Source organism: Martes martes (genome assembly GCF_963455335.1).
Source record: "Martes martes genome assembly, chromosome: 4".
Taxonomy (NCBI): domain Eukaryota; kingdom Metazoa; phylum Chordata; class Mammalia; order Carnivora; family Mustelidae; genus Martes; species Martes martes.
Genome location: NC_137891.1, coordinates 103,398,932 through 103,471,020, shown reverse-complemented (window position 1 = coordinate 103,471,020; position 72,089 = coordinate 103,398,932).

Sequence of the window (72,089 nt, the reverse complement as noted above, 5' to 3'; positions counted from 1 at the left end):
ATTCTGACAAGAATGGACAGGAATGGGGTATAATGGGTGATGTCACTAATTGATTTGCCTATAGCAGAAGGTCTGTGTAAGAAAGCAGTGGGAGAAAAGGTCTGAAAAATGATGTGATTGCACTTTATGTAAGGCATTGAAGTTATACTTTATTCTCTGGTCAACAGGGATTCCTGGTGCCTTCTGACGTGAATAATATTATTCTGTGAAAAATACAGAGTGGCCAATTAGATTTCATTGCCCCCTTCTTATAGGATGTGAAATCCTTTAGACCCCATCAAGGTCATATGATTTTAGGGGACCATATTTTAAAATGCAAGGAATTAGTCCTATCACCATGTTCCATATTATAGATTTGTGGTCTTCTGATATATCACTCCTAGAAAAAAATAGCCTTGAACCAAGTTTGATCCTTCCCGCATAGTAAACTGTTGTTTACTTCTCCTTGTCTTTTTTATCTTATCTGAAAATATAAAGCTGGAGCTTCAAAGTCATTAGGAATAGAGAGTCTGTCCTACACTTGAATATCCTTCATATGAAGTACACTCCAGAGGAAGAATTTAATGATTATAGTAACAGACTGATGCTCTCAACACCCCTGAAATTCTGCCATGAAGGTCATTCTACAAGAAGTTCCTAGAAGCAGCGGCACACAGCTCTGCTCAGAACTCAGAGTAAGCTCCTCAATAGGTCACTTCCAGAGGTGAATCTGATCCTCAGTCTTGTTTGCTTGTCAGGCAAACATCTCCTTAGTTTTATTTTGAATTTAGGACGGTTGCAAACAACAAAAGAGAGAAGATGAGACTTAAAGAGTCTCTTCTTCCTAGAGGAAATACACCAAGGTTGTGTTACTGAGCTAGAGACCGGATTTCTGATTTCAACCCAGCAACTAATTTGGGAAGTCAAATGCTCTCACCTCAGTTAAGTCACATCCTTTTCTCTCCATAGTAAGTACAAAAAAGCATACTAACTGCTTATACAGAGGCATATGATTAGTGCCTGTGTTGTAAACAAATGTGTTCTTCCAAGCTCTGCTGAAGATGTAGTTATTATACTCTTATATTTTATATTTTCTTCTCAGAGTACAAAGGAGTGATTAGTTGCCCTGTGGTATATTTTTAAATCTTTCTAATAATAATGTTTTTAACCATCATCTAACTCAGTTAAGTAGGAGAAGTATTTCCTTAGCGAAAAGAGATTAAAAAGAAATATGAGCATATTGGGGAAAAAAAGAATAGCAGACAAAATTAATCAGGAGAGACTAAATTTTACTGGAAAGATTAGAACACTATCCCAGGGTAGGCTGTGAATGACTTGAGGACATAGAGAAAATACATCAAAAAAATAAATTTTCCTAAACCCTGCCAATGCCAGTTAACACTAAATTAATATCTACAAGTAAATCTCCAGTTTTATGGTTTAATTCTGACTCGAAATGTTTGGATTTGTGAAGAACATACCCAGGCCCACTGTAAAGCAATTGTTAAATACCAGATATATAAGCTTCCAAAAAGTGGAATCTTTCCCAATTTCTTCTGCAGTGAACATTACCCTGTATTTCTACTCCTCAACTTACATTTCAGCCTAAGTCTTTATAGTTAGGCTCACAGAACTGGCTGGTCATGAAAGTGGTAGGCTTAGGAGAAAATTTAACAAGGAAATTAATTCTATTTTCTTTCCAAAATATTATTTAGGTGATTTAGAAGAATATAGGAATCCATGTGTTAAAGCAGGAAACCAAAATCTAATTTCTCCCCCATAATTGTATACTAAAAATAGCAAGCAAATATTTTCATAAATTAAAAAAAAAACTTGACTGAGTTAATACAAAAATATGAATCCTGACTTTCAAAACTGTGTAATATTTTAAAGATGTAAAATGGTATTTGAGGACATATATATTTGAAGATCTGACAAAAACTATGTAATACCAAAAGCTTCCCTGCAAAGGGTGAATACAGCTGATTCAAATCTCTAAGTGAGATCTCTGGATTTTGATCCCAAGAACAATGTATACATTCACAGTTCTTTTATATTTACTTCCATAATCACTAAATAGCACCAAACCAGCTATTACTGAACATTACTAATACGAATATTTTTAGTAAACAATTTAGCATTTTGCACACCCATGTATTTATTGTAATCTTATTCTTCCTAGTCACTCTGTCATTAAAATAAATGAATGTAATCTCAGAATTTCCTGTACAGATTTTAACAACAAGGATACATTATTAATAAAGTAAAAATGAGCTTACACATTTGTTTTTAGAGCCATTACCTGCTGGCCTTTAAGTTTAATTATTTCTTTTAGCATTTTAAGCAGTGCTTGTTAACATTCAGGATGTCTGTTAACACGTGTAAACATCTGCTTTTTCTAAGTCCAGAGTCTGTATATTAATGAATTAACCAACTAGACTTCAATTCAAATGAGATCATCTCTTTGTGGTCTTTACCAAATTATTTTAACCTCCAAGAAATTCAGTTTCCTTATCTATAATATGGAGAAACTGGTACTGATCTCTTAGGGAAGAACTGAGTATTTAATTGGGATAGTAAGTATGGAAAAACTATTATATTGCCTGCCAAATAATAAGGTGTTTAAAAAATACACGTGTGGAGTCACCTGGGTGGCTCAGTGGGTTAAGCCTATGCCTTCGGCTCAGGTCATGATCTCAGGGTCCTGGGATCCAGCCCTCCATCAGGCTCTCTGCTCAGGAGGGAACGTGCTTCCCCCTCTGTCTCTGCCTGCCTCTCTTCCTGCTTGTGATCTCTCTCTCTCTCTCTGTCAAATAAATAAATAAAATAGTTAAAAAAAAAACAATACATCTGTGTTTTCAGGGAATTACTTTTGTATCTCTGTATCATTGTAGTTATGATCAACTTCCTTTATTTGTAGTATATAGGAAGACATTTCTAGTTCTGGTAGACTGTGTTCATCAAAGTTTACCCATTGATTCAGTTTTATCTTTTGTCATATTTTATAAAGCATTCTAACTCTAGAGGCGTATGTAAAATCAGACTACATTTTAGTTAAGTAATATAAAATCATATATTACTCAATAGAGGAGAAAAATATTTTCTATAGCCAATAATAAAGTTTTTAATTAAATAAAATTTCTTTTTAGTCAACTTAGAGTACAATTCTAGGCTCCCAATTTTAAAACATCTACCTATTTGTATTGCTGTTAAATGAGCTCTGCTGGTATCTCTAGATGGTATTGTGTTCAGGGATTACATTGTAAGTTATGATTAAGCAAAAAATCACTAAGAATATCCCTTATTTATTTTGTTTAATAACTTACCTTGGGAGTCAGTTGGCATAGAGACTAAGAATGTAACTTCTGGGTCAAGAATTCCTGGTTTGAATACTGGCATGACCAATGACCAGTTCGATGTTCTTGAGTAATTACTTAAGGTCCACCTTCCTTAATTTTGTCTGTTTAAAATAAGGATATTAATAGCACATACTTCATGAAATTATTTGAAGATTAAATGAGTTAAAATATGTCATCATAGTAAGCAAAACATAAGTGTTAGCTACTGTCCTTGTAGTGTTTCAGTGTCTAAAATTATAAAAAGAACCTTCTGAGAATTTTCCAGCCTCCATCATATAAATTTATCCTGACCACTTTCACCCCCTAATTAGAAAAATTGTATACTTAAACTGTCACTTAAGTAAATAATATATATGTGTATATATATACACGTGTGTGTGTGTGTGTGTGTGTGTGTGTGTGTGTGTGTATAACCAAATAGCAATAGCTCTTTATCAGAGGCTATCCAAGGGCATATCTTGAGGGTTTTTTTAAATACTAATGAAAATATTTTGTTTCAATGAATACAAGTTAATAGATTTGGAATTTTGTTCATTAAAACTCATCTCTGGCAACCAATTGTACCTTCTAAAGGATTAAGATTACGTGACACAAGATTTCTGGCTTCTATCTTGGATAGAAAAGCTAGAAAAACTGTCACATCTAATTTACTAACAAGAATAAGTTAAGATGATATACTAAATCAGGAATCCAGAAAGCAGGAGTCACAGAATAACCAACAAGACAAGAAATGAAAGAAAGAATAAAGTTTCAAAGGAGATATGGCATGTTTAGCATTAACTACTCTGTGGCAATAGGAGAAAGACAAAGATCTCCATACAAGTAGACAGGAAGAATTCAGCAATTCTTTCACTGAATTACAAAAGTCAAGTGTGAAATAGTATGAGGGTATAAAATCTCAAAATGCTGTAGACACATGGAGTTCGCACTCACTCACAGGCTCTTTTCCGTAGAACACCCTGGGTCTTCACAAAGACTGACAAGGCAGTGTACAAGGTAATGCTTTTCTTGGTGATGCAGAGCTGCACGAGTGGAGGGGGGACTGCTATCCTACCCAGTATCTACTCCACTAAAGAACAAAATACTAAGTTACCAGCAGAAGGAAAAGTAGCAAATGCTTTTGCCTGAAACAAATGTACTTTTGCCTAAAACCCATTGCTTCCAAAAGAAAGATAAAAGAAAAAGACCCTTTACTCCCGGAGAACAAGCAGGAAACTCTCCTGGTCCCAGACCACTGGGGATCTCTTGCTGTTGTTGCCTTATGTGTTGACCTGAGACCAACCCAAAAAAGTACTCATTACATTGTATCCATTGTCTGTACATCAAAAGGATCCAGAAATATTCAGTCTCTGATGAATTTTTTTCAACTTCAGGCCATTGAGGAATTATAGAAGGAGACTGTGCCTTTTTTTTCTTCTGTTGATCTCTTTATTCTACCAGTTATCCACTAGTTGAAAAGTCTAAATGTCCATAATATGTACTCTGCTTATTCCCACTGACATTGAAAGGAATACTAGAAATAGGATCAATTGTAAGCCTACAAATTTAAAAAAAGATACCTGAGAGCTCTAAGTAAGTATTCAGACACATCCATGCTTCTCCTTCGCATTGGCCATGCACATCTTTTCTTAAAATGTATCATTGTTTTGGAATAAGTTAATTCCAAGGAGTGAGATTTTAAGAACATTATTACGTTTACAGCCATTATCAATATATAAATGTACTGACTTCGTAGCAAATTCACTGGGATTTAGTGCTCAAAAAGTCAAATATTTATGAAATCTATAAATATAACTGTGAAGAGTTTTTTTGTGGAAAATAATCTAGAGTACTTATTGAAAATTAAGTTTTGTGAAGTTTTAAGGGGGAAATGCCAAAATGAATTCACAGTAAACCAGGAACATTAGACTACACTCCCACTTTCACTGCTCATTACTCTTCATATTTTCCCTTCCTTGCCTACATATATTAGATTCCATAATGTAACACTCCCTTACAAACATAATCAATACTTTCAACACTTGCTAATCAATCTTTAGTTAAGCCCAGCAATTGACTCTCGAGAAGTTATCTACTACCTGAAAACATCTCTAAGCAGCATTAACAGCTGTCTTTAAACTCATGACCATTAGTCTCATGCTGGTGTTCAACAGTAATAAATTATAGCATCAAATTTCCCTAATAGATTTGGTTTAACATTTTCCATTCTCCAAACCACTTCTCAGTTGAATCTCAGTTCTGTTTTCTGATGATAGTATCATTTGAGGATAGACAAATCTAGATGATATTGAAGGATCATTCTCCTTTGGGAAGCTCAACAGGGAGATTTCTTAGCAAAACAGTGAAGACGACCTTTGGCTGATGTCAGCATTCTTGGCAGGCCAAACTTTTGCGATAGCCTGGAATGCAAAACATGGACCTACTCCCCAGTATTCTTCAAGTTCTTTGAAATATTTCTCATTACTTACAGGAAATACAGGTTCTGTAGTCCAGCTTACGCTAACCCTTTGGTATGTAAGACAGTGTGGGATGGGCTTGTTCAAGCTGTCATAGTCCATCTGCAGCCCACACAGCCTCCTCCCTGCAGTAACCTTGGTCTCGCTGGGTATGTGTCTACTTCGTCCAGGCTGTGCTGTGGAATAATGAGATTTCTGGAGGTTGAGTGCACTCTAACATGTTTTTGTTTATAGGATTTCCCCCTATAAATGTTCAATCATATCTGCTCTTTTAAAGCAATGTGTTCATGGTGCTTTTGAGTGACACGGAGACATTACTGAGAAAATAGAAACAATCTTTTGGAAACTCACTTGTCTTTTCTCCACTAAATCTGCCAAAAAAGGCAGTTTAGCCTCGTGCAGAAATGCTTTTCTGGAGCCCACCTGATGGAGTTTGCATCCCAGGTCCCAGTTACCAGCTGTATGACCTTGAGCAAATTGTTTTTCTTTCCCAGTTTTTTTTTTTTTTTTGTCTGTAAAATAAGAATAATACAACTCGGTAGGGTTGTAGGGAGGACTCAATTAATATATGTATACTACTTAAAACAGGCTCTGACATATAATGCACCGGTATTAGTGTTTGTTCAGTGAATGATGCCTATCAATAACTAAAATAAATCCTCTGTGTTTCCTGCTAATACAATGGAGGATGCAACAGTGGTCTTCTCAAAAGCCAACTCTATCTCTTGATTCGGGATCAGATCCTATTTAAATGATAAACATTTCATTTTTGCATGCTTTCTCTCTTTATGTTATCATCAATTTTTCAAACTCTTCTGGATCATTCTGACTGTCAGGAAAATAATCTTTATTATCTTTCAAATTAATAAAAACGTTTCCCTACCCTTTATCTTCTCCATGCACCAACTCAATTATATTCCCTCCTTGATGACAAATTCGTAGAAAGAGGTTAGTTGTGGCAGATTATATATTCCAAAAATGTCTCTAACAATATTTCTAGTTCCACTCTGAAGTCCCATCAAGAGATGGGTTTGTCTCCCCTCTCCTTGAACTCACTGTGATTTTGTTACTACCTCTATAAATAGAATGTAAGAAGTGATGTCACCCTGGGCATAGGTAATAAAAGATAATATGTTTTCACATACATCTCTTGGGATATTTACCCCTGTGTTCCAGCCATCCTACAATGAAGAACCCCCAGCCACATGGAGATGTCAAGTTTAGGGGCTCTGTTCAACAGCTCCAACTAAAGTCAGTCTCCAACCAGCTTCATCCTCCAAACATGTGAGTGAGCAAACTTTCAGATAATTTTAGCCCCAAACCTTTGAATATTCCAGTTCAAGGTCCCACATATTATGGAGCAGAGGTAATCTATTCCTGTGATGATCTGTTCAAATTCTTGATCCACAAAATCCATGAGTTCAATAACTAATTTTTTTTTTTTGCCACTGAGTTGTGGGGTAATTTGTTATGTGGCTATAATAACTGAAGCAGTTGTTTGTAATAATTGGAGTGACTACCTCAGGGCTCAGCAATTTTCATAAGGCAATGCCAAATTGCTGGAGATATGGAAATTATAAGAGAAAAGTTAAAATAAATGAAGACATCATTCTGAAATCCAGCTAACTGAATTTCTAGGAAAAGGTTATGAAAAATATAATTAAGAAATAAATAAATCAAAGGAGAAATCCTCTAAAGTGAAGAAAGACTCTTCATTTTACTTGCACATATGGGTTTGTCCATTGTTATCACCCTAAATTATCCAACTTATATAATCAGAAAATATATTAGTGGTAATATTCTTCTTTCTACTCTCCTGTTTAAAAGGTTATTTTACTTTCTTAATAATCAGGGTATATTAAGCATATAATGTTAAAGCATATAATATTTTTAATTAAAAATTCAAAATAAGTAATAATGTTTCAAAGGGTTTATGGTAGAATTCTATATAAAATTTCTTTTCCTTCCAACATTGCCTTTTTAGATTGTTATCTTATCACTACAAATCTTGAAGAAATGTAATAAAACCAAGCATCATTCCCTGTAGGATTCATGACATTTGACATATGTATTACTGACACTGAAAAGAAAATTAATTTTAACTTTCAAAAAGTAGGACATCATCTATTCATGATTTGAAAATACAGTGTAATTCAAGTTTTTGAAGATTGCCTGGTTTAAGCAAATGATGAATTTATATGATTTTCTTTACATAATACCTTTATACCAAAATTTCACTTCACATTTTGGGTGGAGTGCTAGGAAAAACATAGCTTTTGCTAGTTACAAATATGTGCATAGTCATTACTTTTACCTACATAATTTGACATATCCCCCAAATTCTAAATCTAATAATTTTACAGATAAGTGAAAATAAATACACCTTCCTACCTTGAAACATGAACGATTTCAAGATCTAGTATCATCCTAATTCTGTCATTATCAGTAACAGCACCACCTACAAATTACTGATTTTTAATATTCCTGTTTGTACACAGCTACATTTTTTTCCCTCAGTTTCCTTTTGTTGGTAACTACACTTCCTCTGGAAATTTAATCTATTGATCTTAAACATGTGTTTTGTTTTATTTTTCCTCCCATCCTTTCACACCCTTTGTTCTCCCTCATATATTCATGTTCCATGAATATTGGCACTTTCTTGCCTACATTTATCTCTCTGTCCTCTTTATTCTTCCATTAAAAATATCTCATGCTTGTTAATTTAAACTCTGTGCCAACTTCATGTCTATACACAAAGAGCAACCTCAGTAAGGCTGGGAAAAATATTGAACACCCACACATGATGGGTGATCTCATTTTAAAATTTAAACATACCTCTCAGTTGCTCTCAGAAATTTCCACCAACCCTACACCATTTCCCAAGATACTTCATCATTAAATATTATCAGACAACATTTTTACACATTTTCGTCTTTACTCAAACTTCAACGTCACCCCTTTCTCCTTTTTATTTTCAGCTATGATCTAACTTCTTTTTTCACTGAAAACTTAAGCAGAGAAGATTCTCATCTTCACACCAATCAGTAATAACAATTGTTTGTGTCTCTGTTCACAGCCTCTGTCTTCACTCATATCACAATAAATGGTGCCATGTCCTTTCAGAAGTCAAGCTTTCCACTTGTGTACTATATTTCTCCTTTTCTCCCTCCTTACTCATGCATGGAATTTTTATTCTGCAATTATTTCTTTTCTTTCCTGTTGGCTTCCTGTTCTTGATCATGATCACATAAACAAATATGTAGATCTTTTTTTTCTTTTAAAAAAATCCCTTCTTTTGCCATATGGCAAATCCCACCTAATGGAATGTTCTTCAACATTTTATAGATCATAACCTTCAAAATCGTTGGCTACATTTACAGTTTTCACTTCCTCACCTCTGTCTATTTTGAACAATACAACCACTTGAACATAATGACCCCTTTCAAGATTACCAATAATGATTACACTCCCTGTATGGAGAATTCTCATTACTCAAATGAGATGAGCAGCAGCTTTTGAAGAATTGATTATGTCCTCCTTCTAGACACATTTTTTTCACTTGATTGACAGGACACCACACTTTCTAAATGCTCTGCTCATTTGCATATATTTCACAGCCAAGTGTATGAAATATAGATAAATTCAAGCAAAAATATTTCCCATTAAATTAAAACATTTAAAATCACTGCTTTCCTTTGCATTTTATTTCAGTCCTCTCAAATTTTAAAATTATTTACTAGATTATGAATTAATCTAATCTTGTGCACCACACTATTCAGGAATATAAAATTTAATTATGCTCATATATGAATATTTACAGCTTTGTAGTTGTTAAATTTGTCCAAGCTCTATTCACAGTTTTTTGATAAATAATAACAATAATGTGCCAAATAGTTTGCTTTGTTATTGACATTGTTGTTGGGTTTTTTTTGTTTATTTTTGAAAGAAATTTAGATGTTTAACAAAGAAAGTATCATAACCAGAAAATTTTTAAATTTCCAGATAAGATCTCTACTCAAACCCACTGTATCCAAATGATTTAGAATCCACTTGACTCTCATCTTTAACATGAAAGGGACTTTTTTCCTGTAATTCAAACAAATTGTGGAGAGCAAACATGAGAGACACATTCTTAGATTGCTTTCCATCTCTTTTATTCTTCTGCAAGGATTCAGATGCCAAGAAAGTAATTCAATAGTGTCAAGAATCAATTTTTTTAAAAGTCTTCTATTCAATATATTCTGCCATAGTCTCTGACAGATTCACTCTGTTTACTTCCTTTGTGCATAACCCTTATTCCTCATCAATGAAAATGTGTTACTCAGCAGGCAGACACAATTCTCCTACCTCTATGTATATTATAATAATAACTATTATTATTTTAGAATTGACTCATGAAGACACTTTGTAGTTTTATGTCCTTCTCTCAAGTTAGATTAGGTGCCTTAACAGGAATAAGAAGAACTAAGAATGAGTGCTAAAAATGTGAATAAGAGATTAAATTACTAAAGAACCATCCCACCTTAAGCACTTAGATTTTAAAATGAGGAAACTCTGCAAGTAAGTGGGTTCATGATTGAACTTAGGAAAAATACCAAATAAAAAATAGAATTTAGGAATTGATAATAAGTGATCTGAAAATAATGAATGAAAACAATAAAAGTCTTAGGGTAAAAACAGGAAATACATTTTTAAAAATTGTTTAATAACACTAAAACATACAAAAACCTGGAAAGTATAAATAGTAAAGGTATGATATTTTATATTAAAAATAGAAAAACTCAGCTACTGAAGATATTTAAGATACTTAGGAGATCATTAATATTCCAATACAAACTTTGAAAATCTAGACAAATTAGATAATTTTCCGGCAAAGTATAAAATGTCAAAATTGACCCAGTTAAAAGTATTAAGTCTGAATAACAAAACACTCTAAAGAGATGGTAAAATGCAGAAAACAGTAGATTCCATTTCTAAACTTTAAGTTAATGACATATCCGCAGCCCTTAAACCAAATGTTGATTAAAACAATATGCAAAGCTTATCCTAATGTTTTTATTAAGCTCACTTAACCTTAGTAATGAAACCTTATCAAGATGGTAAAAAAAATACAAATTTAAATTGTGAGATAATTTTATTTATGACTATAGAAGCTATAATTCTAAATAAGGTAATAGCTAATTGAATTCAGCAAAAGGATATCAAAAGGATAATATATAAGTGGTCAGAGAGATTATATTCCAGTATTGTAAAGATTTTCCACACTTAGAATTCTGTATGTATAATTTACTTAGAAACTATAATTTAGTTCAGAATTTACTTAGAACCAAAAAATCCTATAGGAAGCGGGAATTTAAACTGTAAATCTAATTAAATAGCTTGAGAAACTATAAAATTTTAATAAGGGACATAAAACAAAACCTGGATATTGATTAAGAAATCAATCAACTCATTAAAACAGCAATCACAAAGAAACATGATTTCAATGCAATTTTTTTTTATAAAATTATCTCAAATTTGTCATAGAAAAAACGATTGCCTTAGTAGCTAAGAATTCATGGTTGAATTCTGGGAATTATATAGAGTGAACTGCACCAAATCAATTCCTATACGCAGTGACAGCCATTAACAACTAGACAGTCTTGGTTTTCTTGACAAATCACATACCCATATCCTACTGCAACACAATAAAAGGGTTGTTGGTTTCCAAAGAAAATTGAGGATTCTATGTGGAAAAAGAAAAAAGGAAAATTGATGATTGATAAACAACTACCAATGTCCAATTTGCCATGTGAGATATTACATTTCTATGGGTTAAAAATCCACATACAAAATGTAAGATAAGAGAGTTACAGGTACTAGGTATAAATCTGAGAGTTGTTAAATAAACTCGTAGTGCTAGAGATCTTCCTGTATTTCTTTGCAATCACTTTTTTTCTAGTTATACACTGAAAATAAATAAACCATTCTTTTTCTACCTGCTGATTATGAATTTCACATTTAAATGTTTCAGGTAGACCATTATCTCTTTCAAGATAATAATGTGAATGACAGCTGATTTTTTATTATCTGATACAGATTAATTCTGGTTGCATTATGTGTATTTGGATATCTGGCTAGACATTTAGGTTATTGACATTGAACTTAAAACAATTTAAAAATAAAAAAAATAGCCTCTAAAATAAGTGCATAAATATGCTGTATTTATCAATTTTATCAGTTTGTTTCTACATTTTTAACATTTTAAAAATCAAAATGGGTTTTTAATCAGTGACGTATCATATTTGAACTGGGAAAAGAGTGCTATTTCATTAGAGTAGTTTAAATGGTCTATCCTATAATCGATAACATTTTGACTGATATCTAAAATTTGAGTATTTTATAAATCACCAAGAAGAACATAAGAAGTTCTACAGAATGGAGGTGCCTGGGTTAGTCAGTTAAGCATCTTCCTTCAGCTTAAATAAGGTATCTTGGCTCAGTCAGTTAAGCATCTTCCTTCAGCTCAGGTCATGATCTCAGGGTCCTGGGATGGAGCCCCATATTGGGCTTCCTGTTCAGCAAGCAGTCGGTTTCTCTCTTTCTCTCTCTCCTTCTGCCCCTTCCCACTGCTCATTCTCTTTCTCTCAAATAAATAAATAAAATCTTTTTTTTTAAAGTTCTACAGAATGGGGGCGCCTGGGTGGCTCAGTGGGTTAAAGCCGCTGCCTTGGGCTCAGGTCATGATCCCAGCGTCCTGGGATCTAGCCCCGCATCGGGCTCTCTGCTCAGCAGGGAGCCTGCATCCTCTCTCTCTCTGCCTGCCTATCTGTGATCTGTCTGTCAAATAAATAAATAAAAACTTTTAAAAAAAAAAAAAGTTCTACAGAATGACACCCTGATTTGTAAAGATTAACATTCATTGATAAATAAGTTAATTAAGGTAGCTAGAATAAACTATGAAAGCTGAAATTACTTACTAAGCACTGTTTTCACAATATCCTACCAGTTTTATATGTGACTTTCTCAATGCCATGCAATTGTGTTTTTCTTTATTTCCATTTACTCTTCTTTTACCATGACTAATTTTTAATATACACTAAAATGCTCAAATACATGGAATTTTTATTATAGCTTTTTGTTATTAGTTTCTAATGTGTTTTTGTTTCAGAAGAGAATGGGCTATATGTGATACCAGTTCTCAAAGATTAATGAAATTTATTCTATGGTAAATCGCATAATCATTTTTATGCATATCATTCCATGTACTCTTTAGAAGAGGGAATATTTTCCCATTTTTAGATACAGAATTCCATAAACATGCATTAGTTAAAGCTCATGATTTTATCAATTTTCTACATATTTTCTGAGTGTTTTCTGCTCAAGCTATCAACAGTTGAAAAAGTATATTGAAGTCTTATGCAATGATGTTGGATTTTTTTAGTTTTTCCTACAATGCCCTCCATCTTTATTTTAATTATTTTAATATTTTTTGATGTATCTACTTTAAAGTCATTAGAGCTCTTTAACAAATTCAACTTTTTCTCAAAAGATTTTTACTGTCTTCAATGATGCTTTTTATCTAAAGCTATTAGTCTAAAAGTAATACAGCTTTATCTTTATTTATTCCTCAGTATATACTATAATACTGAGCTAATTGTAAAAACTTGAGACATTTTTGTTAAAATATTTGACTTATTATTGTTTATCTTTAAATGACTGATTTTTAAGTGATTCTGAAGTCAGTATAAGATAACCATCTTTCAAGATGGCATACGAAGGTGTCATAGCACTGAAACAGCCATTAACAATTAGTCCGGATACCGTATTTAAACCTGATTTTCTGCAATGTCGGGCACTATTATTGTAGGATTTGGATTTTGGTTTCTTGCTTTAGCATCAGCTGCTTCTCCCCTAGCCTCTGTAACTAATCTTTTGGTTGGTAACTTGATATATTTTAGGAAGTTCTGTTTAAAGACCAGGCTGATATTTTCTAGATTGTCTACCATGGTCTAATTTTGTACTCTTGATTCAACCCTACCACCATGTACTGGTTCTTGTCTATTCCACATATGCCTGTTTTTCTGGCAAATCCCCATAGAGAGGAAATTTCCTGTTAGTTCTTTGTTGCCATCTCTTGGATCCTGAACATTACAATTAGAGTAAGTTAAAGTGATATTTTTTTTTCTAGTTACAGATAGGTTACTCCTTTGGAACCAAGAGTGTAAAGCAGGCCACTACAAAAGAAAGAACACTTTTCACTAGCAGCTAAAACTTCCAGAAGTGTTACTAAATTATCTTGTGTGGCTAGAAATTCTGTGTGGAAGTTTAAAGATTTTCTACTATATTGAAAATATAAAAAGATTAGATAATTATATCTCAGCCACAATTGAAATACAAGCATAACAACAGAAACCTAACAGACTTTCTTTCTTAGATAAAGGACTATTTCATGTTTTACAGATTCTGTTGATATATATCATATTTAACAAAAGTCAATATATTTAGATTTTATATATTTTATCAAACCATAAATAAACTTTGAATTGATGTTTAATTCATGCAAAATATGCTTTTAACCTGCGAAAAGACAGGAAATTGAGAATGTGGAGGTTCACAAAATAATTATATTTTTAAATTAATTTTATTTATGTATAATTTATGTATCATAAATAACATGCATTTATGTACACTGCCTGAAGACTTTTTTTTTTAAGATTTTATTTATTTATTTAACAGAGAGAGAAGAGAGAGATCACAAGGAGGCAGAGAGGCAGGCAGAGAGAGAGGGGGAAGCAGGCTCCCCACTAAGCAGAGAGCCTGATGCAGGGCTCGATCCCAGGACCCTGAGATCATGACCTTAGCCGAAGGCAGAGGCTTAACCCACTGAGCCACCCAGGCGCCCCTGCCTGAAGACTTTTATAAAATCTTTTATAAAATATTTTGTCTATGTCTATGAGGTCTTTTTAGGGTAACCTGGGTTTTTATCAAAGATATAAGTAACAAATTTCTTAAAAACAAAAATCAGAAGAGAATTTAATTGAGCTTAGGATATACTTACCACGTAATCATTTTCAAAAATCACACAGCTGTTTGAAAGAGTCTGTGTGGATCAGTGGGTTAGGCCTCTGCCTTCAGCTCCGGTCATGGTCTCAGGGTCCTGGGATCGAACCCCGGATCGGGCTTTCTGCTCGGTGGGGAGCCAGCTTCCCCCTCTCTCTCTGCCTGCCTCTCTGCCTACTTGTGATCTCTCTCTCTATCAAATAAATAAATAAAATCTTAAAAAAAAAATTAAGAACAATGTGGGCTGCACCAGCTTGCATTCCCACCAACAGTGTGGGGAAGTTTATAAAATAGATACCAAAGTTTCATATTCAGTAGACCCAGGACATTCCACAATAAGAAAAGGTAACTGAAGGAATTGTTTTACTTTTTAAATTAGAACCTACTTCATTTACCTCTAAGATCATAAAATGAATAACAAATAAAGTAACATTTGTACTACCTCACTAATTAAAGTTTGAAAGCAGTATGCTCTCAATGCAGATTTGTTTAGGAAATAGGTTCTGAAATTCTCTTTTACTTAAACATAAAACAGTGGTAAAAACACAGAATCCAAGAGCTTTGTCACCGGCTTCTGATTCAGTGGAGATGAAGCACAGGACTCTAGGTTAAACCTTCCCCAGGTAATAAAGATGCAGAGGGTTCCAAGACTATTCTTGAGAAAGAATAGGTAGAGAATGTTTTCCTAAGGGTATACTATGAGTGGTCACACTTCTCAGGTATATAAATTAGGTAAAACCTTATAATTTAAATAATAAAAATAATTAAAAGATATACACTGAGAAACTTGAAATGAATGACAATTTAACCAAGTAAGCTTGGTTTCTTTTGTGTGTGTGGATATGTGTGTGTGTGTTAAGTAATTCACCATACAATAGAACTTTAGTTTTTGATGTAGTGTTCCAAGATTCATTATTTACATATAATACCCAGTGTCCATGCAATACGTGCCCTCCTTAATACCCACCACCAGGCTCACCCTCCCCCACCTCCTCAGTTTGTTTCTCAGAGTCCACAGTCTCTAAGCTTGGTCCCTTAATGTTTTCAGAACATCACTGTGATCTTTCTAGGTTTATTTTAAGTTGCTTTGTAGGGCAATGAGCTTTGGACAAAACCTTGCTTATTCTTAACTGATACAACTATTTACTTGAAAAATCATTCAAAATAACTTTCCCATAGCAGTGATAGCTAGTCAGTATTTGTATGAGTCCATGACTGATTTGCAGTACTCTCCCAAATGTAAGTATCACTTATGTCTACCATCAATCCTCTTACCTCTACAGGACTTTGAGAAAATATTTTGCTTTTTCCAGTGCATAGTTAATAAGAAAAGGACAGCTATTGAATGTGTGTTTAACAGGAAGAAGAGGAGATCTGGTATTAGAGAAAGTGTAATTGAAATGTAAGTAACTGAAGCATAAAAAAAATTCACCAGTAAAGGCTTTTTATCACTTCAGTGAAGAGTTCAGTCTAGCCTTCAATTGCTTCCTATAATTTCTGTATATAAGACTTCTCTCACTCTCTTGCTCTCTCCCAGGAAACATTTGTGATGTCAGAATTACAACCTGAGGTTACAGCACTGTGACACTTTCAGACTCCTCAAGGTTTGTCAAGCACAGTTAATTATATTTACTAGAAGTCTCTCACCTCTCATACTCATGCACTTAATCATACACACAGTGGAAATCTATAAAGGTCTAGAATAAAAGGATTGTGTTTAAATGCTGCTTTTAGGACACAAAGATATAGCTGAGATTTTGAAAATAAGGTAACCTGAACAGATAATTTTAAGTTTTCATTTTTTTTTGAAAAGCTAATATGAAAACTGACAATGGGCTTTTCAACATAGATTGCTATAGTTTGAAAAATCTGTTTGAACAAGGTGATGGTACTAAGGAGAGCACATGTGGTAATGAGTGTTGGGTCCCCCCAAAACAGGGTACCCCAATAATGGGTCCGTGATTAAAGGAACGAGACTGATACAAAGCGAAGGTCAAGCAAAGTTTTATTTCGCGCCAAGCATCAGGAATCAAACCGACTGGTAGGGCCGTCTCCTACGAAGAGACGATGACGACGACCTCGACAAGGCCGCTCCTAAGAAGGCCGCTCCGGGCAAGCCCACTCTGGACGAGGCCGCTCCCCGACGAGGCCATTCCCCACACAAGGCCACTCCGGACAAGGCCACTCCCGACAACTCTTATAGCTCTTACTGACAGCTCTTAGTGACAGCTCTTACAGCTCTTAACAGCTCTTACTGCTCTGGCGAGACTGCCCCTACTAGCCTCGCAAACCAACTTTTATAGAGGCATTTTAGCCGGGCAATACACAGGTAGCCAATGAGATTGCAATACACAGAGAAAACTGCACAGTCATGCTAGATCTGCCACACACACAAAAAACCTGCTAGGTTACACATGGGCGGCCAATTGAATTTCAATTTACCCTAGTAGATATATGCGTGCCCCTCTGATTGGATGTCTTCACCTGGCCTGACCCGCCCTTGTATCTAGGCTTTGCAAGGAAGTTCTTCTGGGAGGGGCAGGGTCAATCTAAGTTCACTGCAACAATATGGCTCCCTCTGATTAAGTAGGCCCTTACAATGAGCACTGGGTGTTATACGCAATGAATGAATTATTGAATACTACCTCAAAAACTAATGATGTACTATAGCTGGCTCACTGAACATAATGAAAAAATCTATTTGAAAACTCTAATTACTCAATATATTTCTATTGAATGATGAAAACTTTCCATATCTCATTTTGAGGCATTATATATTTTCTGTAACTGAAACTATCAAAATTATTTTATAGTGGTTAGAAAGAGAATTTTAAGTGCTACTAATCAAAATTTATGAAGTTTTCAATGCCAAAAGTCTATTTAGAAATACTCTAAGACTAGTATTTTTGAAATTTTGTTATACCAACTAGAAAAACAATACTTAATAAAATTTTATTCAGTTTTTATTAAAAACTATAATATCTGTTTTGAATGATGTGTACATTAGGAATATAAAAATTTGAAGGTAATGTTGGATATGAAGCTTCTGTTCTTGACAAGAAAGATAAGAGAATTCATAAGCAAGCATCAACTAAGTGACTCTTTAGTCATTTTGTAAACATTAGTTACAAAAATACAATAAAATCGTATACAAAGATAAACACAAACATAATTTAGAACTAAAATATTTGGGAAAGCAATTCTAAACATTTATTTTATGCTTCATTTTAAATTAACAAAGATAACACACATAATGAAGATAAGAATCCAACAATGCAGAATTTTAATTTAAAAATGTTAATAATCTAAAAGTAAACATTTTTGCTCTGTGAAAGTCTGTTAAGAAAATGAAAAGACAAGGTACAGACTGAGAGAAAATATTTGCAAAGCATATAAGTGATAAAGGATTGTATCCAAAATATACAAAGAAGGCTTAAAACTCAACTATGAAAAAATACAACTTAATAATGGGTGAAACATCTGAACAGATACTTTACCAAAGAAGATATACAGATGGAAGATAGACATATGAAAACACACTCAATGTCATTTGTCATTACCAAAATGTCCTCCACAAAAAATGGTAAACAAACTGGAAACCGTGCTACATCCATACAATGGAATATAAAAAGAAATGAATAAAAAGAAATGAACTTTCAAGGCACAAAAAGATATGCATGGATAAATTTTAAATGCATATTTCTAAGTGAAAGGAACTAGTATGAAAGAGCTATATATTATATGATTCAATCTATACGACATCCTAGAAAAGATAAAATGATCAAGACAATAGATAGATCATAGTTGGAAGGATGAATGTTGGATTTGTCTGACACCTCCAGATGCCTTACTCACACCTAGCCTGTTCTCTGTCCAGGGGACATGCACTCTTAAAGACAAATTTATTTATTTATTTATTTATTTATTTGGGAGAGATAGATTAAGAGGAAGGGGAAGCGCAGAAGGAGAGAGAGAATCCACAAGCAGACTCCCAGCTGAGTATGGAGCCCAACTTGATGCTCCATCTCAGGGCCCTGAGATCAGGACTCTGAAATCATGACCTGACCCTAAACCAAGAGTTGGTCTCTTAACTGACTGAGCTTCCCAAATGCCCTGGACATGTGCTCTTAAACTTTTGGGGTTTCCTGTTCTCCTGTAAATTTTGGACCAAAGTTTTGTTTTTTATCTGCCTTTAATGCTGGGGCTCCCGAATGTGGGTGACCCTTAGTCTTAACTGTCTCCTCCACAATGTCCTACACTCACAGGTCAAAGGGGCTCCCCTGAGAGCATACCCCATGCTGGCCAGCCCTCCTTGGGGCATGGACCCTTGAGTTTCAGTGTTGAAATGGAACAATTGTATAAATATTTATAATTTTTTATACTGTTGTAAAAGGAGAGGCAGCAAACTTGGTTTTTTATAAAGGTGACACAGATGTATATTTTGATAACCAAAATTATAGGCTCAGTATTGTGATGGGGAGCATGGCACATTCCACTGCCCATCTCAAGGGCTTGTAATGCAGAGAGAACAGAATTAAAATGATTTTACAACAACAACAAAAAAATAGGTCATAGTTGCTTAAGTTGCAGGTGAGGTTTGAATAGATGAAACACACAGGATTCTTAGGGTGACGAGAACTATATTGTATAGCTCTAGAATGGTGGATTCATGATACTTTGCATTTCAAACCCATTGAACTTTACATCACAAAGAGTAAACTTTAATGTATGCAAATTTTAGAAATCATTTAGAAGGCCTGGGAACAGGATGGAATGCTGACAAAACAATCTAAATATGTTATGAATTTATGAAATAATCAAACATAATGGGAGTAGTAACTGAAAATGAATAGAGACTGTAAGACTTAAAATACATGAAACTATCCACAGTCATCGTATCATATTTGGTAAAGTTGTTTTACTATGGGGATTTAGGTTAACAGTTCTGAAACCGTTATACACATATAGTAGAATTCAACAATGAAATAAATGGGTGGCAGATGTTAGAAGCCAGGCTTTTCACTGTTGGAGTGGGAAGTTTCAGACAGGCAAAGTGAAAAAGCTAGAATGATCCATATGTTAATGGATTGGAGTTCCAGATAATGTGAACTCATAGTTAGCTTAGTGCAGACACAGATGGATCCGTATAGAAATATTTATTTCTACCTTGGAAGCAATCCTGGCAGAGAAAAATGACATTAGGTAAAACTAAGGGCATCTGAATGAAGTACAAAGCTTAGTTAATAATAATGTATCAAAATTAATTCATTAGTTTTGCCAAATTACCATACTAATGTAATATGTTAATGTAGGGAAAGCTAGATGTGAGATTTGTGAGAAATATTTGTACTATTATTTGTATTATTATTATTCCAAAAAAAGAAAACTTCTAAATCAAAAGTTTATTCTTAAAAATTTTAATCTTTCACCCCACAAATATCATTTCCTGTTAATAGCAAATGTTCAAATTTTGATGTATTCCTCCACATACTTTTTTTCCATTTCATATAAATTTAAGAAAATATCAACACCTCATTCTTTTGATGGAAAAAATGCATTTTGTGACTACAAATATATGCTCAAGAACAGTAGAGTTCTGCCTAACAGTAAATTCTTTACCTGAGATTCAATTAGTGAAGGCACAAACCTAATATAACTGAAGGGTTCTCTACCTCCTTACAATAGCTGATGCCACCATTATATTTGAAATCAGTTTATATTTGGTGGTCAAATAATATGTATTATGCCGGTATGAGCTGAGGAGAAAATCAAGGTGAATTGTTTTCCTCAGTTAAATGTAATCATTTATGTATGTATAATAATGTACAGGTAAGAAAACCAAAACAATCAAAAGTCAAAGAAATTACAGTCATTGGAAACTGAAGAGGATCAAAGCCAAATGTATAAATAACACCTGATTCCAGACTGATAAGTGATAATGACATTTATGGAGATGTGTAATACTTAGATTACCTAAAATGTATACAGAGGAAGTTTGTAGTTAAAATTTCTTTATATGGGAAAAGAAAAACAAAACAATAAAGCAAAAACCATAAATACCCTAAATTATTTTAACAAAAAGAGAAGGAAAATGTTATTTAACCTTCAAGTAACTCTAGCATGCATAAATGCTTTATCTACTCAGCCCCCATTAAAGAAACTTTAGCATATCCCTGCTTTCCCATTGCATAAAATTTCTAAATTTCTTAGCCAAGTTTGTTTGTCGTTTTAGCATGTAATTGACTTTTTTCCCAAAAATCTTTCTGCCTGGATCCTGCCTTTCCCAGACATAAAGAGAAAAATATACTCCAAATGGAAGATTGTACAAAGTTAAAGATTTCAATTTTAGACAAATTTTCAGTCTATGAAAATGAAGAAATCATCCTCATCGACCCCAAAATCCTGAGACTGATATCCTGTGCAAGTAGCCATAGAAATTGACATGACACTTTGCCAGTGTTTACATCACTTTATTTATTTTTGTCATTGTAATAGATACAGACCATGAATACATATGACTTATTGGCTGAATGTCATATCTTTAATCTTATGTTTACTGTTTTGTTTTGTTTTGTTTTGTTTTCTAGTCAGTGATTAACTGGGACTGGGTTTTAAATGGGATTTATTTCATGAGGATCTAAAAGGACCTTTGGGGATATTGAAAACTTTATCTTGATTGCAGCAGTGGATGCCTTAATGTACACATCTGTTAAAACTAGTGAGTACGGTTTTGTATGTAAATTTGCCTCAATAAAATTGATGAGTAAATATTTTACAAAAATAGAATAATTGTGCCATAAAGTAAAAATTGTCATTAGCTAGCTGATAATTACTCCTCAGTAAAACCACAGGGGAAAAAAAGAAATTTCTGCTCTAGGTGCTGCTGAAATTCTTTCATGTGATTTTCTTAATTGTGAACTGGAATATAATTTAAGGATAGACTAAAGTTTGTGAAATAAGGAATCATCTATCATCTATTTTGTGTATGCCTATTGTTAATTAATCGCTGGCCCCAGAAATAGTCATCACTGTATTTAATGAAGTTCTATTGTTTTGATAGTTTTTCCCCAAAATATGTTCTCTATAATGATGGTGCACAAAATACTATTTTTGCTTTCTTATAAAGATGAACATGGATCATGTATTCCACTGTCAAATAAGCTTGGGAAAAAATTATTTAAATAACTTATAACAGAGATCTCTGCTGTAGAATGTAAGTCTTTAATATACCCACAAATCTCATGATTCATTTAAAAAACCTACTATGCTGTGTTTCCCATTTAAAAAAAATTTTTTTTTTTTTTTTTGTACAACATTTGTTTGGTTTTCTGTTTTGTGAAATAGGTTCGGGAAAAACTTGTACGAATATTTCCATTCCCCGAAGGCACAATCATATTTCTATATATTTTTCATTACTGCTGAAGAATGCAGTAAAATTCCCCAATGACAATTGCTCTCTTCCACTTTAAACACTACTTTTTGGTTAAAAAGAACAAACTGTGGTAAGTGATTTATCAATCTTAGAGGAGTTCCCACTCTGGTTTCATAAATGATAGTTTATGTAAGTTAAACTAGCCTTCATGGAAAGCTCCAGCTCTACTAACTATTCTTTAAAAAGTTACATGTACTACAAATTTTCCTCCTACGTGAACTTCTCCCTTCCCCAATGTATGTAAGCAATAACCTCCTGCTTCCTAAATTTCTAGAGGCATGGTTATCTCTAGTTTCCTCTGAGCTAAGACACAGAAACACCATTGTTTTAGTTTAACATGATCAGTAATTTTGTATGCTTTTGTGGATACATGTGTTTCTATCTAAACTTTGTATATTATTGTAAGTCCTTTCAATAGCATTACCATGAGTCATGGCTATTTGTTCTGTTATCATTTGTTTCTCTATCATTAGCTCTCTACCTTAATGTCTAAATGCATATCTTTTCTAAAACATATTCGTATAGTTAGAAACTGTGTTATTCATCCTTTTGTTTTTTAATCAGTGTGGGGAAAGTCATTGAGAAAACATGACCACCAGTTGACCCAGAGGCTGTACTCATTTCATTTCATTTTTGTAAAACTCCTAAAAATCTGATATGTTGTGATATAAGGTTATCAGTCATAATTTAAAAATGTGTGTTGCAGTGGCACCTGGGTGGCTCAGTTGGTTGGGATGCTGCCTTCGGCTCATGTCATGATCTGGGAGTTCTGGAATCGAGTCCCGCATTGGGCTCCCAGCTCCATAGGGAGTCTGCTTCTCCCTCTGATCTTCTCCTCTCTCATGCTCTCTCTCACTCACTCTCTCTCAAATAAGTAAATAAAATCTTTTTTAAAAAAAATATATTTTGCAGAAGTAACCAAATTGCCTTGTCAATTGCATTATAATAAATTCTCATCATCTTTTTAACCATGGCCATTTTTTAGTATTTTGTCATTTGCAGACAGTTATTATTTTACTCTGATGCTTTGGCAAAAAGTGTTTCTGTGAATGTGTTTCATCTTCAAGGAGAATCATGGAAAAGTCTTTGACAATTATAAGTTTCTAAAAACTAAGACCAATCTGTCATCTTGTGGGAGAGACAATAACGAAGTGATTCCCAAGACTACCAGCATAGTCCCACAATATGTCATAGGCTGGTAGTCTGAGATCTGTCCTATTCTTCTTCCCCAGATCAGTAAAATGTACCCACTACATTGATGATATAATGTTCACATTGAAGACATGCATATGCTGCAGGACTTTGCTGGACCATCTGTGAGGAAAAAGATAGGGGGTGAAACCAAAGAAAATTTAAGGTCCAGGCCCTGCCATAAGGTTTTGGGAGTCATTCTGTCAGGCAAGACCCATGTTGTCCCATAAACTCTCTTTGATCAATGAAAGCTTATCCAACCTTTAAAATGTAAAGGAGATGCAGGCCTTTATGGAGATTCTGGGGTTTTAGAATACTTTTATTCCCCACCCAGCATGATGCCTCTACCCTTATGCCACCTGGTAAAGAAAGGGGACCTGTGGGACTAGGGATAAGAACAGCAGGCCATCTTTGAGAAGGCAAAAATACTAGTGAAACAGATTCAAGCTCTGAACAACCTCCAAACAGAGCTACCATTTGACTGAGCTATGCCTATGATTATGGAAGTCATGGTCAGGCACTGGGGCAAAGACAACGGAAGGGGAGAGTGACCCTAGGGTTTGGGTACCAGTTCTGGAAGGGAGAAGATATGTGATATGCTGTCATTGGACAACAATTCCTGGCAATGCACAGTGCTCCTCAGATGGACACTCTCAGGAAAGAATGAAACAGCAGTCAATGGGATGAACACAGAGTCATCTGGCAGGCGATTATTTATTAGCTCTGGCCACCAACCCTTTGCACTGACAGTTGGGCTGCTCTAAAGGAATTAACCTTACAGTTTGGACTATTGGAAGCTGAGGGATAGATAATTCATGACTGGGCCCTTGTGGGATCAGGATGTGTGAAGAGACATCTGGGGTCACCTTCAAGAGCCTGAGGCAATCCTCACGGTCTTCCACTTCCCACCTCTTAAGGCATCGACAGCCCCTGACAACCAGGGAGCTGCTGTTCTAGTTCAGGTACAAGCCCTAGCACTGCCCCTTCAGTAGATACAGAAGATACATACAGAAAAGCAGCGACCATAATACCCTGGTGGGATGGCATACTGCCAAGGATCCTGGATTGCCCTTGAAATATAGTAACTTGCTTAATGCAGTAACAGCAGGTCAAGTATGTTCTAAACACATCCAAGGCAACTGCCAAAGGAATTCCCATTCATTGGAATTCCCTACCAGGGAAGGAATAGCAAATTGATTATATTGGCCCTGAGTGAGGTTCTAAATATGGCTGGATACCCTTGTTAAATGGGTAGTGATCTAGGGTCACATTTCAAAAGTCATGATACATTAGACTAGGCAAAATGCATGAATGCATGGTCCATCTTCCCTATAACTGACATGCACCAGGACCCATAGAAAAGAAAATATTAAGTTACTAATATATAAAACCATCTCTGTTAGGTGGACTTTCGTACTGTCCCAGGCCTTAATATATTTGAATACTCAGCCAATAGGGCTGTTGCCTCACATGCCAGATTGGTTATCCCTGCTGAGGCACCCAACACCATTGCAGTACGGAAATTGCAGGAAATTTCCATTGCTCAGACTCTCATAAAGGATCAATAAACTATGCTATTCGGAATGCCAAGCCCCAGAATGCCTGAGAAAGGCATTATCTAGTGGAATTTGCATGGGATGTTTTGCTGGGATGTGTGAATTACTTTACACCCCTTGATGAGGGAGAACTACCTAATTTTCATTGGGATTTCATTGTCCTGCTGCAAGTTTGACCTTTTAAAATGCACTATATGACGGTGGAGCATGCACCATATGAAGAGGGAAGAAGATGAAGGTTCTGGTCTGACATATCTTGCCCTATCTCTTCATACCTGCCAGTGCTGCCTCCCTGGCCAGCATGTATGGTATGCACAACTAGGTCAAATTCCTAAAGCTACCAACCTCTCTCTCCTCAAGGCCAGGGGGGACATGTTCTATTTCCCACTGGTACACTCATTTGGCTGCTCTCTCTGTTCCTTCCATTGGCCTGGAGGGCCTTTAAATTCACCCCGCAAACTTTTAATGACAGCCAACAGAGCCTATCCTTACAGAACACTGAAACGTCTCTAGTAAGAAAAGCTGCCCTCCAAAATAGAATATCCTTGGACATTATTAATGTTTCTCAAGGAGACACCTGTGCAGTTATCCAATTAGAATGGTGTGTGTTTATACTTGATGAGTCCGTTGTCATTATTAAATCACATGAGGAAATAAGTGAATGTCCTAAATGAGCCAGCTCTCAGGGTAGGGGACGTAGTAGATGAACAATTCTAGTAATTTTCCATTTTTGAGGAAAAGGTTGTCATTAATTTGGCTAATGTTGTCTTTTTTTTTTTTTTTTTTTTTTTTTGAGAAAGAGAGAGTGGGGGGAAGGAAGGGGCAGAGGGAAAGGGAGAGAGAGAGAATCTTAAACAGGGGCTTGATCTCATGACCCTGAAATCATGACCTGAGCTGAAACCAAGAGTCAGACACTTAACCAACGAGCCACCCAGGCACCCCTGGCTAATTATGGTCTTCACCTGTGTTTCCTCTTGCACGTGTCTGTCTGTTGCTGTGGCATCAGCTTCTAGTGCAGCTAGATAGATGTGTTCTGCTTGCCTTGTCTGCTCCCAGGGGCTGTCCCAAGGACATAGCCTTGAGATGGAAATGTGTTATTGAGACCCTCTAGACAGTATACATAACTGAATCCAGTTAAGTCCTCTATCTAAACTTTTAGGATTTGACAGAAGTGTGGGAATCTACTCATCTTGCAGACAGACCCCAAGACAAGCCTTGTAAATTCCCTCATTCATTATAACTGCCATCTACCTACTGATATGGAGTGCCCTGCCTCTTTCTTCCATCTCTCTCTGTCCTTTGCCCACAGGAGCAGGTTTCAGATGATACCTGGGAAGCTCCCTATGGGGGTTGTGAACAGTGAAGGAATTCTATATGATTAATGAGGTTTTTCTCCTTGTATTTATGCTCTTAGAGGACATTTTGCTCTTTGATGGGATAAAAATCATATGTTTGGGTTTGGAAAATGTTTACTTGAAATTTATCTATGCAGGATAATACCTTTCATGATTTTAATTGTGAAATGTATACATATATATATTTCATATATATTCACTGTGCCTCAGATTCATATATGAGTATATATATATATATATATACACATAATGAAAAGAGGAAAAGCACAGGTACTAAGTATTTTAATCATGGGAGGGAAGCACAAGCAAGATGTAACTGATCTGACAACATTTTGATGGTGAGAGGCAAGTGGTTCTATCATATTCTACATTAAAAAAGAAGAAAGAAAGAAAAGGAAATTCATCTTCCCACATGGTCAGTGCCCATTATTCTCCAGATTCCTAAACCTACTGATTTAAAAATAAAAGGAAAAAGCCCAACCAACGACCAAAATATAACTGCCTTAGCTTACCACATTTTCAGTAATAAGATAAAGGATGCAAAGTTAAATATTCATTGGGTATTTGAAATTAATATATGTGTGTACTTTGAGGGTACTGCTGCACACCTGGAAACAATATGACTTACACTTTTAAAAAAGAGGTAAAAAAAATCTCATTTCTCTTTTAGGTATATTCAGGTAATATGTAGAAAGATATTACTGTTTTAAATTAATATTTGTATTTCTATGTAAAGAACTATGTGGAAAGTAAATGATACATGCCTTTTACCTATCTCCAAAAATTAATGTAAATTTGTCCTTTATCACCATATGCACTTGGGAATATGCCCATTTATACCATATTAATTTTTATCAATAAAAAGCTCTTTATATGCCTTGTGTAAAAATATTCTCAAAGTAATTTCTCTAGTTAAATATGTTCCCATGAATTTAAGTAAAACTGTCTAGTTCTTGTTTATGAGAAGAAATGGATCTCCTTACCAAGGTTAACTGATTATAATGTGACTACAGTTCTAAAATGTACAGTGTTACAATTATATGTGTATAGACATTTTCTCTTAAAATCTGTCATTTATGATCAAGCTAAATCATAAAGTAATACTAACATATAACAACCAAATTGTACCATTAATGATTTGACTACATATTTAAGATAAATTTTTTTCCAAGGAAGGTTGCAACAGGCTATAGAATCTACTTTCAGTAAGTTAAACAAATAAAATTTGTCCTATAATCTTATATTGTAATATTATTTCTGTAATGTATTTCCAGAATACTTACATATCCATTGACGTAAATATATTTGTATTTATTTGTATAATTATCTATTAAGATCAGTATTGTTAACATTGCTTTACAGAAGCAATGTTACTGATTTTTAATGGGGTAAGTAGTTGTCCAAGGTCATAAAAGTCATGCTGTTATAAGGAAGCAAAAATTTAATGTATGCCTCACTCCTAAGTGTATATGGCTTCCACTCTATCATCTGTTTTACCATGTTTTTTTGTTTGTGAAATTTAGAGTGTTTATGCCATGATATAACACTAATATTGGTTGTTGTGTGCTTTATTCTGTTCCAGGTAGTATTCTAAATTCTCTTCCATGTAGCGAACTTATGAAGTAGGAACTATTGTTATTTCCATTTTATGGATGAGATAATTGATGGCTAGAGGGACAAAGTAATTTGCTGAAGTTTTCACAACAGCTAATGAATAGAATGGGGATTTCCCCCATATATCCTGCACTTGGAAGTGAGTCTAGATAATACCACAAAGCCTCTGGATACAGCTTGGTATCAAGAATCAGTACCTAAATAAGCAAACTATTGTCTGCAACTCTCCCTCTGTAGATGGGGTCTTAGATCTGTGTACATGTCTATGTGTGTGTGTGTGTGTGTGTGTGTGTGTGTGTGTCTCCTCTTCTGGGAATCAGAATCACACTGTTTCTGACTGGTATGTCTCCAGTAAGGCTATTAGCAGCTGATATGCAGCTTGTTTTCATTGACTCATTTACTCCCAGGCTGGAGACCAACTCAATTAATTGCACTTCTATAAGAACCATATCTTCTTCTTGAATAGGACTCAGTGAACAAGATGGTATGTCAGTTACTGTACCATTTCATACTGAAACTGATGGAACAGCTTCTATTTTTCTTAAAGAATGTGTCATATCAATAATCTTTAGCAACTTTTTAGACCACAGGCTAACACTTAACTTCTTATACTTATGCACCTTCCAGCAAACTAAAAAATCTCTATCACAGAGACTGTAATTCTCAGGTTTTATACGTTAAAGATTGTAATAATAATATTTCTGAAATTGACTGCTATTAATTATAGTAATATTATTTGTAAAGTGCTTTAAAAGTGCTTCCTCATGTGAGATGTTATGGGTTAATCTATACCAACAACTCTCATAAAGGGAAAGTGCATAAACAAAGCATAACAATATAGCACTACATGAAATAATATTTGACTGAATAATGATGATGAAGCATGATGCATTTGAGCTGTACTCAGCAAAGTTTAAAAGCATGTACTCATGATAACAATGAAAAGACAAACTGCAAGATACTCCAAAAATGGCGGCACGTGAGTGGCTCAGCGGGTTAAGTATCTGACTCTATTTCGGCTCAGGTCATGATCTCAGGGGTCATGGGATCAAGTCCCACGTCGGACTCCCTCCTCAGTGGGGAGTCTGCTTCACTCTCTTGCCCCTCCACACTCACTCTTTCTCTCTCTAAAATAAATAAATAAATCTCAAAAAAAAAAAAAAAAACTCTATATAAAAATTTTAGAAAAAAAATATAGTCCAAAAGTATTTTGTAAATAGAGCCTCACTTTAGTAGTAAGTTAATTATTTAAAGCTACACAAGTGCATTAATTAAGAAGGAGACTATCAGATCTTAAGTTAGTGTCCAAGAGAGTGACTGGAGACCAATGCATCGAGTTGCCAAAAGACAACTGGCGAAAACTCAAAGGAGTAATTAAAATTTCAGCCCTCAACAAAAATGAGACTACAGCAGAATGTTAGTCAACCATAGTGGGACCCTTCACAAATAAACACAGATAAAGAAAAAAAATAGAGTGCCCCTGGCCTCATTGTTCTTCACTTAACTAAGAACAAAGTGTTCCTGAGAGAAATTTATTGACTAAACATGACCCAACCTTCATAAGTCAATCCTTTTAGGATGTTAATGTACCAGAACAAGAAAAAATAAACACATGTATGTGTTTGCAAATGAACATTAGTGCTGATGAATATATTGAAAATTGTAACTTTCCCCTCAAAGGAATTGTCCTTGTGGAAATAATACTCACTAATAGTATTCCAATATTATTCTAAACTGAAAGAGGGTAGATGGTCAACTTGTGGTTGGTATAATACAGACAGGATATCTGCCTGAGGAAAATCCAGTATTTTGAAATACTGTAAGTTGAATATTTTTGAGAAGAATATTTGGAAAAAATGTGTTTGTAATGCAGAATTACATAAAAATGGCCACAAACGATGGCTATACCTTTGCATTTTATGTAGCTTTCATGGTGCACATAATTCAAGTGGCTAGTACAGTTCTTCAAAATGAGCAATACACAAACTTGTTTAGGAAGAATTTACATAAAGCCAATTTGTGACGACAATTCTGTTGTAACCAGTTCACTAAAGGATTGAACATTGTGAAGTTTAATCTAGTTTAGTAATGTTAAGATGTAAAAGGTGACTGGGGATTTGGGACCAGAAGAGAAAATGTATAATTAAAGCATTTAGAGGTTTTGGCTATGATAAGTGATCAAATACTTGGTTGATAGAAGGTTATTTTCAATCAAATTATTATGTGACACACAGCACAGAGATTTCTAATTTCATATTCATTGTTGAAAGAATATGTCTCTTCCCTAAGAGTATTCAATGTCATCAGAATAAGCTGACCAAAGAAAAAATACAGGTCTGACCTGGATGAGTAAAGTTATACATAATGGTGGTAAGGTTTAGCTTATACTATAAAAGAAAACACTTTGTTATATATCATGGGTCTGCAATATTATCTATTTTAAGGCATTTTTAGTATCACTAATAAAAGGAAAAATGTTTTCAATTATAATTACACAGATTCATAAGTTTTATTTTAAAGATTTATTTATTTATTTTAGAGAGAGAGAGCATAAGCAGAAAGGGCAGAGGGAGAGGGAGAAAGAATCTCAAGCAGACTCTGCACTGAGCTTTGAGCAGGTCACAGGGTTTAGTATCAGGACCCTGAGATCAGGACCTGAGCCCAAACCTGGAGTAGGATGCTTAACTGGCTGTGCCACCCAGGTGCCTCCTATATTCATAATTTTTAACATGCATCATGATTTAAGACATTCTAAAATGTGGGATAAAGTGCATCTTAGAATTGATAAAATACAGGTTTTGCATTACAGATAAATTAATAACAGATATTTACAAAGACATTTGAGTCATTGGGGCACATAAGCACCAATAATCTAACTAGTATATTTGTGTTTCTTTTCCTTTTTATTTTTTTATAATTCATACAAATTCACTTTTGTTAATGATGCCGAAGTCCCTACATGTTATGGGTTGAATTGTGTCCCCCTAAAGACACTGAACGTTCCAGCCCACCAGTATCTTTGGGTGTGAACTTTTCTTGAAATAAGGTCTTGCAGATGATCAAGTTAAGATGCGTCACTAGGGTGGGCCCTTATCTAATATTGTGTCTTGTAAAAGGAGGAAGGCTTGAACATTAAAACAGATGCACACTGGGAGAATGCAGAGTACAGATGAAGGCAGACATCGGACTGATGCATCTAGGTGTCAAGGAGTGACACAGATTGCCAGCAAACTACTAGACCTAAGAGAAAGGCTAGGAACAAATTCTACCACACAGCATTCAGAAGTAACCGTGGCTGACTCTATCCTCCAGAACTCTTAGACAAAAAAATTTTTAAGCCCCCCAGTTTGTGGTGCTTTCTTATGGCTGTCCTAGAAAATGAGCACATTAGGATAATTTACTAACACTTTACCAAAAATATTTTTGGTGCTACTGTTTGAAAAACAGAAATGATTATAATTTGTTTCTTCTTATTCTTCAGTTAGGCATGTAACATAATCAGAACCCTAATATTACCAGCATTTTTACACTTTGCCTGTTATTCTCCACCTGTAGGAAGCTTATGTATTTAAAAAGTTGTGAATAAAGGATCTGAGAAAGAAATTTAAATATTTGCTGCCTCGGGGCGCCTGGGTGGCTCAGTGGGTAAATCCTCTGCCTTCAGCTCAGGTCATGATCTCAGGGTCCTGGGATGGAGCCCCACATCGGGCTCTCTGCTCAGCGGGGAGCCTGCTTCCCCCTCTCTCTCTCTGCCTGCTTCTCTGCCTACTTGTGATCTCTCTCTGTCAAATAAATAAATAAAATCTTTAAAATAAATAAATAAATAAATAAATAAATAAATATTTGCTGCCTCTAAGCAGGCAAATAAAAATCTAAAATCATGTGCTTTCTTGAATTGACTAATATTTATCATAATGAAGTTTTCCAGAGATATGTCATGCTACACACTGGAATAGTTTACTTCTTTTAATACATACATGTCTCTGTGTGTACACACATGTCTGCAAGCATGTGTGTGTTTAGGCCTTTTGTGTGTGTTGGAGAGGGAGGAGAGGGCTAGATTTTCACATGTCCTTCTTCCAGTGTATCTTTTTGTTTGATTTGGTTCAGTTTTGGTTTCCTTCAATAGGTCTACTCTTCACATCTTTCTTTAGTTAGTGTTTAAGAAAATCGCATGTTGATTAGTAATTGTTAGATGCTTGTGTATCTAAAAAGAACCACTGTGGTTTATCCTTAGCTGTACTCAGGGAGTGTAGGGAAAGAAAGACTTCCTCTACTATCGTAGCTTCTGTAGGGGAGGGAGAGTAATTTTCCTTTACCCTTCTGAGTTTTTGGCTGGGTCTCCTGTAAGTTAACAAGAGGAAAACAAACAGAAGTTTATTAGCATGTATACCTCAAGTATATATGGGAGATACCCAGGGAAAAATGAGCAACTCAGAGATGGCTTAGAATTCAAGCTTAAATAGCATCTTCAACAAAAAACAATATATCTGCAGAGAAATGACAAGACACAGGAAAGTCATTTTAGGCCTCCAAGAATTGAGATAGAGGCCAATTAGTAAAGTCTGTTATGTAGATTCCTTTGATACCTTCTCCAAGCTGATAGTGTCTAATTTATAGGGTGATTAACTTTTGTTCTTCCTGGTAGAGATGGGAGGAGGGACGTCTTTAAAAAGGGGAGGGTAGGGAACTTTTCTTATATCTTCCTAATTGCCTTCAGTGCAAAATAATTCTTACCTCAAAATCACGTGTTTTAGGGGGCCTGAGTGGCAAAGTCGGTTAAGCCACCGACTCTTGATTTTGGCTCAGATCATGATTTCAGGGTAGTGAGATCAAGGGGTCATCGCCTCCACTCTGCAGAGTCTGCCTAAGATTCTCTCTGTCTTTGGGGCCCCTGGGTGTCTCAGGCTCTTAAGCATTTGCCTTCGGCTCAGGTCATGCTCCCAGAGTCCTGGGATTGAGCCCTGTGCTTCTCCCTCTCCTGCTCCCCTTGCTTGCTTGAGCTCTGTTAAGTAAACAAATAAAAAAAAAAAAAAATTCTCTCTCCCTCTGTCCCTCCTCTCCAAATCACATATTTTGGGGTGGTATATTCTGTTATCCTTCAATTCAGTAGCTAGGTCTATGAAATAAGCAAAAAGCAAATTAACAGGTGAAAACATGTACAAATTTATTAATATTTAGTATTACATGCATGGGGGTATCAAGGAAAAAATCGTGAATGCCCAAAACAATGGTGAGATTTGAGAACTTATATATCATCTTAAGAAGGGAAGAGGAGGGGCGATATTGGCAACTTAAGAAAAGAGAGTAAATGATTTTTAGTAAAATGAATGGGCCTTTTCTAAAACTTGTTTATTTTTTTTTTTCCTTTTCTTTTCTTTTCTGCAAAAAGCTTTATTGTTTCCATTTGGCCTAGGGCTCGGGCAAGGCTTCAATAAGAGGCTCAGGCAGAAGCCCTGACACCAGAGGGAAGGGGAGGTGGGGATTGTCCATGAAAGGCTATTGGGCTGGGGCTCCTATGTGTGAACCTTCCCAGAAGATACTCCTCCAGCCCAGCCTGGGGGCCGGCCAGCCTGTGCTGGTCGGGTGGTCACCACCTTCCTGGTGAGTCACATCTGCTCGGAAGTGGCCCTCCAGGGAGTCACAGAGATGGCCGTCTCCGTGGCATAACTCAGGGCATGCAGATCCCAAAGGGCTCGGTTCAGGTTCTTCACCAGAAGCCTAGCGGCTTCCTTGGCATCCATAGTTCTACCCCACTCCTCTAGCACCGGCTTCTGTACTTCCCCTGAGAGGGCGCACCCGCTGGGCAACTTCGCTTCTCCTCGCCAACTCGCCAAAGAGGCCCACGCAGTGCAGAGCCACGTCCTCCCAGAGACGCAGAAGCCGGGAGAGAGGTAAGAGTGGAAGGCGCGCGAACGCAGGGTACCCCGCCTGCGGAGCGCAGCCTCTGCCTCGGGTAGTTCTGACCAATCTGGGAGCTCGTGGTCGGTAGGTAGCAAGCTTCACAACACAAACCAACACATGGTTTAGTCCCGGAGGCAGAGGACAGCAGAAAAGATGGCCCGAGGTTGTGACGGGAAAGGAGGTTGGAGGCAAGTCAGAGGCTGGTCAGAGTCTGGAAGACGGGGAGTCCTCGGTTCTGATTTAGGGGAACACTATTGAAGAAAGAGACAAATCCCAGGCTGTTGGAGTACTGCCCCCTCCACACACACACTCTTTTTTAAAACAGAACAAATCAGGGTGGGGAGCAGGTGTAGTGTGATGTTGGAGAGCCCAGAGCGGGGCAGGGAGGAAGCCCCAGGTGTGACTCTATGTGCCAGGCCAGGGCAGGCCAGCTTGGGGCTCCTTTCTGGGGGAAGGAGAAAAGGAGGCAGAGGCAATAGCCACTTACCTCTCCTGACACACACACACACACACACACACACACACACACACACACCCCGAATTAAATAAAAAACAAATTCATAAAATAGAGGAATAAGTGCCTCCCCTTAGCCCTGGGCTGGACTGTGCAGGAGGGAAGGGCAGCGCTGGAGGACAGGCTAGGGGCCTCTAGCTTTTGACTGAGCTTTAGGCCCCTCTCCAACACCACAGGGGTGGGCGGCTTTGAACCGGAAACAAAACTCTAACTTCTAACGAACTGACTTCACACCCTAGATTCCCTTGACATCCTAGGCAGGTAGGTCCACCAGTGTGGAGGAATCCTGGGCTCAAAAGTTTTCCATCCTCTCAGATCTGAAGCTTTCTCGGGAGCAACTGCCTTGAGCTTCCAGAATAGGTGGGAGGTATGACCGTTTGTCCAGGTGCTGTGTGCCTTTCTAGTCTCTTCTGAGGTAAGAGTCAGTCTTCTCTGGTAGATGAAATTCCTGGGGAGGGGATTAAAGCAATTGAGTTCTCTTTGGACAAGTCTGTTTTTCAGGCAGATCAGGGGAGTTCAGAGAAAGCTTCTCCCTGCATTTACTGTTTTTTCAGGTGCTCTCAGCTCAAAATTATCAATATATCAAAGTGACATATTTGGTGATGGCATGTCAAACTACTTCAAGGTGATACAGTTCTAGAGAAAATACCTGTGATAAACTAAGTAAAGAAATCAACATGTGGAAAATAACCAGAATGTAATAGAAGGCCATTTATATACGGCTACTATCATAATGCCGACAGATTTTTTTTTTTTAATATTAACATCAGTATTTTCTGAGCCCATACTAAAAATATCAAGATTTTGGTGCAAGTAGTTCATTTCAGAAAAAAAAAAAAATTTTGAAGCAATAGAAATGTCTGTCAAATGCTTCAGTGATGAATTGAGGGATTATATTTCATTTTTCCTTGATAAGCACAATCATATATGTTTAAAACATGCCTTCTAAACATGTCAAGAAATATACTGTAATTTGAGATACATTTTTGAACATTTCTTTCAAATGTTGTGGTATTTTTCAGAATTACAAAGAATTAGTATCCTTTGATAAAAATTGCTTTGGAGGGAGCTCTACTCCAGAACAGCTGTGTGAGGAGCTCTATCGCCCTCATCTCAGCAAAATAACCATGACAGGTAAAAATTACAAAATGAGTGACCATTTAAAGTGTGTGCCAATAGTCCTAAGAACATACAGAAAATAAAGAAACTGTTTTCAAAAATCTCTTCTACACCTCAGGGCATTCGGGACCCATGTCTTCACCCAGCTCCTAGTTAAGGGCTGTGGGAGGGTCAGGCTGGCAGCATTGTCTGTCCTTTTGTGCCATCAACTAACTGCAAGAGGATGACATTGAAGAGCTAAACTTCAGTCAAGTGCAACTGATAAATTAGGGGCTCCTTTCTTCCACCTGGCCCCAATTTGTAAGGTGAATGGCCTTATCCAGATGTGGCAGGGGTGAATACTTTGACCTCAGTTTCCCCCACCCCAGCTCACTTATATTATAGAGGTTCCTCCCTGACAGAAGCAGGTGGAGAAGACTAGGGTTAACACCCTGCTTACAGCAGAACAGTCATTCCCAGAGAAGAGGGACATGGCCCCTACCCTCATCTTCAGAACAGAAACTCAGATTTTTGCTCAGGGAGAGAGGCAAGCAGTAAGAGCGGAGAACAGGAAGGCTGTCCTCAAGGGAACTGTCTTTATTTGCAACATAGTTTGGGAAAGTTCAAGACTAAGAATGCTGTAAAGAAAAGAAAACAAACAAACAAACACAGAGATTTTGATGATAAGCCATTAAGATAAAGCTGGTAGTTTCCTGACAGCGACAAATTAATCACAAGCCAGCTACTTTACCAAAGAGACCTAGGAAGAGACAGCTAAAAAGAAGCCGCCCGTGGTCAGAACAAAAATTGACCTCAAAATACTCATGCAAAGGGACCTAATTTTAACTCAAGTCCAACAATTACATCAAAATCAATAGAGTGCTCGGCTGGCAATTAGTGGAGGCTAACAGTCAGATGTGATTTCAACAGAAGATGACAACATGGCAGAAGATCAAGGAAAGAGACAAAGCTTTGCTAAACACTGTCGTTCCATGGTCAGTGTGAATGTGCTCAAGATGGAACTCTTGAGGATTGGTAGCAGAGGTTTTACACAGTGGGGAAAATAGACTTATGCACCCATGAGTATATGCCTCTAAATTAGTCCATCCAAGTCAGTAAATAAATAACAAGCATCAACAACAGCAAGCCCCAAAGAGAAACAGTTCCATATCCAGAGCCAGAAAGCAGTCTTTGCAGGGCCCTGGGTTAAGCACTCAACTCTTGGCTTCCGCTTAGGCCCTGGTATTAGGGTGATGAGATCCAGCCCTGCCTCAGGCTCCATGCTCAGTGGGAAGTCTACTTGAGATTCTATTGGTCTCCCTGCCCCTCCCACTGTGCTCTCTCTCTCTAAAATAAATAAATCTTTAAAAAATAATAATAATAATGCAGTCCGCACAAGCTGCTTGCATGAGACCTTTGTCTCCCCCTTAACAATAGACTGTCAATGCTAATGTCAGTCCCTCAATGATGCTGCCACACTTAAATACCATTGCTTTTGGGGCGCCTGGGTGGCTCAGTGGGTTAAGCCTGCCTTCAGCTCAGGTCATGATCTCAGAGTGCTGGGATGGAGTCCCGCATGGGGCTCTCTGCTCAGCAGGGAGCCTGCTTCCCCCTTCTCTCTGCCTGCTTCTCTGCCTACTTGTGATCTCTCTCTCTGTCAAATAAAATAAATAAAATCTTTATAAAAAAAATACCATTGCTTTCATTATCAATTATTTCTGCGCCCAGTTTTTAACCCACCTATATACTAAAGGTACTGGAGTTGGTCAAGCATGGTTTAAATGTTTGTAATATGTTTAAAATCTTTGTTTCTCAAGTGATTTATTACCTAAGATAAATTTATCATTTTGAGGGTGAAGAGAAGCAAAACATTTCAATATATTAACCATTATTCCCTTACTTAAATATAACAAGTTCTTTGTAAGCACTACTGATGATGGAACGTGTCTCTTTTCATTAAAAAAGTATAATTTTAATATTTAATTATAAATCCTAAAATGTTGGTAGCTACTACATAATGCAGCAAAAGAATGGCATAGTCCATACAAACTATGAAAAAAAAATTAAGAACATAATTTGAAACTTTGCATTTACATTCAGTATCTCAATACTGAGGACGTTTATGACAGTAGAAGATGGTGACTGCATATTGGAACTATAATTTGTAGCCTTAAGAGAATTGGGAGTATTTAAAGATATCAAATCTTTGGGAGAATCTTTTATTTTTTATCATTTTTTGAAGCTCTTTCTCCAGGCACCAATACCAAAGGATAAAGAAACACAGTTCAAATGACAGCCACTTCACAAGCTTTGTAAAACTTGTGAAAAATACATTTCAAAAGGAAGAAAAACTCAAGTTTTTCCCACAAGTATATACCACTGGGTTCTGTTATTATTTTTGTTGTTTTGTCAAGTGAGAAGTTTAAGAAGGGAACCTGAACAAAATAAAGGTACTAGTTTGTGTTATAATTCAAGGGGCTTTATAATGAAAATTAAATGATATTAGAATGTTTAAGTACAGTTATAAGGATTTCAAGCAAATGACTATATTATTAAAATAGAAATTAAAAAAATGATTTCTGTTTCTGACATTCAAAATTTAAATACTTCTTTCTTTTTATATCTTTCCACCTTCTTTACCTCAAATGAATAAGATGTTTTGCGATTTTTTTGTTTTAAATATTTTTCATATACAACTTTACTATTGAGATTTTCTTTTTATTTTTTTAAGTATAGCCATATGTATCACATGGCAACATATAAACTTTTGATTAAATATATTTTTTTTAGAAATTAATGAAAGCATTAAGACTCTTATTCTCAGGATTATAATAAAACAGAAAACTTAGTCCCAGCACATTAAAAAGAACATCAACTTAATTAATTCATTTTATAAAATTGAAAATATCTGCTGAGTTTAAATACTATCTTTTCTGAGTTGAATTTTTATTTCAACTCCCATTGTGGATTCTCATTTATTAATAGCTTTAACTCCCAGAAATCATTGTTTTAAAATCTTATAAACATGTCTTTATTAGCTAAATATAGTTGGGAAGTCTAAAGTAAATAAAAAGGGATAAATTATTCTGTTTTCAACTAAAATCTATTATGTATTTATAGCAAATACCCGGTAGATTCAATGTAAGCTAATCTTAACCAATGATGAAAGATGAGTTCACTTCCTTGGAATCTTGGCTTAGTTTGGTGTCAAAGCACTAGGACAGCAAAATCTCAAGCCTTACCATACCAGAAAGAGAGGAAACAACTTTGAAATAGTTTTCAGAAGTCAGAAAGGACACCTGTATAACCTTGCTCTGTGTACTTGGCTTGCATAGCAAACACTGAGTAAAAGATTTGATTTCTGTTGTTTCAATTCAGTTGTTTTGCAATAACAGCCCTTGCCACTAGTAATGTAACACAGACTTCCAAAGTGAATCTGTTTAAGCTACATAGTCTCACAACAGAAATAACTTTTTAAAAGGTACAGTACATGCTCTTTCTAATGGGTTTTTTCATAGAACCAGACTATATACCTTTGTTGTTTAAAGTAAAAGTTTCAAACTACTTTATATTTTTAGAAGTGACAATATATAACAGATGTAGAAAGGTGATAAAAATGAATTAAGATAGGTGTTTTAAAAAAATGACTGTTTCATTTCTTACTTTTTCCAGTTTTATTGAAACATATTGACATTTGTTAAATTAATATTTAACATTATATAAATTTAAGGTGCATAGCATAATGATTTGATATAGGTATATATTGCTAAATGATTACTGACGTAAGTTTGATTATATCCATCACCTAAAATGGTTAATAGTTTTTTTCTTGTGATGAGTACTTCAAGATCTTCTGTCTTAGCAATTTTCAAATATACCACACAGTATTGTTAACTACAGTCATTTTGTTGTACGTTACATGCCCCGAACTAATTTATCTTATAACTAGATGTTTGTACTTTTCACCACTTTCAACCAATTCCCCCACTTCCTAACTCTGGAAACCACAAATCTGATCTTTGTTTTTATGATTTTTTTTTTGGTAATTTTTTTAAGATTTCACATAACTCCATAAATTAACACTCAAGGAATGAGGTACCCCCCAAATATTGATAAATAAGATAGAGTTAGTCCCAGGAAAAATTGATAAATTAGCGAAGCATCTGTTTCTTCATCTTTTTTTCAATTCATCTCTTCCTTGACATACATTTTGCCATTTTGCTCCAAAACTATTCAAGACTTTCTAGGCACTGCTCAGTCTAGTAGCTGACATAATTTTGCCTTTTTTGTAATCTTCCCCATAAATACATATCCATCTGGTATCTATTTCCACAGGTCCGTTAGTGTTTCTAAAGTAAAGTTCATTAATCTAAAAAAATAGTCTGGAAAAATGTGTTAATGGGTATTAATAGCTTACAGTTTGTTCTTCCAAAATAATATAGTTGCTTTTCAAATAGGTTCTTCTATGAATGTGCAGCATTAAGTATAAGGAATAATTAGAGCAGTAGAAATTTTACACAGTTAAATAAATGGTTTTTTTGTTTGTTTGTTTTTGTAAACTGAGTCTTTTAGCACCTATTCTGATAACACATACTTTGGAAAGTCCTTTAAAATATACCTCTGGTGGTCAAAATAAAACATGATGACTTTTCAGGCACGTCCCAAACTTTGAGAGAATATTTAAAAACTTCGGTCTGTATCTGGTGGATATTCTGGGTACTAAAATCTTATCTGCATTTATTAGGGACCAGAGATCTGTAAGAGTACAATGAATGTTCTCTTTCATATAGAAAGTAGAGGAAAGCTTGAGATTTATTGCATATATATGAGAATTATATACAATCTTCCCACACCTTAAGCTTAATACTATGTAATACATTAATATCATATGTAGCAGGTTTCTTATATTTTCTAATTTATTCTCAACATTATTCAACTCTTACAAATGGTGCCAAAAGTAAGTTTATTGTCTTTTTCTACTTTCATTTTCTTGTGTCTATTAAACTTGTTTATAGATTTTTTTCTGCATTTTTGAAATTAAAATGGTTACTTTTGCATGCCATGTCCTTTTCATTAGTTCACTTTAGTCACATTGTCCTATTCCGAAATCAAAGATCAAACTTTTAAAATATAGGCATTGTCAACTTATTTGTATAATTTTCTTTAGCTCTGCTCTAGAGATTTCCTCTGCTTCAAATGCAGTGATGAGAATGTCCTCCCCTCTGCTTATTCAGGGAGAGTGATACACCCATGATATTCCCTCTGTCTCTGAGCTCCACTATGCTTTCATTAGCTGCCTCTGCCTATTAGCCCCACTTCTTCTGTGTACCTCCATAAAGTTTTCCTGATAATGAAACAGTAGAGTGATTACTTTTCATCCTGTACATCTGAATTAAGTCTTGGTTTAAAATGGATTTCCCCTTGCAATAAACATGCATGCAATGATGCCTTTTGTGTTACACTGTTAAACATGGAAGAGGCATCTCAGGAATTTGTGCTTTAACATTTTCATGTTCGCAGTTACACTGCTGTCTTTGTCTTTTAAAGCTATAAAGATATAGATGCAAAAATTATCAGTGAATTTCAAATTCGGTTTCTCCAGTTGAGTTAAAAAAATATACATTTAGGGGCACCTGGGTGGCTTAGTGGGTGAGGCCTCTGCCTTCAGCTCAGGTCATGGTCTCAGGGTCCTGGGATCGAGCCCCGCATTGGGCTCTCTGCTCAGCAGGGAGCCTGCTTCCTTCTCTCTCTCTGCCTGTGTCTCTGCCCACTTGTGATCTCTCTCTCTCTGTTGTCAAATAAATAAATAAAATCTTTAAAAAAATACATTTATGCATACATTAAAAATAATTAAAATATAACAAGAAAGCCCATATAGTAGACCTCATCGTTACGAATTGTTCTTCCTTTTCACTTTCAGTAATTTTCAAGATTTTCAAGAAGGCAACATGCTACAAATATTTCAAGATACTTTAATATGAAATATAGCATATATAACCCTCCCTTATATATGTAGATATAGACGATACAAATACGGACACAGATACAGATCAGTCAAGGTTTCTTCAAGAATGCAGAAGCCTGTATATATTCCAAGAATAGCAGAGGTCAGAGGAGTCATTACCAACAATTTCAGCCAGCAGTATGAAGACAAATGGTTCTTAATAATGCTCTAGAAAGTTGCTGCCATTTATAAGGATCTTTGGGCAGTCTTCACAAATTTTGTGATTTGGGCCACAAAAGTGAACAGTTATCCAGAAAGCCAACTGTGAACTTCATATCTGTAACTGCTATAGGCACCTCTTCTCTGATTGTATATAAATTTTGTGAGATTACTTCTCATTGACAAATTTTGGAACAGAGTATGTGATGGTGAACTTCCAAGAGACCACCTGGAACAAACACACATACAGAAAACTGAATGAAACTGAAATGTCCATACAGCTGAGCAATAAATTATAAAACAATCTCCAATGTAAGTACCAATCAGATAAAAATAAAACAACATCCATGAAGGTCGTCTCATGCTTCTTCCTAAACTATTCTCTTTTTCCCCAAGAAGTGATCACAATCACAGTTTTTATAATAATTATATCCTTACATTTCTTTATATTTTTACATATAACACAATAATTTTTAAATACAATAGCTTACATTGGCTAATTTGATCATATTATAATTGAAAACAAAGTATGTGTTGTGGTGTCTTGCTTCATTTACTAATCAGTAAGTTGGTGAAATTTATTTATGTTGCTTTGTGTAGGAGATATTTATTCATTATTGTCCAGATTTTTTGTTGTAAAACAGACATAACATAAAAGATGGTATCATCTTGACCATTTTTAAGCGTACAGTTCAATGGTAGTAAATGCATTCGTAATGTTGTGCGGCCATCACCATCTTTTTCTGTAATATTTTTATCCTACAAAACTGAAACTCTATACCATTAAATAGTAACTACCTATTTTCCTCTCCCCAGCCCCTGGTAACCACCTTTATATTTTCTGTCTTTATAATTTTGACCACTCTTAAGTGCTTCATATAGTGGAATCATATAGTATTAGCCTTTTTGTGACTGGCTTATTTCCCTTAGCATTATGTTCTCAAGGTTCATCCATGTTGTAACATATTGCAGAATTGCCTTCATTTTTAAAGGTGAATAATATTCCACTGTATGCATATACAGCATTTTCTTATAGAGTCATCTACTAATGAACCCTTGGGTTGCTTCCACATTTTAGCTATTGTGAATAATGCTGCTATAAACATGAGTGCACAAATATTTCTTCGAGACCCCACTTTGAATTCTATTGGGTATATACCCTAAACTAGAATTGCTGAATCATATGATCATTCTATTTTTAATTTTTAAGGAACTACCATACTATTTTCCACAGTGGTTGTATCATTGTACATCCTAACAACAGTACACAAGGATTTTAATTTCTACACATCCTCACCAACATTTGTTGTTCTATTTTTTTTCCCATAGGAACCATCCTAGTGGTTGTAGTAAGATGATAATCTCATTCTAGTTTTGACTTGTATTTCCTTAATATTTAGTGATGTTGAACATCTTATTGTTGTGCTTATTGGACTTTTATATGCCTTCTTTAGAGAAATTTCTATTCAATTCCATTGCTCATTTTTGAACAGGGTGGTCTTTTTTGAGGGGGGGGTGTTTGTTTTTTTGTTTGTTTCTTTGTTTTTGTTGTTGTTTTTTCTGTTTTGAGATTTTGGAGTTCTCTATATATTCTGGATATTAATCCTTTACCAAATATATGATTTGCAAATATTTTCTACCATTGTGTGGTCTGCTTTTTATTTTGTAGGTAGTGTCTTTTGATGCTCAAATTTTTAAAAATTTTTCATGAAGGTCAATCTATCTGTTTTTATTTTGATGCCTATGCCTTTTATGTCATATCCAAGAAAGCACTGCCAGTACCAAATGTCGTGAAATTTTGCCCTATATTTTCTTCTAAGAGTTTATAGTTTTAGGTCTTCCATTTAGGTCTTTGATCCACTTGGAGTTTATTTTTGTATATGTTTTTAGGTAAGAGCCCAGCTTCATTCTTTTGCGCATGGATATCCTGTTTTGCCAATGGCATTTACTGAAAAGGCAGTCCTTTTCTTGTTGAACGGTCTTGGTATCCTTGTCAAAAATCATTTGACTTCATATGTAAAAGTTTATTTCTGGGTTCCCTGTTCTGTTCTTTTGGTCTCTATGTCTGTGTTTATGCCAGTACCACAATGGTTTGACTACTTACTGTAGCTTTGAAAGTAAGTTTTGAAATCAGAAAGTGTGAGCCCTCCAGGTTTGTTCTTTTTCAAGATAGTTTTGGCCATGAAGGGTCGTTTGAGCTTCCATATGAATTTTTAATGGGATTTTTTTTATTTCTGCCAAAATCATCATTGGGATTTTGATAGGGATTGTATTGAATCTGCAGATTGCTTCAAGTAGTATTGACATCTTAGCATTATTAAATCTTCCAATCCATGTACGTGAGATATGTTTCCATTTATTTGTGTCTTTAATTTCTTTCAGTAATTTTTTGTGCTTTTCACTGTATAAGTCTTTTACCTCCTTGGTGAATTCCCAAGTATTTATTCTCTTTGATACTATTCTATATTTAGCTGTTTTCTTAATCACACTTTCAAATTGTTTATTACTGGTGTAAAGAAATGTAACTAGTTTTTGGGGGTTCATTTTGAATCCTGCTATTTTGCTGAATTCATTTGTTCTGACAGCTTTTTTTTTTTTTTTTTTTTGGGTGGAACCTCTAGGGTTTTCTTCATATAGGATCACATAATCTGCAAACAGAGATAATTGTATTTTTTTCCTTTCCAATTTGGATGCCTTTCATTTCTTTTTCTTGCCAGATTGCTCCGGCAGAACTGCTAGTATTAAGTTGAATGGAAGTGGTGACAGCGGGCATCCTTGCCATGTTCTTGTCTTATATAAAACCTTATGTTATGTTATGTTATGTTATGTTATGTTAGTTATGGGCTTTTCACATATGGCTCTTATTATGTCGACCTAGTCTTCTTCTATTCCCAGACTGTTGAGTGTTTTTATTATGAATGGATATTGAATTTTATTGTAAGTTTTTTCTGTGTGAATCGAGACAGCTTATTTTAAGATCATTGTAGATTCACATGCAGTTGCAAGGAATAATAAGAGATCCTGCATGTCTTTCAGCTAGTTTATAATAATAATCTTGCAATTGGAATAATATTTTGAATATATCATTGTGCTTTTATCTTCTACCTTCTAAGTTTTGCCACTAATTCAAGATGTGTACCTGCTTTGGAATCAGGGAGAGAGAAATGGAAAGAGGTAGGGAAGCCAGGAGAACTGTTAAACTAGGAATGAAATAAGGAGACATGGTTATTGACTCAACACTAACATTATAAATAGACTTTGAAGCAAGCCATGATCTTTAAAGTTTTTACCTGAAAAATGGACTTACTAAACTTGCTAATTGTGATTAATATATTAGGGTAAAATTTAATGAGCTAACATGAAATTTACAAAAGGGAGTTCCTCAAAATACAGGAATTGGGAAGGAGTTATTGTGCCCTTTCTGACCCAAGGAACTGTGGGGGGTGGGGTGGAAACAGAACTAGAAAAGACAGAGTGACAAGTGTGTTTCTTCTCTCCACTCTCTTGCTTTGGGTTGAAGGCAAGATTTAGGTGAAATGAAGGGAATATAGAGGACATGAGATATTTGCATCAGTGTAATCTGAATCTAGAAAGAAATAGCAATTCAGTCTTAACAGTAACCTAGGATAGCCTGTTCATAATTATCTCAAAGTTAATTCAGTAGTATAGGATAATTACGTAGCATGAGGGCAACTGGTAAGTCATTTTTAGGAGTCACTCTCAAATTCTCTTTTGGCATGAATTAGACCCAAATTTTCCAAAATACTTCCCATTAATAATACAGAAAATAGCAGAAATTAAAACCACCTGAAGTGCTTGAGGCCAGCTAAGACGAGGATCCAACGAAAGCCTATGCTAGAAGACTGGAAGCAGTGACTGCCTGGAGCATGAGAGAGAGCTGGTTAATGCCTTGAACATGTGTCAGCTAAAGCAAGGCCAAGTCAGCCAAGGATTATATTAGTCCTGCGTAAAGACATGAGGCCACAGATTTCACCATTCACAGATTCAGAGCAAACCCCTCCAAAGCCTTGTGATCAAGAGCATTTATATCTTAATGGTTACCAGTTCAGAGAGTAGGTTAGACCAGTGACTACACAGCAGACATCAGGCAACATGAGGACTCTGTGAGGTTTGAGGTTCTCCTTCTTTCACTGCTAATAGAACAAAGAAGTCAATACGCCACAACACTGTGGAGAGGAGCAGAGAGACAGAGATCCAACTCAGAGAATAAACATTGCTTAGACCAATCTTTAAATGTGTTTCATGCAGTAGAGTAAAATTTAGTATTCCCGCTGCCCCCTCAGTTGGCCTTGGAGATCAGGTCAGTTACATGCAATATAAAGGTCTTTTCATCTGCAGATATAGCGCATCATGAGTACATCTTTAATCCAGTTATGTACCTGTTGATGTATATTTTCTCTCTATGCCACAGCTCAGATGTTCCAAACTAGATCTTTCACTGTCTTCCTCATGTACTCACTAATTATTTTTTACTTTTAATGGTACAGTACTTCCCTGATCTTTACTTATGCAAATCACCATATGTTCTTAAACATTAAGTTTAAGATGTTTATCTCTCCTCTAAAAAGACTTCACTCCAGACTTCAATCCATAAAAATTTTTCACTTCTCTAAAATATTATTTGTCATAATTATCACTCAGTTTAATATAAAATTACAAAAAGCAACATATAATTCGTAGTTCTTTCTTTCTTTTCATTTATCTCATATAGAGTATATATAACCTAGTACCTGGGAAGGAAACAACAATTTTAGAAAGAAGTATTTTCTCTGAAAGGTGGTGTCCATTGTCCTGTCTTAGAGATTTTCTGAGTTTTCCATTGTGTCTGTTAGGATCACTCTACCTAATTAAATACATATATTTGTGTCTCATATATTTTCATGTGAAATTTTTACCTTATTTCACAGCCTTTTGGAGAACTGTGACATGTATAAAGCATATGAAAAGTCTCTAAAACTAGGAATTCCTACAAAACCTGACATGCTTTTAGATTTATTTATTATTTTAAATTAATATTGTCATTATGAACACTGAAAAGATTCATGCTATTTGATTATACAACCATATCATAAAATTATTCCTTTAAAAATATTACAAACTAAGCAAAGGGAAAGATAATTAGCAAATAATTGAAAAATTCAACAAATTAATAATTTTACTTCATCAACTTGATACCAAAGTAGTTAATACAAGCTTTTGCTTTATTGTCTCTCTGATGTATTGTTGGAGTGTTTAAGTACTATCTGGTTTCTTCTTTGTGTAACTGAAAAACCTACAACTGTGGTTAATTCACTGTCAATCTTGTGTGTTTCTGCACAATTAATCCTAACAGCAGAGAAAATATGTGTGATTGAGAAGAGGCAGAAAATGAGGATCATGAAATTTATGATCCTTAAAACAATGCACACTTACCACATCAGTCTTTCTCCTATTTGTCTTATATTCACCTTGAAGAAAAAAATGTAAAAGGATACATATCATTGCTTCATTCCATATACTCTCTTTCACCACATAGATGCACAGTATTAGTTGAAATCGCTTTATAATGTTTTACAAATATTCTTATTACTTTAACCCATCTTCTCAGTCAGGTGATGTTTTACAAATTAAAAACAGAATATATGTCTTTTAAATTCCTACCTTAACCACCTCATGTGGCAACTATGAATTTAAAAAAGTAAAAATTTGATTGGCATGCTTAGATATGAGTCCTATTTGTTTTGGTTTCATTTCTAAACAATCACACAAATTTTCTTATTTTTCATAGACATATTCCCAAGAGTAAATCATATGTGCTTCCTAGGAATATATATTAAATTTGAATCAGCTTATATTACTATACTGAAATATGTATTATTTAGTATCAATTAAAACTAAAAAAAATGTTGATTTAGGCCCTAAAATAGGGACTTTAAGTTAGATGTCATTATAAAGTCCAAGATAATTTGCCTTCCATCAGCATTTTCTATTTTTTTGCCACTTTCTTAAGTTTCATTTATATATATATATATATATATATATATATATATATATATAAAAGATACATTGCATAGTATATGTCTGGCTATATATGTATAATCTATATGAATATGTATTATTCTGTAGTTAGAAATATATGTATATAACTGCAGTTAAAAATTGCTCCCCTAAAACAATGTCCCATGACTACCCAAGAAAAAAAGATAAGACCTAAAAAATATCTTTATATAGTCAAAAACGATATATTCTCTTAGGGTATTTGGAGTTTTTTTTAATTGTTTTTATTAACATATAATGTATTATCTGCTTTAGGAGTACAGATCTGTGAATCATCAGGCTTACACATTTCACAGCACTCACCATAGCACATAACCCTCCCCAATGTCCATTACCCAACCACCCTATCCCTACCCTCCCACAACCCCCAACAACCCTCAGTTTGTTTTGTGAGAGTAAGAGTCTCTTATGGTTTGTCTCCCTCCTGATCCTATCTTGTTTCATTTTTTCCTTCCCTCCCTACCAAACCCCCCATGTTGCCTCTCAAATTCTTCAGATCAGGGAGGTCATAATATAATTGTCTTTCTCTGTTGACTTATTTTGCTCAGCATAATACCCTCCAGTTCCTTCCATGTTGATACAAATGGCAAGATTTCATTTCTTTTGATGGCTGAATAGTATTCCATTGTATATATATGCCATATCTTGTTTATCCATTCATCTGTTAATGGACATCTAGGTTCTTTCCATAGTTTGGTTATTGTGGACCTTGCTGCCATAAACATTCGGGTGCATGTGCCCCTTTGGTCACTACACTTGTATCTTTAGGGTAAATACCCAGTAGTGCAATTGATGGGTCATAGAGTAACTCTATTTTCAACTTTTTGAGGAACCTCCATGCTGTTTTCCAGAATAGCTACACCAGCTTGCACTCTGATCTTTTAGTGTATTTGTTAAACTTAATATGTCTCTTGGCATTTTAACAGCAAACTAGAAAGATAATTAAAATAATTAAAAACTCACTTGATGAGTTTGTTTTTTCCCCCTTTGGCAATGAGACCAAAATATTTAAAATACGTTTTCTTAAGGAAGAACTATAAATATTATTTTAAATAAAATCTCAATATTTTAAATACATCTGAGACTGTTCTAGTTAAAAAGATTAGTTCATCATAGTTGCACATGTTCATTTACCCACACAATATTTTTAAGAAATATGATTAGAATTTTCCCAGCATAAATTATTTGTACTCATCTCATTACTTGCTGCTTTTGGTTGCTGACATATCTCAATAAATCAATAGTTATGTAGCTCTAAAATTTCTAATGTTCTGATTGCATGCACAAGATTAATATATTTTGATTTATATACAATATTTAGATTAAATATAAAACATCTTGATTAGATATGTTTTATTAAAATAAGATGGGAAATATTAATAAGGATGCTTAAGGAAATGTATTTCAAAAGCATGCTCACTGACATTTAAAAAAGATGTTTCCTAATATAAACACAAATAGCAGAGAATTTTAAATGCCTTTTTGGAAAGCAATACTAATAATTTGAATTTTAATTTCCTACTCTTCACCTCTTGGGCTCAGGCTTTTCATGGAGAATACAGAGTTGATTTGAGAAAACAAGAATTAATCCAAGTGTAAAATATGTAGAGTTGCTTTGTTGTTTCTATTTTTTTTTTAAATTATGTAAAAACCAAACATCTTGGAGAACTAGGACAGGATGAGTCCCTGCATAATATTTTTGGGGAGTATAAAATATTACCTGACCAAATTTGAATTATGTATTAGAAACCTTTATTTAGCTCTTAACTACCCATTCAAGACCTTTCCCTAGAAGTAGTGCTAGAAATAATCAGAGATACAAGCTAAGGTTTGTTTCAAAGGCTATTCATCAGAGTGATATTTATGTGAATGAAAATTCTAAAGGAAAAATAAAACTAATGGTGAACAATGTGGAAGTGTTTGACTAATGCACTGCATATATGAATAGTTATATATTAAGTAGAAATCACATTTTGGTTAATATTTAATGCTAAGTAAAATATTGAAGACATAAATCAGATGAAAATGCAAAAATATAAAGCTATATATGTCATCTTATTCTCAATTATATAAATATAAATTTATGTATATAAGCATAAACACATACCTATACACACGCATATACATATATACACATACATATGCATTAATAAAAAACAGTTCTTGGAAAGAAATATACAAAATGTTAATAGCAGAGTCAAGATGGCTCTTTAAATTTAAGATAATCAAATGCATTAAGTACTCCCTATATAGCCAGTAAATAAATCCACACTGTTTAGAAACTTCTCCCATCCTGTCTATTCCCGTAGTTCAATTTACATTCTTTAGATATTTGTAAAGGACGCTTTAAAAATTCTCACTGCTTTAAATTCAAGTATTATTCATTTCTACTACTAACCTAGAAATTGAGGTTAAAGGAACTTAAATGTGAAAATATAATAAGACCTATGTGATAGGGAGTTTTAATTTGAAAATGAGATAACCACTAATTGGATTCAGAGTTTGGAAAAAAAATTATAAGACTAACTTGTTAGAAATTAATTGATGAAGAAATTCACAGGACAGTAGCTACCATAAAAAATAGATGAACTGAGGCATAAACAAAAACTTTGGCCTTGGGGAAAAATGATTCTGAGAATAGATTATAACTTTTGTATTTGAAGGTATGCAGTGGACCAGAGGATGGAATGTAATGGCGCTCATCAGTATGTAAAGAAGCACACTGGAAGAACAGACTTCCTGAATTGCTATGGAGAAGGTGTGGGATAAGGAAAGTTCCAGAAAAACAAAACAAAACAAAACAAAAACAGCTTATACTTAATTATTCGTAAAATATAAAGCCTTCATATATCTATATGTTACACATTTTTTTTCAATTCATTTATTTTCAATTCTATGTCTCACTGATCCAAATTAAGGTATCTAGAAACTGTGGATATAGACATACCCATATAATGTTTGATTATAGTGCTGTTCATAGCATAGAATGGCAAAAGAGTAGAAGGAGTCTTAGGAAGTTTTGGGAAGGAGATTGAAGATTTTCTGTTTCTTCTGATTCTTTTATTTTTTTTTTAAGATTTTATTTATTTATTTGACAGAGAGAGACACAGCGAGGGAGGAACACAAGCAGGGGGAGTGGGAGAGGGGGGAAGCAGGCTTCCCGCTGAGCAGGGCGCAGGATGCCAGGCTCCATACCAGGGTCCTGGGATCATGAGCTGAGCTGAAGGCAATTGCTTAATGACTGAGCCACCTAGATGCCTCTCTTCTGATTCTTTTAAAGGTACAAAAAAGGAAACTGAATGCATAAAAATGTGCTGAGAAATAAGAAATCCCTAAAGTGGTTTAAAAAAAAAAAAGTTTCCCCACAAACACACTACTCCTTTATCTCAATCCTTAACATAGATAACTGTATGATAACTGTATAGCATGGATAACTGTATGCTCATTTAGTCATCTTTGCAATCATTTTTTTAGGTAAATATGTGTTTGTTTTTGAAAAACTATTCAGAAGAAGTCCAGATGCTAGACTTCGCAGGAAACCAAAGCATCTATTATAAATATGTTCAAAGTACAAGTAATAAAGTACTGTGTAGTACAAAGTTCTATAAATATATTCAAAGAAAACCATGTTTAAGATTTAAAGGAAAGTTTGATGACAGTGACTCAAGAAATTAATGATGGCAACAAGAGATAAAAATTATGTTCAAAACAACCAAATGAAAATTCTAAAGTTGCAAAGTTCAATACCTAAAGTAAAAAAAAATTCACCGGAGGGGCTCAACGGCAGGTTTCACCTGGCAGAAGAAATAATGAGTAAACTTGAGGATAGCCCAGAAGCAGTTAGGCAATCTGAAGAAGAGAGAAAAAATGAAGATGAATAGTTTCTTAGAGAACTTCGGGACACCGGGAAGCACGGCAACACACCCATGATGGACTAGACTAGAAGAGAAGAGAGAGAAGTGCAGAAAAATACTTGAAGAAATGGTGACTGAAACTTTCTAAATTTGAAAAAAACCTTAATGTACACATCTAAGAAAATCAGCAAACACTGTAGAGGATAATATAACAGATCTGCACCTAGACAGCACAAAGTGTTGAAAGAGACAAACAGAAAATCTTGGAAGCAACAAGAGCAAAACAATTTATGCAGCAAAGCCCAGTAAGATTAGCAGCTCACTTATCAGAAATATCATGGAACTTCTTTAAGGTCTCATATTAATAAATAGTAAACTAGGCATACAGATCCTGTGGTCTTCATTGAGGGTAGATAAATATCGCTTTTCTGGAGTTCTGTGTTCAAAAATGCCTCACTTTCTTGATCTTTGAAACCAAGTCTGTATAAGAAGAGTGAGTTGTCTGCATCTGGGTGTGAGCCAAAACTTGAGAAAATAAACAATCCAAGAGTTAAGTGAGAATATCAAGGTTGGTAACCCAAACAGTATGGCTTGAAATGGAGCTGGTGAGCCAGAGTACCAGGTACTATCAAGAAAGCAGTCAAAGTGCTAGGAATGTAATGAAGCTTTTTAAAATGACAGTTTTGAAAACACAGTGAGCAGATCTAGACCAAGAAAGAGTAAATAGACTTCTTTTGTTTAAAGACTTTTAAAACTTATTTTTTGGGGGGAGCAGCAGAGGGAGAGGGGAAGCAGATGCCCCACTGAGCGTGGAGCCCAAAATGGGGCTCCTCCTCAAGACCCTGAGATCATGACCTCATCTAAAATCAAGAGTACAATGCTTAACCGACTGAGCTACCCAGGTGCTCCAAGGGTAGATAGATTTCTAACTCAAGAAGTTTGGGTAGACTTAAATCAATTGTAAAAGATTTACTGCAGATCTCGTGTCTATATGTAAGTACTTCTGTAGGCCGTCAAGATGTGAGAGGGTAAAATAATTTTTGTTGGAAGAAAACCATGAGAGAAGTAGGAGGAATTCAGCACAGGTGCAGGAATCACGTGGAATGACACGAGAGGCATTTTCAGTCCTAGAAGCAGTATGGACTATATAGATCTTTGTTAAAGTTGGTTAAGAAAGAAGTAAAGAAACAAGAAAAAATTAGTCATTTATTAATAGAAATGTGATGCACTCTCCTTCAGCATAAAAATAACTCTGTATTAATCTAAACGTTTTTTGATTATATGGAAATGTATTTCTTGAGAGTAAGAATCTGAGATAATGAAAATCTGGCATCTGGTATTATGATTCGTAATACCTCCCAAAATGTGCTTTAATGGCTGAAAATTTTCCTCTATGTCTTACTGTTACTTAAATTACATTGTCCATTAGGGAAATTGTGGTCATTTACATACAGTCCACATTCAGATAAACCCAAATTGTATTCTTTGACCTAGAAGTTTTAAATGTATCATTAGGGTAGACTTGTACTTTTGAAGTTGTGAAGGGTAAGCAGGTAGAAGACTGCTGTCAAATCAAAATCATTCCTTGGACAAATCCACTCTGTGACACATGCAAAGCCCAAGTGCCAGATATGGGTCTTGAACATTGAGATGTACACTTTGCATTTTTACCATCTCATTATTTTGATAGGGTGTCTGGGAAAGCTGGGATACACCAGCTATAACAGGAATTGTGAACGTCGGCACTGTAAGCACCCAACCACATAACTCCGGAAAACTGTTTTGGATTGTATTAGTCTGAGAATTCTAGCAGGTTATGACTCATCAAGTAAAGTTTGCCGTGTAAGTAAGGAAAACAAGGCACCAGAATGATTTTGTTATTTTGGGGTGGCTCTCACTGTAAGCCTTATGACTACTCATAATTAAATATTTATGTGTAATTTCTGTGTGTGTGTATACATACATGAATATATACATAAATACATACCTATATAATATTCATATATTCATGTGTAACACATAAAGTAACCACACAGCAGGCTTGACATTGAGTAACTGAACTCCTGTGAGCATGTTGTGAGTTTTAGATTTCAGCCCCATAGTAACTGGCGTTTTGCATCTGTGTTCTTTGCTGCAAACAGTACGGGGACTATTAAAATTGTAGGGTGATGAATTCCTTTTGGTTTCTCTCCTCTCCTTGTGTATGCCTCCTCTCCTTCCTGTTGCTTCCTGACACCTCCAGATGACAGTGGCCAAGTGCTGGCTCCCTTGCCCCTCTCCATCCAAGTTAGCTGTCCTCACCAGAAGATAGTTTGAGACTTTTATCTTAATTCAACTTAATTTGGTTAAACATGTCTGCACATTAAATAAAATGAAGGCCAATTACACACATTTTAGTAGGACCAGCCTCACTGACATAATCACAGTGAAGAACATCTGTATTCATGGAAAGAATGAATATCTTTATAGAAACATTTCAAGTCACCAGTCAGGCAGTCCAGGGAGAGAGTGTAATCTGCATTGGAGCAGAAGAGCAGAAGTCTGGATCTGACTTTTTTACCCATGTATAACAGCACCTGTTTCACCTATATGCAGAACATTCTCTGGGTAAAAGTATCCTTCCCAGTTATGACATAGCACTGTATTCCCTTTATGTTCATCTGACTTTGTTTCTCTGTTACATTTTCTTGAAAAGTTGCCCCCAGGGTTTATAAGCAACTCCTCCTTGGTGAAGTCTTTTCTCCACTTTACTCCGCTTTCCCAAGTTGGGAAACCTGGCTTTTCCAATTCCCCAGTAGGGACTTTGGCTTCTTCTGTTTTGCGGTCCATCACTTAGCAGGGTGCCGGCCACAGGGTGTGCTCTGTAAATATCTGGTCAATAGAAACAGAAAACTTACATCAGCGACTGATACTTTTAGAAAGACTTTTTTAAAACCTCTGAAGAACATGTATACATAACTTGGTGAGGAGCTCAGCTGAACTGGAAAGTGCTAAATTTTCAGGTGCTCAAGTAGCTGATCAAAGCAACAAATCCAAAATAAAAGTAACAATCAAACCTTTAATAACTTACTGTGATTGCGTAAACAAAAGCTAAAACCAGAGATTGTGCCTACTTGCCCCATCCATCTCCTCCACCCTTGCAAACTTGAACTGGTGTACAGGTGAGGGTCGGGGGGATCAGCACAGATGTAGTCCTCTCACTGCCCAGGGAATTCTGAACAAGACTCTTACAACTTTAGGGACACTGAGACAGCAGAGGAGTAGGTAAGGAACAGGAACAGGACAGGGCTTGGAGAGGGAAAGTACTGAGTCCTGAATTAGAGAGGAGAAAAGTACCTTCAATATTTTCCCCTCTTCCCCTTACTTCATAAGGAGACCTCTGGAGGTCCCAGATAATGAGACATAGGAACAAAAGTGCATAGGCAAAGAGTGTAAATATGCGGATATGCAAATTCACAGAAGGGACTGTGTCCTTGACTGTGACTTTCTGGTGTGAGGATGTACAGCTTTTCCCCATGAAGCCTGCTAGTAAGGCCTCTGTACTAGTCTAGTGTCAGGCCTGAAAAATCACACAGAGAATTTTTAACTAGGTTATCAGGCTCCTTACACTCAAAGTGAACTATTGAAATCCGCATAATTTTTTCACAGCCTGTGTGGGGTGTTCTTTGTTTGGGGCTTATTAATCTGAGTTTTATTTGTCTTGAAACTTTCTTCTGGATAGAAAAAATTATAATACACAGTGTTGACTATGAACATTTTCTCTACAAATGCACAAGGAAGAAGACATGCATCATTCTAATTAACAATGTGTATGTTTCTCCTTTATGAAACAACTTATATAATAGAATCCAGAATCTTTTATGATACCTTAAGGAATCAGGGAAAACCTTGCTTAATAGAATTGCAACATTCAGTGTTCTGTAGTAAGCCATTTTCTCTTTCAGTGCTCCTTATGTATATTAAAACACAATCAAAGTATTTATTTATCTAAGCTTGATGCCTCTCCTAATAATCTCTTCTTCCTAACTTTGAGAATAAAATATAATATTTTCTCTTTACAAGCTAATTATATAGAAAAATAGTACTGCAGCCCTGAAGACTAGAAGAAAGTAATTAGACAGACATGTACTGCTTTAAATATTTTGAGACGCATCTGGGATAAGTGATGGCTTAGTCACTCTTCACACTTCTCTGACACTCGGGATGATGCTTAGTTTGCACCTAATAAACAGTCAAGAATGCATAAATGAATGGATGAGCTCCCTCGTTTTGCTGGGTTGCGCACCCATCATGAATCTCTCCAGGGAACGACTTTGCTCTGACATCCAGTGCCGTTATCACACAATTCTGCAGTTCTCCTCCCATTTTCTGTCCAGGTTGTAGTTGCAAATACAATATCCTGTAAAAAGGAGGGGGAAAAAAACAAAAAACAAAAACAAAAACAAAAATACTTTGGCAGTTATGCAAAAAGCTGAGGGTGTTTCTACTTAGGAGGAAGCTATTTTATATTTGTTAAAAGCATATTTATAGAGGAAGAGAGATCTAGATTTGAGTTTCAGCTGTACCATTTCAGTTTTGCTACAAAAAAAACAAAAAACAAAAAAGACCTGCAAAAAAAAAAAAAAGGTAAACCACATATTTTTCTCTCCTCAAATGTTTTCGAGATGATTAAATAAATAATGAAAACAGAACTTCTGGTGAACTCAGAATTATAACTACTAGAATTCATCATGATACACTCTAGTCAAAACCTCAATATGTACAGTATAGTGACTGTAGTTAAAAATGCTTCATTTTGTACTTGAAATTTGCTAAGGGAGTAGATCTTAAGCATTTTCACAACACAACAAGGTAACTATGTGAGGTAATGGACATGTTCATTAACTTTTGTTGATCATTTCACAATGAGCATGCAATATGTCAAATTATCACCTGTATGCATTAAATATATACAATTTTATTTGTCAATTATACCTCAAAAAAGTGAGGGAAAAAAATAAGGGAAATTGATGTGCGGTATATTGGAACTCTCCCACCTCCACTTCTGTGCTGATTCACCTGACCCTTGACTAGTGCACAGTTCCACAGGGTGAAATGGCACAGGATGAGTCTGTTCTTCCTTTGGTTTTAGGGTCTTGCTTATACCGTTGCAGAAAGTGAGTAGTCATACCTCTCATTTTTGGCTTGTTGCTTTAACTGACTACTCTGTTGCCTGGCAGCTCGGCTGAACTCCTGACAATCATCCGAATTGGAACTGAAAACCTCCTTTGTGCCAAGTCGGGAAATATTTTATCTCATTTGAAACTCACATCTTCTTACAGAATAAGCAAGATTTACCCTCCTATCATTTTATTTTACAGTTGAATCTACTCAACACCACAGGATGCCCCCCAAATCCAGATTACCTGACCAGTGTTGGTTTGGAGACTGTCTGTGTCTCCCTAAATGGTAGCAGTATAGACCCCGTAATCCTAGGCAGTGGGCACAGCTTCCTTCGGCCTCATATTATTGGTAAAGGGTCCTGTCCCAATTTTGTGCAGTGAACATTCATCACATGTTTGCTTTTCTTATTTCTTTTACCGTGAAGGCAACTAGCTCTTAGCTACCTGTGTTTGCTTTGCTGCTTCAAGCTTCATTCTACCCTATTTTATTTGTTTTGTTTTTGGTGAAGATCTTTTTCTTGATTTTGAAAATGGTTATGTCTTTTTTATTTTGTCTTTTATAGTTTGTTTTCCCTTGGAACTTATTTATACCTATTTGTCAGTAATTTTTGTTGTTTTTATCTTTTGGTATTTAACAACAGTGACTTTTGGGCTATAGTTACCAGAACTACAACTTCCACATAATTAAAGTGTTGTTGAATTAAGAATTAGAAGCAAACATGTATTTTACTCATAATTCTTAATGAAGAACAATTAACTAATTTTTTGTCTAAAACAGTTATGCTTTTTTTTAAGTTGCAGTATAATTAATGTACGATACCAGATTTATTTATTATATCATAGTGATTTGATATATTTATGTATTACAAAATGATTCCCATAAAAGTCTAGTTACCATCTGTGGCCATGCAAAGTTATTATAATATTATTAACTACAGTCCTTATGCTATACATGATAGCACGATGATTTATTTATTTTATAACTAGAAGTTTGTACCCCTTAATCCCTTTCAGCTATTTTGCCCACCCCAACTGCTCTCCACTCTGGTAACCAAGAGTTTCCTTTATCTATTAATCCGTTTCTGTTTTGTTTATTTTCTTTATCCATTCAGTCTTTCAGTACACACTGAGCTTGCTTCCGTATTTTGGCTATTGTAAATAATGCTGCAATGAACATAGGGGTGCATATATTTCCTCAAATTGGTGTTTTCATTTTTTTTTTTTTTCTTTTGGCTAAGTACCCTGAGGAGCAATTGCTGGATCAAATGGTAGCTCTATTTGTAATTTTTTGAGGAACTTCTGTACTGTTTTCCATAGTGCCTGCACCAATTTACATTCTCAACAACAGAGCATGAGGATTCCCTTTTATCCACACCCTGGCCAACACTTGTTATTTCTTATTCTTTTCGATAATAGCCATTCTGACAGGTGTGAGATGATACCTCATTGTGGTTTTGATTTCCATTTTCCTGATAATGAGTGAAATTGAGCATCTTTTCATGTGCCTGTTGGACACCTCTATGTCTTTTGGAAAAAATGTCTATTGAAATCAGCTTATTTGGGTATTTTGATATTAAGTTGTGTAAGTTCTTTACATATTTTCGGTGCTAACACCTTTTTGTATATATGATTTGAAAATATCTTCTTCTGTTCAGTAGGTTGTCTTTCCATTTTGTTGATGGTTTCCTTCACTGTGCAAAAGCTTTTTAGTTTGATATAACTTCATTTGTTTATTTTAGCTTTTGTTGCCTTTGCTTGAGGAGACTAGTCCAAAAAACTATTGCTAAGACCAATGTCAGAGAGCTCATTGCTTATGTTTTCTTTTAAGAATTAAATGATTTCTGGTCTTACATCAAGTCTTTAACGCATTTACTTTTGTATGTGGTATAAGAAAGCAGTCCAGTTTCATTTTTTTTTAACGTGTAGCTGTTCCGTTTTCCCAACACCCTTAATTAAAGAGACTGTCCTTTTCCCATCTTATATTCTTGCCTCCTCCATTGTAGATTAGTTGAGTGTATATGTGTGGATTTATTCCTGGGCTCTCTACTCTATGTGTCTATTTTGTGGCAGTACCATACTGTTTTGATTACTGTATCTTTATAGTATAATTTGAAATCAGGGAGTGTGATACCTCCTGCTTTGTTCTTCATTTTCAGGATTGCTCTGACACTTGTGTCTTTTTTCTTATTGTATAACTATAAATGTCAATTTTCAATACTACCTACCTACATCTTTTTCAGTCCCACCCATATACATTTCAAATAAATTAATGTAAAAATATACATTTTTAGGTTTTGTAACTTTAATAACTTGATAGAAAGAAGAATCTTTTGAGGAAAAAGGGAATTTTATAATCAGAAGGAAACTTTACATATGTTATGGTAATAAGAACTACCTAAGGAATTTTTTAATCTAATTTCTGCTCATTCCATCCTATTAATTCTCATTTCCTAGGGTTCATTCATCTCTAGTACATTTCAGTCAAGTTCATTACCAACTAATATGACTATAAGAATGTAAATTAGAGGGATGCCTGGGTGGCTCAGTCGGTTAAGCCACTGACTTCGGCTCAGGTCATGATCCCAGGGTCCTGGGATGGAGTCCCACATGGGGAAAAAAAAAAAAAAATCCTTGCTCAGCGGGGAGCCTGCTTCTCCCTCTGCCTGGTCTGCCTGCCACTTTCCCTGCTTGTGTTCTGTCTGTCTCTCTGACAAATAAATAAATAAAATCTTTTAAAAAAGAAAAAAAAGAAATATAAATTAGAGGAAAAAATACACAAACTCTAGCTTTAGATTTCAATGCTACACATTATTTTAAATCCCCAGAGAGATTAAAATGCATGTATAAAGGATTGTAACTCTTATGTTTTTGAACTCAGTTTTTAGATATTGTTCTGTGAGATATTTAGGCAGAGATAATAAAAATAAGTTAACTTTCAAAAATTCCTAGGGCACTATGCTCAGTGAGAGAAATCAGACATGAAAAATACATATTTCATGATTTTATTTATATGAGCTGACCAGGAAAGGCAAATCTTATAGAGATAGAAAGTGCCCCGTTACCAAGGATGAGGGGTGGAAATGACTAACTGGGCATAAGATTTCTTTTTAGGATGATGGGAATGTTCTAAAATTTGATTTTGATAATATGTGACCATGCCTTTAGAATTCTATAAATATGCCAAATTCATTGAATTGTTGAAACATGGCTATTTTGATAGGAAAAAATCGATAGAAAATAGCTTAACATAAAAAGAAAACACATGCTTTATGGCTTTAGAGTGAGAGGGACTTGGGTTCAAGACACAGCTGCACCATCAATTGGCTGTCTGACCTTGAGCAATTTATTTCACTTCTCTGCACCTTAGTTTTCTTATCTCTAAAATGGAGGTAATAGTACCTTTCTTGTAATGATGAATTATAGCCATAGAGATAAGGAAGGTAAATATGTTGTATCTTTTCTTCTAGCATTCAGTTAATCATATATGATCTGCTTGAGATATTTGGCATATCTCTCTCTAGGAAGATAAAACTGGCCTCTTGAACCCACATCATTTTTTTTTTTTTTCTGTAATAAACATGAAGAGCTAGATCTAACTCTCCCTGTCAAATCTTACATATTTTCCTCAGTTTGCATTAGAAAGTTGCCAGCATTGTTTTCTTGGTTTAAAAAAAAAAAAAGAAAGTTCTTCTGCCCTGTGAGGATGGAGATTGCATACCAGACTGAATATTAATACCAGAAGGGTTGAGTTTTAATGCTGTTGTCCTTGTTGGCTACTGTTGAAATCTTACTTACAGAAAGGAGACAGCCATAATATCCTATTAAAACTTAGCTACAAGTTGAACAGCTCAATGCCTCCTACTCACCTCTTTGTGAATACATTTGATGTAAGGGCTCCCTGAGAAATGAAAAGTGCTGAGGCTCTAATTTAAAAATTTTGTTTCTCTTGGGCTAACAGGCACTACAGTTAATTTCAACTGTTGGCAGTAAACAACTCCAATGTGAGGGCTATTAAGCAGCAATCATTTTAAGAAAGCTTCCAGGGTGACAAAGCCCATGGTGCCAGCGACTCATTGAAATGACGGAAGCCACAAATACTAAGAAAGCCCAACTGAGCTCCATGGATTAATGAGAGATAATCATGCAGTTCAGAGAACCAAAACTTCATAGCCTGTTTTACTGAATGTGATTTTGTTAAGTGTGCCATTAAATTTGAAAGCAAGGCATTAGCTCGTCTTTGTCCCTGTATCTACGTGTTTCTGAATTAAAAAATAAAAAACATATTCAGTTGTAAACTCTCAGGATGTTCTAAAGTGAAAAAAGTGATATTCTTTTCCCTTGATGTTTCCACTACTGTTTCTCTTATAAAAACCCAAAGCGATTTTGTAATACAGACACTAAATTGATTCAGATATGGTAATGCTGCATTTCAATACTTTTTATCTTTTGTATACTCAGAAATATTAAAAATCAAACACTTCTAAGCACTTTTTTCCCCCTATTCCCACAATGATACTTTAAACTGTTTGGTGGTTTCTAGGCAAGGTAATGTGGCTGCTTCGTGCCATAGCCTTAGGCTGCAAATGCTCTGAGTCCTCCGATTCTAACCTTCAAAATTGTTCAAACTGTCTCAGTGCTTTGTTGAGCAGCAGCACCGACTCTCACATTCAGGCTCAACCATGTGAGCATCCCCAATAATTAGCAATCTTTCAACTTTTAAATAGCACATTGCCAATGACACTTATGAAATGCAGATCTTATTTTGGGTTACGTACAAACGCTTCTGCTTTTCCAAAGACTGTAATGAGTCAGAATCCAAATAACAGATAGTAAGACAAAAAATAAAGTCAAAACTGAACTCCTGGCCTCAGGGATTATGTATAATATTGACTATATGTTCATATTATCCTAGCAGTAGCTGGCATCAGTTTGATAAATTGAAATTATCTACATTTGATCCTTATTGAATTATTTTTCTGAACATGTTTTGCAGAGTTCACTTTTTGGAGTATGGTACTGGAGTATTATCTTTTTGATTTTTCTATTTTTGGAGCCATGTAGAATACTGGGTTTGCATATATACCTTAGAATAAACACATAAGTCAGAGTTAGAAGGAGTGCCCCTAATTATGGGTGTGCCTAAGATTGTGACCGTGAAGATGATAATGAAGATGTATGGTTTATTTTTAATTATATTTTAAAAGACTATTTTTTAGAGCAGTTTTAGGTTTATAACAAAATTAAGAGGAAGGTATTGAGATTTCCTATATAACCTCTACCCCCCGTGCATGCATAGCACCCCCCATTACCAACATCACTTACCAGAATGGTACATTTTTTTACCAAGGATAAACCTACATTGATACATCATAATCACAAAATCTCTAGTTTACCTTAGGGTTTGCTCTTGGTGTTATATAGTCTTGAATTGTACAAATGTATAATGAAAAATCATCATTTTTATAGAGAGTATTTTCACTGCCTTAAAAATCCTATTCTCTGTCTATTCACTTTCCACCCCCATACCCAACGTTTACTTTTTATCAGGTTGCAAACTATGAATTTTCCGATAACTATCGTATATAGACCATCCAGCAAACTCTCTATTACAGTTCATTGGGCATATTCTTTCTTTTGGAAGTTTTGCACTGGTTTGGGGTAGATTGCAGAAATGGGTGATAAAAACTAGTATGGCTATCACCAGACACTGTGTTCTGTTTACACTTTTTCCGTGTACAAAGCTAACAATTAAATCATGCATATTAGGAAAAACAATAAATAAGAAGCAAAAGTATAATGCTGAAAGAGAAAAAGCCTGGATTTTGGATTTTTTATGATTTTCTAGTTCTTGTCATTTGTGAGGCTCTATTGTATTTGAATTACAGCGATATTTCAGCATGTTTCCTTTCCTTACACTTGTTTGAATTCTGTTATTTGCAGTCCACAAAACCTTACCTGAAGCTAATATTTTGATTATATATATAATGTATACACACACATGTACATAAATCTGACATTCTACCATCATTTTAGATGACTGAGGTTTGTATTCCAAAGTAGACTGCAGTTAATTAGTCAAGCCAAGAACTATATAAAGACAACAACAGCAACAGAATCAGAATGGTCAATATATCTAGAATGTATGCACCATCCATTTTTTATTGCCTTTGGGATGTTGAATTAGTCATTCACCACCCTTTTTATGCCAGTTTCCTAAACTATCCAGGCAGATATCGAATTATGTAGTAGTTTCAATTGTGTGTAGACTTGTCAGAGAGTTATACAGAGGAATCTCAAGGATTGGGGCTGAAGGGGCCAAGTGGGTAAAAAGAGTGAGTGGACGGAGCCCTTCCGTCATCCGAAGGGCCCGGCTTTTATGCATACACATACTCTCACACAGACTTATGATGCTTGCACAGAAACATGTATTTGTCAGTTCTGTGTGAAAATGAGTGATTCCCCTGCTTGACCTTGTAATCTTTAAAAATAGGTTCCGTTATTAGCATTCTGTGATTTTCTAAAATACAAGTACGTGCAGCACTCCCATAACCCATATGACTGAGAAGAAAAGTTTTAAGGAACTAAACAGAGGCCAGTCCTCACCAGTGGGAATCTTTTAAGTCTAAATCATTTTGCTTCCGTTAGGAGCAGGCTTTGAAATTAGAGAGAGACATCCAGGTAATAGCTGAAGGGCTTGTCCAGGTCTTGAAGAAGTGTAAACCATCTAAGACCTGTGACCAGGAGTAGTTCTGAAAATACAAAAAAATGCTCCTTTTTTTTTTTTTTTTTGCTTTAATTGACTTCAATGCATCTTTCTTCCAACTAAGACCTAGAGTTGTTTCCTAACCATGAAAAGATATCATTAACTTTTTTTTCCATATGTTTTAAAAGGCAATACAAGCAGTGACAAAATAAAGAACAGCTGCTGCAGAGAGTATCTTGCAGTAAGATAGCAAGTGTTTCTGTAAAATAATTAGACACTGAACAAATAGCTAAATGTCTTTTCTCCCTTTCAAACTTCATACTATTAAAAAATACTTAATACAATTACAACAATGAGAATAGTATAGGCCATTAAAAGAATGAGTTTTTTATTGGCAAAGAAAAAAAAGATAATATGGGGAGATAACATCATGAAAGACAACAGATAGAAAGCGCCAGGAATGAGTCCCTTCACCAAAACAGGCCACAACTGTCTAAAGAGAATTGAGAGAATGAGAAAACGAGCCACAGACTGGGAGAAAATATTTGCTAAAGACACATCTGATATAGGACCATTAACACAATATCCAACGATCTCTTACAACTCAACAATAAGAATGAAATGAAATGAAATGAAATGAAATGAAATGAAATGAAAAGAAAAATGGGCCAAAGACTTTAACAGATACCTCACCAAAAAAGTGATGCAGGTGTCATATAAGCATATGAAAAGATGCTCTACGTCATATGACATTAGAGAAATGCAAATTAAAACAAGGATACCACTATGTACTGAGTAGAATGACCAAACTCTGGAATACTGACGACACCAAATGCCAGTGAGGCTGTGGAGCAGTGGGAATTCTGGTGGGATGCAAAACGGTGAGCCACTCTGAAAGACGTTGTAGTAGTTCTTTGGAACACTAAAGGTACCTTCACCATATGATCCAGCAATCATTGCCCTGGATATTTTTATCCATAGGAGTTGCTTTATTTATAATTGCTCAAGCTTGACATCAACTAAAATGTCCTTCAGTAGATAAGTGGATAAATAATGTCCATAGGTTCATCCTTTCCAGATTATCATATAACTGGAATCATATAGTATGTAGCTTTTTTGGATTCACTATTTTTCAGTTAATTGTAGGCATTTGAGTTTCCACTGTGTCTTTTTGGTTAATTTTGAGAGTTCTTTCTAGTGTTGTAGTTTTAGTTCAGTGGCTGTCTTCGTGTTTCAAATAATTATGTCCAGATATTACTTATTATTATTATTTACATATTTATTGACTTTGTTTTAGTTATCTTTGGCTATCCAATATCTTGCAAAACATATTTAGAGTCCATTAGATCATGTTAACATCTAGAGTTGTCAACCTTATTAAGGTTCCCAAATAATTGTGTGAAATTTCTTGGAGTTTTCTAAAATTATTATTTTTTAACATTTGTTTAATCTAATTGAAAACATAAATGTAGCAACACAGTTATTGAAATTTATATTTTTCTAAATGTGGCAGATTTATCTGCCTTTGAATTTATTTTCTCATTGTATTATGTCCAGCATTGTCAAATACTAAGTTTATACACAAATATACATGTTAAAAATTATATATATACATATCATATATATGATAAAATTATATCTGTAATTTCAATTAAAGAGAAAGACTGAAAAATAACTAACTGAAAAATATATGCAGACAATCAAAAATCAAAGAAAGGTAGAATTAAACAAATCACCAAGTAGATAATTTTTAGATAACAAATCCAGTGAATGATTGATCTGGATATTCTGCTTTTTACCCTTAAGTATTGTGTGTAGTTGACCAGTTTCCCTTTGTCTTTACTAGAAAGCATTATGACTACACATTATTTGTCTACACTGGTTTCTAGACAGCAAAACTTCTAGTGCTATATGCGGGAAAGACTGGAGGGAAGAGATGTGGACTCAGGGAACACAATATTATACTATTCTCATAAAGACATAGGTTTATGAGTACATTTATGAAAATATCTTCCAGAATGTAATTAATATGAAAAACATGATTATATTCTACTTATAAGAAGGTATCTGTTGAAGAAGAAGGTTGTAGAAATAATCAAAAAGGTAATTTTGATTAGTATCATTGTAGTACCTAATTTCTATGCTCCTGGATCCTCGGCAGCACTAGCAAGCCAACATAGACAAACTGAACACTCTTTTAACATTCTGTCACTGAGAAAAAATGAAAACTGGTTAATTGAAATCACATTGTTAGAGGAAATAAGAAAGTTCAGAGAAATGGTCATTCGACTAATGGACCGTTCAGTAAATTAGTACAAATTGACCAGTTACTGAAGTGGCAAGAATGAACTTGTATTGATGGAAACTGGTCTAACAATCCCATAAACATAAACTCTTGGCACTTAAGTGGAAAGGAATTCATAGGGATGCAGAGGAGTACCACAAAATAAGATAGCCAATAAAAAGATATTGCTGTTATAAACTTCTATTCACCTAAAAGGAAGACGTGAAATATATAAACCTCATCCCACAAACTGAAAGACCTACAAAAAGATATGATAGATTTTAAAAGGGCTCAATAAGAAACTCATAGATAAAGCTGTCAAAGTTTTTCCAAGAAGTCACAGGATTTAAACAACATAATGAATAAAATTAGCCTAAAATATATTTTAGAACGTTTCATCCAAATAATAATATACATTGAACATTGATACAACCAAGCCAGGAAATAGACTATAAAATAAGACGTAGTTTGAAAAACATATTCTCTGACTCAAAATGGGATAAGAAAATATTAAAGTTTAAATACCTCATGGATTAATAGAAAATTAGACTGGACACTGAAATATCTAGCAAAGAATGCCAGGAGAGGCATTATATAATATATAAACTTGTATATTACAACACAACAGAGCTTAAAAGAAATTTTATAATTACATTTAATCCATTAATTTAAAAAGAATAATATTTAAAATGAGCTCAGTTTTTAAATAACAAAATAATTAGTATTAAAGTCATATAAATAAAAAGCAGTAAAAAATATTGAAATGGAATAGAATAGAGTCCAAAAATGTCAAAAGATGATTTTAGGAAACATCAGTAGATAGTTCTATAAGCAAAAGTGATAAAAAATAAATGGAGAAGCAAAACTGAACAAGATTGTGAGTAATATACCCACATTTCAGGCTAAGGATTAACATCTACAATTAAAAAAAATCAACTAATAAAAGTTGTAAGAAAAATCTAAACTCAAACAAAAAAATGAGCAAAGGAAAAAGTAGAAAATTTATATGTGGAATAAAAACCTTTTGAAAATAGGGCCTAGCGGAAATTGTCTGTGGGAGGGTAAATTTTTTGGAAAACCACCTTACCACCTTAAAGTGCTATTTTGCAGCTATGCAAACACATATACACTAATTCAAATTATGAATATATGCTAGAGACATTTGACAGATTTAAATAGGGAAACATAAGTTTGCTCATTTCAGTTTTTTGTAATCATAAAACTTTGAAAAAGAATCTAAATATCCATTAGTATGAGAATGGTTAAATAAAATTTGGATATTCTTTTATTCATCCTGGGTAGTTTGCAAAGTTAATTTGTTCATTCTAGACAGTTTTCAAAGTGAATAGTGTTACTTGAAACGTTAAGTTGTGAGAAAATACCATTTATGAAAATGTAATTAAAAATCAGATATGTTTCTTCATAGACATATGTAAATAGTTAAATGGCTTTATACATTCAAATTCATGATGGTGACTTTTAGGATGAATACATAAAAGAATAGGATTATGAACACTGTATAACAATTTTTTTAATAAAAATAATCTGTATGGTATGATTCATCCTTTATAACATTCTGTAAAAGGCAAAACTATGTAGACAGGAAAGATCATTGATTTCCAGGGATGAATAGGTAAAGCACAAAGGATTTTCAACACTGTGGAAATACTCCGTTTGACACCGTATGTAACCTATGTAAACTCTGCCTTGGGGTGATAATGACGTGTCTGCGTAGGTTCATGTCTCTACCTTCCTGTCAGTTGTACTGTGTACCTGAAACTGATCTTGAAAAAATGAAGTTCTTAAAAACACCTGAGCAATGAGAAAATCTGAAAAACTAGCTAGGATGATGTAAGGTTTGGTTTATAATTTTGAATAGGCGTGATTGATTTGACTGAAGTAGAAAGTGAATCAGCTGATGACTTCTGGTATTGACCATTACATGGATCCAGCCTTATAAGGAGAAAAACTCTTGAGGATCTTGCTGGCAATCCTATACGAAGATTACTAAGCTTGCTGCCTGAGTTGTTGTCTCTCCCCAGATAATAGGAGAGATCTGCACAGGAGCATTTGGCCTCATTTAGCAGATTTTGCAAAGGACTGTTGTTGATTCCAGCGCTTGCCCAGTTGGGTAGGGCCTCTTTCCCTCACATCCACACTCTTTAGCCAGATGATGAGCATATGGATATGAGTTTATAGTCATAGAACTAATCAGAGGAGAGCAACCTGAAATAAATAGCCATTTCTGAGACTTAAATGACAGTCCTGAGCTGGGATATACTTACTCTGATACTCGCATTACAAAAGAAGATTTTTATAAAGAGTACTTAGTGTTTCCGATAATGGCTATTGCTGGTGTGTGTGTGTTTACCAGTTTTGTGTATATGGTGAACTACAGGTTGTGTCCAAGAAAAGGAGTGATTGCACCTTTATTGGTGCCTGTTTTCTATCAGCTTGTTGAAGCAGCCTCTGCTTTAAATTTGTATCCCCCTCCAAATGATGGTTGGTGTGCTATTTCATCGTGTACAAACAAACCAAAACCAAACCAAACAAACAAAAGATCCTAACATAAATAAAGTTAAAAGATGAAGATACCTGGGTGGTTTTCTTGATGTTTTATGGTTTTTAAGTAGTTTGTTAATAAATATGCCCATCTCCAGTGGGACCCTAAACTGCGATGATGTGGGTAAATCTGGGTATATACAACAGGGGAGGGGGGTTGGGGAGACAGAAAACCACAGTACAGGATGACAGAGACTATGATAAGAAGTAGAGCCAGAAGAAATTTCATGGTTTACTTTCTTCTCTTAACTGATACACTACTCTACTGTCAATGCAGAAGACATAAATAATAATTTTGATAATTTGCTATTTTAATACAGGTAATTTCATGTTTTTCTCTACCTCTGTGCATGTCCAATTACTGCATTACCATGAACTTCCCTGTTAAAAACCAATTACCTTCTTTTTGCTTCATATAACATTCTTCATTTGCCCTTTTAATTATTTTAATGGTTCTATAGAGTAATGCAATTATAAGAAAAATGAATAGTTTAAAATCTGAAGTTTGTCATTGGAAAGCTAGCATGAGACACATAACAAGAGAATTCTCAGTAGGAGATCAGATGAACTGAGGGAGGCTTCTGCTTAGCTGACAATATTTAGGTTGTTGCCTGTTTTGTAATTTAAATTCCTCCCTCAGCTCTCTAAAGGACAGTAATTTAGATGTATCATTTAAACTTCTACTGTCACATTGTCTTCCCACAATTATTCAAGCTGAAGTAAAAAATTACTCCCCGGCTATTCTTAACCTGATATTTTATCAAATAAAGGGATATATGGATTGTTCTAGGGAGCATTTAAATAATAAATGAAAAGAATTCCAGATGCATACATTGTCCTTTAAAGTTAGAAAGGTTTCCTTCCTCAGAGGAGCAACTAAGATGCCAGGCCCTCTCCATGTTGACTTATTGGTGTCACCAAAAGGAACTAAATTGTTGTACAAATACAAAGAAAATAGACACATAGTCCTCCTGTGAATTATTCATGCTCAGTAGATGTTATCACACAGTTTCCGTTGAAAAATAAAAAACGTATAGAGATATAGACACACACACTCTTCTGCTCACCCACATTAACAAACATTTTTTACCCTTAAAATATTTCATCATAAGACAAGTAGGAATAATTAAGAGTTTAGAAATTAGGAATCTTATGAAGGACCAGTCTGGCTCTCACTGGTAAGTGTAGGAACTTGAAACTAATTTGTGCACTCACCTAATACACCAGTTAGCTCAGCAATTGATAGTTTCTGTAAGGTTTTCTCTCTTGTGCTTATTTCTTCCTTCTCCTCCTTTAACATAGAATGGTTAGTTAATTAATAATAAGGTCCAAGATAAACAGCTTCTATCAATTTTGTAAAATATTTATTATTAAGTTATTACCTTTCATTTTACTCCCTCAGAAAACATTTATTTCCAAGAAACTTTGAAAAAGATAACAGCAGTTTTCATCAGACTAACACAGCTCGTAAGACCTGGTGATTAAATTCTACTTGCCTTTTTTTTTTTTAAGACATCAACTAAATTGCATGTTATATTCATCATCAATTTCTTCAGAGACATATCAGGTATCCTTGCAAACAATTAGGGCTTTGAAATAACTGTACATAGATTAGAATCTCAGTTCCCTCAATTTCTCTCCCCATGATCATTTCCAATAATTTCTGCCTTTAATTTCTTCAACTACATTTTAGAGTAAAAAAAAGTCTTTTTCTATTTATTATCTCATATTTTTAATTGAGGTATAATTGACGTATAACACTATATTAGTTTCAGATCCACAACATAATGATTCAATATTTAAATACATTGCAAAACAATCACCACAATAAGTCTAGTTTACATCCATCACACATAGTTTCAAATGTTTTTTCTTATGATGAGAACTTTTGAGATCTACTCTATTTGCACTTTTTCACTATGCAAAACAGTATTATTAACTATAGTCACCATGCTTACATTTCTTCCCCATGACTTTATTTTACAACGGAAAGCTTGTACTTTTTGACCCCTTTCACACATTTCCTCCCAGTCTTCATCCCCACCTTTGGCAACCATTAAACTGTTCTCTGTATCTAAGTCTGGCCTTGTTCTGTTTTGTTTGCTTCCATGTATCAATGAGATCATAATGTATTTGTCTTTCTCCATCTGACTTATTAGACTTAGAATAAGGCCCTCAAGGTCCATTCATGTTGTTGCAAATGATAAGATTTCATTCTTTTTAAGGGCTGAATAGTATGTGTATATACATACTATTTTCTTTATCCACCCGTCCATCAGTGGACACTTAGGTTAAATATCTTGGCTATAATAAATAATGCTGCAATGAACATAGGAGTGCATTTATCTCTTCAAATTGGTGTTTTCGTTTTCTTTGTATAAATACCCAGAAGTGGAATTGCTGGCATCAGCAGCGGAATCAGCAGTGGAATCAGATGATGGCTCTATCTATAAGTTTTTAAGGAATCTCTGTGCTGTTTTCCAGAGCAGCTGCACCAGTTTACAGTCCCACCAACAGTGCACAAGTGATTCTTTTTCCTCCACATCCTTTCTTGCGTTTTGAGTGTAACTATTCTAACATGAGTGAGGTGATATCTTATTGTGGTTCTGACTTACATTTCCCTGATGATGAATGATGTTGAGTAACTTTTTATGTATCTGTTGACCATCTAGATGTCTTCCCTGGAAAAATGTCTATTCAGATCTTCTGCCCATTTTTTAACGGATTTGTATTTTTTTGGTTATTGAGTTATATGAGTTCTTTATATATTTTGGATGTTAATCCACTAGCAGATATATGCTTTGCAAATATTTTCTCCCATTCAGTAAGTTGCCTTTCATCTTGTTGATGGATTTCTTTGTTGTGCAGAAGTTTTTTAGTTTATTGAAGGCCACTTGTTTATTTTTGCCTTGTTTCTCTTGCCCTTGGAATCAGATCAAAAAACATCACTAAGACCGATGTAAAGAAGATTACCAATTGTGTTTTCTTCTAAAAGTTTTATTATTTCAGTTTTAACATTCAAGTTTAATCCATTTTGAGTTGATTTTTGTGTATGGAGTAAGATAGTGGCTGACTTTAACTTTGTGTTGCTGTCCAGTTTTCTGAATACCATTTGTTGAAGAGACTGTCCTTTCCTCATTGTATATTCTCTGCTCCTTTGTCATACTTTAATCAGCCATATGTGTTAATTATATAAGAAGTCTTAAAACATTAAGATTATGTGTTAATTACTAATAACAAATAATTATTAATCACCTGGTGAAAATAAGCACTCACTCAAAACAGTATATAATACCATTACTTTTATCTTTCTGTTATTTTCATTTCAATCATTTTACCCCATTAGTAAAGAGCTACTTGTTTCCTTTTTTCATGGATAATTTCCTCAATCCTATGACTTGGTATCCATATAATATTACAATTGCATTACCTCTTTTGCTTTAAAAAAATAATATATCCAGGGTGCCTGAGTGACTCAGTCGGTTAAGCATCTGCCTTCGGCTCAGGCTTAGGTCATGATTCTGGCGTCCTAGAGATTGAGCCCCACATCTGACTCCTTGCTCAGCAAGGAGTCTGCTTCTCCCTCTGCCCCTCACCCTACCTGTGTTCTTGCTCACTTTCTCTGTCTCTCTCTCAAATAAATAAATAAAGTCTTTTAAAAAAGAAAACAACAAAGACACCCACTTTGCCTGAAATATGATTCGCTAACTCATCTACCTGGTTCATTGAAAAAATGTTAATATGTGATTACACATTATGTCATCTCTTTTCTAGATACTTGGAATCTTCTGTTAAAATAGAGAT